Below are 65107 nucleotides of genomic sequence, written 5' to 3' on the forward strand. Positions count from 1 at the left end.
GGCTCCCTGAGGGCCAGACCCTCAGCCTCTCTGTTCACTGCTGCCCCCCCTCTGTCATACAGAACTGCAGGCTGGGTACAGATTTCCAGGAGGAGAGCCTTCCTTGGCCACCGTCATGTCCAGCTGTACCTCCGTCTCCTCCTGCGTTCTGTCCTCCTCCTCCCTGACAAGAGAAAAATTAGCGCTTCCGGTCCCTCTTGGAGCCTTTGCAGTCCAGGGGGCAAAGGCCCTGCAGGCCTGAGCATGCTATTTTGTTGCGGGGAGAGGGTGATTGTATCCACTCAGCCCTTTGCAGAGAGAGGGGATGCCAGGGCCATGGACACGGGGCCGGCCCCTCCCTGCCATCTCCTGCAGCCTGCACCACCTTCCTTTCTTCCTTGGCTACCTTGACATGTGCCTGCTCCTGGCATTTCAATAAAACCCAGTTTGGGTCTGTGTCTTGAGTGTTTTTTAAAATGCTGTGTTGGTTGTTTCCCTGCTTTGGTTGCTGGAGAGAGGCAGGCCGGGAGAGATTGCCTCCCTGCCCTAACTGGGCACCCCTAACTGCCCCCAGTGATAAGATTCACCTCACTGCCAAGGCCGGGAACCTCTCTGAGAGCCTCTGCAAAGCCAGTCCTGCTTCTCCTCCGTCCCAAGGGTCAGAATCGGTTTCTTGGTGGTTTCCCATAAAGCTAAGGGCTTGACCCAGCCAAGTCTGAGGGACTGCTACTAGCCCACAGGGTGTATTTGTGCCAGTTAGAGAAAGGTATCCTCTTGGTCCTGGCAATTGTAGGTTAGGGCATATGGTCTCGGGAGCAGACAGTGGGCTAGATTTCAGCAGCCGCGGTTGAACATCCTTGAGCAGCGAACGACCTGCACAGCTGTAAGCTGTGGAAGCTTCCCCATTTGTACTCCCTTCTCCCGCCCTGAGTGTCCTGGGCCACTGGGCAGTTTGCAGAGCACTTCCACGTGCATTGTACAATTCTCACAGCCCGTTGAGAAGGAAATGTTGGTCCCCTTGTGTGGTCAAGGAAACTGAGGCCAAGAGGGGAAAAGGGGTTTTCTCGGGGTCATGTGGTGAGTCGAGCAGAGTCGGACTTGCGCCCTGGCCTCCGCCTCCTCCTTGTCCAGGGCCTCGGCCACAGCGAGCTCTTCACAACCCACGAGGCACGTTCACTCTCATGATCTTGCCGGGCCGCCCCGCTCGGCCGAGGCTCCCGGAGCCTGGGAGCCTGGCCCCGGCCTCGGTTGGAAGCCAAGGTTTCTGGCAAGGGGCCCCTTGGGATGCTGCTCTCGTGCCGTGCCGGAGCTGACTCAGCCTTCGGCAGCCTCACCAAATTGGAATTTGGAGCAGGGGAGCGGAGATGCCACTGGGCTGACGGGGTGGAAGTGGTGAGTCATGAGATGCTGGCTCAGCCCCCTCCCCAGCTTCCTCTTCACCCCAAGTTTCCCCAGGGTTGAGTCCCCCCCCCCCCTCAGCCCCAGCCCTGGGAAGTCCCAGAGCTGGGTGGTCTCCGATTTAGAGCCCACTGCCCTGCCCCCCTCAGACAAGCGGTGCTTTGCACTTGACCAAATTGGGCCGAGGCTTGCAGGGATCCTGGCCAGGCGCTCGTGGGTCTCACAAAGATGCCCGACTGGTATCTGCAGCACCTGATTCTCTTTTCCTAACTAAGCATTTCACACGCTCCTCCTCTCTCCTCCAGCCTCCTGGCCCTGCCTTCGCCCTGTCCTCTCTCTCTCTCTCTGTCTCCCTCTCTCTCCCTCCCTCCCTCCCCCCACTCTCCCACACACCACTGCAGCTTGCCTCCTCTGTTCCACTCCCTCCCAGTGACCCCCCGCTACCCCCCTACAGAGCCCTGCAGAGCTGCCCAAGCCCCTCCCTTACTCAAAGTCCTTCCATGGTTCCCCCTGGCCTGCAATATAGAGTCCGCTCTCCTGAGGCGCCCGTGACCTAGACCCCTGCCAAGCCCCAGCTTCCCTCAGGTGCCCCTTCCTGCCTGTGCTTACCCTACTGGAGCCAACTGGCACGTCCTTCACCGCCTGGCATGCAGCCCTGGGCCTCAAGCCGTTCCTTCTGCTTGAACACCTGTCGTTCAGCAAGGGTTGAGAGGTTATTTATGTAATTGCTTGATGTCTGTCTCCCACAGGCCCAGAGTGTGGGGCTTAGCGAAAGCAGAAACAGTGTCTAAGTCTCAGCCCTGTCCCAAGAGCCTAACACTGTGCTTGGGCAGAGCAACCTCTCCGTAAATTAACTAAAATCTGAATCCAAATTTCAAAGCAAATGCGGCCCCTGTCGGTTCCTCTGGAGTCCTTTCATCCACTCTCTGCTTCACCCTTCTTGTTCCAGAAATCTGAGCTGTCTGTTGTTTTCTTGCATCCATGCTGGCCTTTCCCATTTTTGTGCCTTGCTCACGCTGTCACCTGCATTTGGTGTGCCTGAACTTCACCTGCTTTCCTGGCTGAACGCACCTCAGACCTCCCAGCTCATCCTCTTGGATTTCTTTTTCCCCATTCATCGGCACCACAGGCTCCCGTCACACCCACCCACCTCTCATCTGTATGTCTGGGGCCCCTCAAGGACAGTGGCCACACTTGATCCCGCAGGGTATCTTCAGCGTCCAGCATAGGACCTGGCCTAGCACAAGTGCCAAATAAATGTTATTGAATAAACGAGCGATTGAATGAAGTCACTCTCTGTCTCTGGGCCTGTTTCTTCATTCTGTTCATCATGAGAGCCAGGCACCATGCTGAGTGTTTCCATACGCCGTCTCATCGAAGTCTCACCTGGCTCTGTCATTATTGCCATTTTTCAGAAGAGGAAACTGAGACCCAGAGACGTTTAGTAATTGGTTCCAGGTTGCAAAGCCATAAGTGTCAGAGCCAAGATTTGAACCCAGGTCGTGCAACTCCAGAGCACCTGATGCATCGCTGAGCCCCCACGATAGAAAGTGCTGATGTGGTGGGGGGCTACAAGTCCCAGCAAGGACTTAGGTTCTGATTTGTAAAGCACACAAGTCGGGGCGTCACAACTGCTGGAGAGAGAGACTGGGCCAAGACTAAGATTCCCATTTTACTGGCAGAGAAACTGAGGCCCAGAGAGTACAGTGACTAAGCCTACTTGGGCAGGAAGGATCTCCCAGGCCTGTGGTAAGGACTGCTTCCCTACCAGGCCGGGGGCTCCCCAAGGCCCACCCCCTCAGGCTGACAGGGGATTCTGCCCTGTTTGGGGTAAGGAAGCAGCCCGGGCCCAGGGTGGGTCAGGCTGAGTAAATTTGGACAAGCCTCCGTGCTCAGCTCTCTTTTACAAAACCATGGGAAGGATGACAGAAGAGGACAAGGAGACTCCCCTTCCCCACCTCCCATTCACATGTCCCGTGAACCCCAAACCTCAGGGAGGAGGCTCGAGAGGGATTGGCCAGGGAACGGAGAGAATATCTACCGGAACCCTGATTTCAGCCGGGGCTAGGGGCTAAACCAGGGAAGACAGGAAATGGCTGAGTTGGGAGAAAGTTTCAGCCAGGGCTTTGGCGAGGTTTTGGGGATTTTCCCAGCAGGGCAACTGCACCCCTCTCCTGCCCTCTGGGAGGGGCCCTGGCAGGGACACAGCTGATTCATCCTGGGAGGGAAACTCCCCACTTCTCTGACGCGCATCCCCCAGACATTGAGGGGTAACCTGAGGGCACCCGGCCCAGAAACCCACTGAACCCATTTTCCCTTGATTATTGGCTTCCCAGCAGATCATGAAACCCCCCAGGCTGGAAAGACAGACAGAGTCAGGCAGTGGGAATGATCTCAAAGACTAGAACCAAAGCAATGGCTGGACAAGGGATGTCTCTGACCCCCTCCCCTCACCCATTTTTTAGATGAGGCCACCGAGGCTCAGATAGTAAGAGCAAAGGGGCACAAAGACCTGCTCTGTACCAGGCACTGCTCCAAGCAGTTTGCATGCATTAGCTTTTTGGTCCTCGCAGCCCCTGTTTTACTGAGGAGGAAACTGCAGCCAAAAGAGGTAAAGTCACTCGGCCACAGTCAAGGCTAGAAACGCTCTGGCAGCCTCCACAACTCCCCAAAGTGCTTGTACACACCCCTGTGGCAGAGAGCTGTGTCCCTCATCCCTGAGCAGCTCTGGCTCCCGGGACAGACATGTTACCCACTGGGCCCTAGCTCCTCCCAGGCTAAAAAGAGAAAGCTAGTCCCGCAAGAATAAAAAAAAAAAAAAAAATCAGCCAAACCCCCAGAGGCCAGAAGAGGGCAGAGAAGCATTCCCGCCAAAATTGTCCTCTCTAGGGCTTTGACTCCTTTCCAAACCCCAATCCTTTCCTCCCGAGTCACAGCCTCTGTTTCCGGTCTGCCAGCCTCACTCCCCGACGCCACACATTCAAACAGGAACACACAGGCACAGTAACACACGGGCGTGCTCACTGGGACTCCAGCCTCCAGACCCTGTCCCTCGGCGAGGCACGCTGGGGTCCTGCCGGTGTTGGAGGGACCTTGAGAGTTGTGACGTTATGAGGCATGGCCAGCGGCCCTCCGCAGGCAAGCTCTGCCCTATCTGGCTCCCACTCACAGGCTACATGAGTCACCCCCTTGCCCCCCATGACTCAGTTTACATGGGTGCCCAGAGGACCTCCCAGCGAGGGTGGGGTGGCTTACTGGCCCAGCCCAGGCCCGCCAGCCTTTTATCCCAGGATGAGCGTTTCATCCCCGTCCTGGCCCAGAGCAGGAACTGGCACCCAAGAGCCCAGGGGTGGGGGTAAGCCTCAGGTCTGGGAGGGTAAGGAGGGCTCCAGAACTGGGTGACGAGCCCTAACTGCCCTGGGCTTCGGGCTACAGAGAGCGGGAGCTGCTCCAAGAAACCTCAGGAGAGAGGCTGAGTGGGCAGAGCCATCCTGGGCACTGGCAGCACAGCCCCTGATGCCCTCCATTCAGAGGAAGTTCCACAGGGCACAAAATATCGCAGCAAGAAAATGCTCACTAACACCTACTGAGCTCTTCTTGTACCACTCCTGCTCTAAGTGTCACCCACGCCATGTCTCATTTACTCCTCCAACAACCCTGAGAAGCAGGGACAATTGTTATATCATTTTTACAAACGAGGAGACTGAGGCATAGAGGAGTTAAGAGAACGGCCCGGGTCCCACCATCAGAAAGTGGCTGAGCTGGGACTCGAACCCAAGCCATCTGACTCCAAAACTCATGTTGTTATCCCCTGCTGCTTCTCCAAGCTGTGCTGGTTGGAGCAGGGAGAGGAGCCCAGGGGTCTGCCCTGTGCCCCTCCCCCAGGTGGACCTCCACTGACATTTCTGGTTTCAGGGGTCGCAGTATGTAAATCACTCATCTGTAAGAAGAGAAAACTGAAGCTCCCAGAGGAAAAGGGACTGGCCTGAGGTTGCATCACACACAGATCAGAGATGCACTGTGGTTACGGCCATGTCTCTGAGGCTCCCCAGGATGCCCTGGGCTGGAGAGGTGGCTGGTGGGAAAGGGAACCCCAGGACAAGAGCAGGGAGATGATGGCCTTGTCCCCGACTCCCCCTTAACCCAGCCCCTTTCCCTCTCTGGGGCCCCAGGGTCCTCACCTGCCTCATGGGGACAGGATTGCCATGGCAGCAGGGTGGCATGACCCTCAAAGGACAGCAGAGAGGACAGGCACCTGTGCATGCTCAATTGGCGTCTGGGGAATGGGGAGAGAGTGATACCCAGGCCCTGGAAACAGCAGCCCAGCAACGCCCCCCCAACACACACACACACACACACACACACACACACACACACACACACCTCAACCTCTTCCTCGCCCAGGCCCCGCCATATGACTCCCCGGACCTCCAAAGCCTGAATGGCCGGGCCCAGAAGACCTTCCCACAAGGGACTCGTCTCCCTCTTCCCTAGACTCCAGCCTCAGAAAACTGAGCACAGGTTACTTCCCTGTTCAAACGCCATTCAGGGCTCCCTTGTCCCCCAGCCCAAGTCAAGCTCTTCAGCCTGACATTGCAAGACCCGGGCTGAGGCCTCACTCCGTCCACCCCCAGGCCTTTTGTACCCACCGACTTCAACCCCGGGAATGTCTCCCCCCACCTCAAATACTCCTGTGCCAGGAAGGCTGCCCTCCTCCAGTGGGAAAGAATCCTTCCTTCCTGGGGGCTCCTGTAGCGCCCCCGGTGCCGCGCCTGTCCTCAGCATCGGTGACCTACTGCTTTCTTCAGTGTCTGACGACCTCTCTGCGCTGTGAGCGCCTTGGGGCCAAGAGCAAGTCTTTGATCATCCTACCTTCTCCACAGCCGGCTGCATTCCACTTTGTGTTCCGTTAATTCAGGAGGATGGATATAGAAACCGGTCCATCGTGCAATGGGATCGGACTCAGCAATCAAAAGGAGTGAACTAGCGCTCCACACATCTGGAAGAGTCTCACAGACATAATGGTGAGAGACAGAAGGCGGACACAAAAGAACACACGCCGTGTGATTCCACTGATGCGAAGTTCCAGAAGGGGCAGAACCGATCTATGGCAATAGAACTGAGACTGAGTGACTTCCTGGGTTGACCGCAAAAGGGCAGGAGGGAACTTGCCGGGGGGAAGGAAACGTTCTGTAACTTGATTGGAACGTCGCTCACAGGTGTGCGAAATGGTCGAACACCTGGCCCATAAATCGGATTGAATGTTAAATATACCTCAACGAAGCAGGTATTTGTTTTAGGTTTATTTACTTATTTTGAGACAGAGTGCAAACAAGGGAGGCGGGGAGAGAGAGAGAATCCCAAGCAGGCTCAGTGCAGAGCCCTATGCAGGGCTCGAACTCACAAACCACTGTGAGATCATGACCTGAGCCAAAATCAAGAGCCGGACACTTAAACCGACTCAGCCACCCAGGCACCCCAGATATTTTTCTTCTTATGAAGCAGAGCCACATGTACTCAGTGGAAGGATCTCCAAGATATAAGAAAAAAAAACAAAAACAAAAAAAACAAAGAGAAAACAGGACGTAGCGCAGGCTACCTTCTAGGTAAAAAGATACGCAAGAAACTGGTCACACTATGGAGTGTAGTTTTCACTGTATACCCTTGTGCAGCTTCTGGACCTTGAAGCATGTTAATGCATTACCTGGTAGAAAAAGAAAGGCAATGAAAAATTTAAAAATAGAAGGCAAAGTAAAAAATAAAGATCATGTTTTAAATTTTTTTAACGTTTATTTATTTTTGAGAGAGAGAGAGAGGGCAAGTAGGGGAGGGGGAGAGAGAGAGAGGGAGAAAGAGAATCCCAAGCAGGCTCCGTGCTGTCAGCATGGATGGCGGAGCTCCATCTCACGGCGGTGAGATCATGACCTGAGCCAAAATCCAGGGTGGGATGTTTCACCAACTGAGCCACTCAGGTGCCCCAAAATGCTCAGAATTTAAAAGATTCCCTCAGGCTGCCAGGTGGGAAATGGACAGGAAAGAGCCAAGCCAGCGGCCGTGGACAGCGTCCAGGAGAGAGAGGATGGGACCAGGACCGAGGGAAAGAAATGTCGGTTGAAGCGAACTAAAATGTCACCTCCAGCTGTGGGGCAGCCAGAACTCTTACCCACTGCTGGTGGCATGTAAAAGGGCACAACCCCTTTGAAGGACTGTTGGAGAAAATCAGAACTTGGGCGCTTATTCAGGGGAAATGAGTGCAATTGGCCACCGAAGGGTATATCCATTTATACCAAGGTCAAGAACAGGCAAAAATCATCAGTGATGAAAGAAGTCAGGAGAATGGCACCCATGGGTGGGGAGTGGTGACTGAGAAGGACACAGGGAGCTTGTGAGCTGCTAGAAACGTCCTGGATCAGCGCAGTAGCTACATGGGTTTACATACATGTAACAAGTCATTGAGCTGAACATGTTGGATCAATGCACTTCACTAGATGTGTCTTAAACCTCAATTAAGTCAAGAAACTAAATACAAGAATGTAAATTATAAAACAGAAGAAAACATAGGGGTAAACATCCATGACCTGAAGTTTGGCGGTGGATTCTTAGATTTGACGCTGGAAGAATGGGCAACAAAAGAAAAAACCCGAGAAATTGGACTTCATAAAAATTTTAAAATCTTTTGTGCAGCAAAGGACGTTATGAAGAAGGGGTAACGACAACCTACAGAATGGGAGAAGATATCTGCAAATCCTATCTTTGATAAGGGTTTGGGAGCCAGAATATATAAAGAACTCATATAATTCAACCACACACACACACACACACACACACACACACACACACAAAACATCAACTCAATTAAAAACGGGCGAAGAATGGGGCGCCTGGGTGGCTCAGTCGGTTGAGCGTCCAACTTCAGCTCAGGTCATGGTCTCTGTGAGTTCGAGCCCTGCGTCGGGCTCTGTGCTGACAGCTCGGAGCCTGGAACCAGCTTCAGATTCTGTGTCTCCCTCTCTCTCTGCCCCTCCCCCATTCATGCTCTGTCTCTGTCTCAAAAATAAATAAACATTAAAAAAAATTAAAAAAAATTTCCTTTAAAAAAATAAATAAGAAAAATAAGGGGGCGCCTGGGTGGCGCAGTCGGTTAAGCGTCCGACTTCAGCCAGGTCACGATCTCGCGGTCCGTGAGTTCGAGCCCCGCGTCAGGCTCTGGGCTGATGGCTCGGAGCCTGGAGCCTGTTTCCGATTCTGTGTCTCCCTCTCTCTCTGCCCCTCCCCCGTTCATGCTCTGTCTCTCTCTGTCCCAAAAATAAATAAAAAACGTTGAAAAAAAAAATAAAAAAAAAAAAAAAAAAGAAAAATAAGTAAAACATTAAAAAAATTTTTTTAAAACAGGCAAAGAACTTGAATTTTGTCCCCAAAATATATACAAATAGCCAACAAGCACATGAAAAGAGTTCACTGATCATTAAGGAACATGACCAGTTATTAAGGAAGTGAAAATTAAAACACGTCACACTCTCTAGGATGTCTTTCATTTCAAAAACAGAAATAATAAGCACTGGAAAGGATGTGGAGAAATTATAACCCTTATACACTGCTAGTAGGAACGTAAAATGGCACAACCACTTTGTAAAAACAGTCTGGTAGTTTCTCACAAGGTTAAATAGAGACTTGCTATAATACCCAGAAATTCTACTCTTAGATACATACCCAAGATAAATAGAAATATATGTCCACACAAAAACTTGTACACAAATGTCTGAGAAACATTCCAATGTCCATCAACTGATGAATAAATAAATTGTGGTATATCCATACAATAGAATATTATTCAGCAGTAAAAAGGACCTGAGTATCAGTACATGCTATAACACAAATGAGCCTGGAAAACATCGTGGTAAGTGAAAAGAAACCAGACACAGAAGACCACGGACTGCAGGATTCCACATATATGAAATGTGCAAAATGGGAAAATCCATAGAGACAGAAAGAAGGTGTGGTTCCCAGGAGATGGGACTGGGAGTGATTTCTTCATGGGAATGGGGTGATTTTCTGGGATAATAAAAAAAAAAGAAAAAAAGTCTGGGAAACTAAAGGGAAGAGTGATTGCACAACATTGTGAATTCACAAAATTCTATTGAACTCTACACTTTAAAATGGTTTAACTGTGGGGCGCCTGGCTGGCTCAGTCGGTGGAGGGTGCAGCCCTGGAATCTCAGGGTTGTGCGTTAGAGACCCACGTTGGGTATAGAAATTACTTAAAAAAATTAAATTATTGGGGCGTCTAGGTGGCTCAGTTGGTTAAGTGTTGGACTTTGGCTCAGATCATGATCTCGCAGTTCCTGAGTTTGAGCCCGAGTCGGGCTCTGTGCTGGCAGATCGGTGACTGGAACATGCTTCACATTTCTGTCTCCGTCTCTCTCTGCCCCTCCCCTGCTCGCACTCTGTCTCTCTCTCTCAAAAATAAATAAACATTAAAAGAAATAATAAAATAAAATAAACCAGTGCTTTCTCAAATATATACAAAAATTAAAATATATAAAAAATTTAAAAATTAGGGGCACCTGGGTGGCTCAGTCAGTTAAGCATGTGACTTCGGCTCAGATCATGATCTCACGGCTTGTGGGTTCGAGCCCCGGGTCGGGCTCTGTGCTGACAGCTCAGAGCCTGGAGCCTGCTTCAGGTTCTTTGTCTCCCTCTCTCTCTGCCCCTCCTCCACTCTTTCTCTCTCTCTCTTTCTCTCTCTCTCTCTCAAAAATAAATAAACATTAATTTTTCTTATTTTAAAATTACAGTCTCTTAAAAAATAAAAAAGTTAAATTGGTGAACTGTATGTTATATAAATTTCAACCTCATTTTTAAAAATAAATACTTTGAGGCACCTGGGTGGCTCAGTCCATTCAGTGTCAGACTTTGGCTCAGGTCATGATGTCACAGCTTGTGGGTTCGAGCCCCGTGTCGGTCTCTGTGCTGACAGCTCAGAGCCTGGAGCCTGCTTTGGATTCTGTGTCCCCCTCTATCACTGTCCCTCCCTCGCTCACGCTCTCTCTCTGTCTCTCAAAAATAAATAATAAATCAATGAATAAATACATAAATAAAAATTAACTTTGATTTAAAAAAGCGAGTGAAAAAATGAAATGCATCAACATCACCTCCAGTGTCCTGGGGGCACTGACAGAACGTGTTGGGTGCAAAGCACACCATCGATCGCCTCTTTTTGCTTTCCTGCAGCCCCAGGAGGTGGACATTCTCCGGGGCTCAGAGAGGGAAGTGACCCAGCCAGGCTCACACAGGCTGCCAAGGGACAATGCCCTGGTTCCTCAGACCTCTGGACCCCCAGACTCTTGCAATCACAGTGGCCCTTTGGGATTCTTGCCAGGCCTCCCTGGGTGGGAGCTGGTGAGGTCAGGGGCCAGGAACGTTTCTGCAGCCACGAAGCAGGAGTTGGTGACTGAGGAGCTTGGAATGTGCCTGTCTCTGAAAGGGCCTCCTTGTGGCTCCACCAACGGTTAGAGCAGGAAGGGACTTTCAGAACCATGTAATCACACACATACGCGCACACACATGCACACATTTGAGACCTGAGCCCCTGCTCAGTCGCTGCCCCAGGATGATGGGGGAGTGGGACAGGGCCGTGTTTCTGGATCAGGAGGATGCATGGATGCAGTCAAGGCTGACCTGTGTCATCCTCGAACGTGCCACCACCTGGCCGCCTTCGGCACCTTGACCCCTCCAACTTGGGCTCAGCCCAAGAGTGCGCATGTCAGCGCGTGCGCCCTGCACGATTGCCTTAGCGTGTGATCAGAACCCCAAGGGCTCCCACCTCCGGAGCTTTTTATTAACACGTGTATTTATTTTGGCTACCGGTCAAGTTCTTACTATATGCTGTGCCACACGTGTGATATTATTTCATTTCTATTCTCTAACAACCCTGAGCTGTAATTGTCATTACGTTTCCATTTTACAGACGAGGGCACAGAGGCGCCGAGACATCGTGTGCCTCACCTAGGCTGGCGAGCCGCCTACCCAGAATTCCAGGATTCAAACTCCAGGACCCAGAGTTGTCTGATTCCAGCATGCGTGTTCTTGTCCATGGATCACACTGCCTCAAAAACCTCTCTCCCTCTCCCCTCCCCCACCCTACACATCTCTAGTTCTAATTCTGGTGAACCGATGTTGGTTTCTTTTCTTTTTAGAGAAGGACAAGCATGGAGTCGAACAAGGCAAGGGAGAGGCAGCGGGCTGAGTGCACAGCACGTTACAGCTCACAAAGCACTTTCACATTTATGATCTCATTTGATCCTGCGGGAACCCCAGGAGGTCAGCACGAGGCTCAGTTGTTCCCACTGGGCCCGGGACTCACAGGGAAGTGACCCACCCAGGGTCACAGAGACAGAAAATGGTAACTCTGGCACCGGAAGCCCAGGCCCAAGCTGGCCTTCTGTCCCTGAGTCCCGAGTGCCCCCACAGACACCTGGCCCAAGGAAGATGGCCCAGGAACCCGCTTCCCTGGAATCTTCCTTCCCTGAGAACAAAACTCGAGCGCATCAAATGGGGGTAGCAGTGGACAGCAGGAGAGCCCAGCTGTCTTTCTGTAGTTGTGTGACACTGGTAGCCCCTTACTCTCTCTAGGCCTTAGTTTTCCCATCTGCACAGTGGGAGGAAACAGAGAAGCTTTGGGGTGGTCCTCTCAGCACAGACCTTCTGCACCCGTGAAAACGCGTCCGTGAGCCTTTGGGAGAGCTCCTCTGAGCCTGGAGCTCCCACAGCCCTGGTTTGGCAACCTGCGTCAACCACTCGATCGGTGATATTAAGTGCTTCATTTCTTTTTTGTTTTAAATGTTCATTTCTTTTTGAGAGAGAGAGAGAGGTGTGCGTGAGCGAGCGGGGGAGGGGCAGAGAGAGAATTTCAAGCAGGCTCCGCACTGTTAGCGCAGAGCCCAGTGTGGGGCTTGAACTCACAAACCACGAGACCATGGCCTGAGCCGAAATGAAGAGTCGGACAAACGCTCAACGGACTGAGACACCCCGGCGCCCCTCGCCACTTCATTTCAACACCTGTTGGCCTCAGTTTCCCCACACGTGAAATGGGGATGCTGATGGTACCTACTCCCCAAGGTTGCTGGCCTTTGGTTGTTGAAATCTGGCCCTGGCCTCACGTTCACACAGACCTTGGACATAATCTCCAAACAAGGCTGGTGACCACGCAGTTCCCAAAGAGCAGTGATAGTATTTATTTTTTTTTTATTTTTATTTTTTAAATGTTTATTCATTTTTGAGACAGAGAGAGACAGAGCATGAATGGGGGAAGTTCAGAGAGAGAGGGAGACACAGAATCTGAAACAGGCTCCAGGCTCTGAGCTGTCAGCACAGAGCCCGACCCGGGGCTCGAACTCACAGACCGCGAGATCATGACCTGACTGAAGTCGGCTGCTTAAGCAACTGAGCCACCCAGGCGCCCCAAGCAGTGATAGTATTTAAACAAGATGGCACTGGGGTGCCCGGATGGCTCAGTCAGTTGGGCTTACGACTTAAGCTCGGGTCATGATCTCACGGTTCATGGGTTTGAGCTCCGCATTGGGCTCTGTGCGGACAGCTTGGAGCCAGGACCCTGCTTCCGGTTGTGTCTCCCTCTCTTCCCCTCCCCAGCGCATGCTCTGTCTCTCTCTATCTCAAAACCAAATAAACATTAAACATTTCTTAATAAAAATTTAAAAAATGAAAGAAGATGGTATTTGTCAGACCACTGGATAACCGGGGCCCCCCGCAGCCTCTCGCCGTTTAGAGAAGCTCTGAATTAAAACTTGCTCTAACTTCGGAAATTATCCTACCAGTGGCACGACTCTATGGCATTGTTTTTGTGGGCAGTTCAAACCACGAACTTGCTCGTTGTAAGCGTCTGAACTATATCGCCCTTTCGGCAACCCTGCTCTGTCGTTTATCCACTTTTTAGTGTGCCTGAACCTTAAAACAAGGCCAGCAGAAGCGCCTCGGGCCACCACCGTGAAGCCTGGGAAGGCAGTAGCAACGGTCCCTGGCATGAAATAAACACCCGGTAAGTAAACCCGTAGCAACAATCACATGAATAACCCCCTTTACTGTCTCCGGGCCCCTTTCTCATTCTTCACCCCGACCTCCCACGCGCTGCAAGGCAGCTGGGTGATGGTTTCGCCCCATCTGACGGAGGCAAAAACTGAGGCCAGCCCGGGCTTCGCGGCGCGGGCGGCGGGGAGGGCGACGGCGGGCCCGAGGCGGCGGCCCCGGGGCGGGGCGCCCAGCTGCTCGCAGGTGCGTCAATCCGCGGGGGAATCCTCGGCTCCACCTGGGCGCGGCGAGGAAACCGCACCATGTATGGGCAACTACGTCAGAGAGGGCGGGCCCGCCGCTGCCGCGGGGGACGCCAGGTCCGTCCCTTTCCCCGCACGAAAAGGCGGCCACCGGACGGTGGGAGGCGTCGAAAAGTTCGGGGCGGGCTGGCAAAAGGCGGGGCGTCTGGAGAGGTGGAGCCCCGAGGTGTCCAGCGCCGGAGAAACGCCCGCCCCCCCCTCCCAGCTGAAGTGGTTCAGCCCGAGCCCTTTTCATTCATAAAAGAAAAGACTCCGCGAGGAGCAAGTGAGTCAGAACCGAAGCCGCCGACGCGGACCCCACAGAGCAGCCAGCCAGGGCATGTTCCGAGACTTCGGGGAACCCGGACCGAGCTCCGGGGCCGGCGGTGCGTACGGCGGCCCGGCGCAGCCCCCCACTTCAGGCCAGCAGGTGAGAGGGACCCGACGCTGGGGGATCCCGGGTGGACAGCGCCTGGGACGCTGCGGTCGGCTCCTGCACACTCTGGGATTGGGACCGGGAACGGGAGTAGGGACTGGATCTGGGGCCGTGGCTGTGGCTGTGGCTGTGGCCGTGGCCGTGGCCGCGGATGCTGCCCGTTCTCCGCGGTCTAGAGGCACATTTCCCCCCGCAAGCCCAGGGGAACGCGCGCGGTGGGCGCAACAAAGATCTACGGACGTCCCCTCTGTCGCTCACCCCTTTTCCTCCGCTGTCTGCTATCTGTCCCTCCGTCTCTGTTACCTTCCAACTTTTCTCCCGTCCACGCTTACTTTTGTCCTGTCTGCGCCAGAAGGGCGCCCCTTAGTCCGGGATTGGTCCCACCTCGGACTGGATCAGAGGGTCTGATCCATCTCGGACTAAATTCCTGGGAGGCCGAGATGTTCCCACACAGGAGGGAGGCGGGATCCACCGGCAGGCTAACTCCGACAGACTGGGAATCCTCAGCACTGTCCGTGACCGTCTGTGTGTCTGTCCGTTTGTCTGTCCCTCTCTCCCCCGTCGCCAAGTCCCTATCCCCTTCTTGACGCAGTGGAATCCGTCGGGCTCCGGGAGACTGGTTTTTGACCCCTTTACAAGCTGGGGCCCCATGGAGACTGCGGGATGCCGGGACGTGCGCGGGGTCATGCAGCGGACAACTCCCGCGCCCCTCGACTCCCGGCACCAAACGGCGCCCGCTGCAGGCTGGGGGGACATGGGTGGCCGCAGGTGCCCATTTCCTGTCGGCGGGCAGCGCGCACGTGTCGCTCGGCGTCCGTTCCGCCGAGTCACAGCGGCCGAGTCACGGTGGCTGACTCACCCGGGGCGCCCCTCCCTTCCTGGCCCGGAGCGGCCCCGGCCCGGACAACCTCGGGAGAGAGAGATGCCGCCGGCGGTACCTCGGTCCCGGAACTGGGGTCCCTGGGCCACTGGGCCCGCAGAGCTGGGCCGGGGACATCGCTGTCTGGACTTGCCCGGGCTTGTGGCGCGCTTCCCGGAGGACCGGGCACCCACACCCAGAGCCCAGCCCCAGGGCTTGAACCCAGTTCTCCTCCCCAAACACTGAGCCCCCATCTCAACCCCTTCCTCAGATTTCTGGCGGAAAGAAAATCTTGGCAGGTAATACAGGCAGAGCAAACAGTGCAGCCAGAACAGCGGTTTCTACCTCATTTACCGTATTTCACAGAATCTAAGATTTCATTGGTTTAAAAACCCATTATTTTGTGCCACTAAATTTTTCTAAAGTTGCCATTGAACTATGATTTCAGAGCTACTAAAGGGCATTTCTTAGCATCAATGAGATGTCATAATCCTCACCTAGGACAATATTAAAAGACAAGGAGGGGCACCTAGGTGGCTCAGTCGGTTAGGCGGCTGACTTCAGTTCAGGTCATGATCTCACAGTTCATGAGTTCGAGCCCCGCGTCGGGCTCTGTGCTGACAGCTCAGAGCCTGGAACCTGCTTTGCATTCTGTGTCTCCCTCTTTCTCTGCCCCTCCCCCGCTCACACTCTGTCTCTCTCACTCTTAAAAAAATGAATGTTTTTTTTTTTGTTTAATTAAAAAAAACAAAACAAGGAAACTAATGTACATTGAAGTTCCATGACTTGCCCAGAGTCTTGGCCAGTAAGTGGCTGAGCTAAGGGAGCTAGCTGGGTCAGCCCAAACCCAGGGTAGTGGTTCTTGCCCACCACAGCCCCTGTTCATTGGGCACCTACCTGCCACTTACCAGGCTCTGTCACACACATTCTTTCATCTGACTCTCACAGCCACCCTTGGAGATAGGAGCTGGAATAATCCCCTTTGTGCAGATGAGACTCAGGCAGGGTACAGGAGCAGTTAAGAGCCTGACTGCCTGGGTCCAAACTCCACTTCCCACTTGCCGGCTGTGTGTCTGTGGACAACTGTTTTCCTGTCTGAAAATGAAGACGCTGTTGTGCAAATTATGACTCAGTATTTGTAAAGTGGTTGGGACTGTGCCTAGAATTCATACTTTATTATAAGTATTAGTTCTGATGGGGAAATGAAGGCACAGCAAGGTTACGAGACCTGCCCCAAGTCACACAGCTCGTGAGCAGGGATTTATCGCCAAGTTAGTCTCTCTGGCTGCCCAGTTGTGCTCTTTCTGGGCTCCCAGAACCGGCAGCTGCATCGAGGGTAGATGGCGGTGTGGTTTCCGTCCAGCGGAAGCCCCTCAATCCACAGAGACCTCATCCTTGGCCCCTCCGTTTCTCGCCCCTCAGAAGTTTCACCTCGTGCCAAGCATCAATGCCGTGAGTGGCAGCCAGGAACTGCAGTGGATGGTACAGCCTCACTTCCTGGGACCCAGCAGCAGCTATCCCAGGCCCCTGGCCTACCCCCAGTACAGCCCCCCCCAGCCCCGGCCAGGAGTCATCAGGGCCCTAGGGCCACCTCCAGGGGTCCGTCGCAGGCCCTGTGAGCAGGTAAGTAGCAGAGGCATTGTGGTGCTGGCTCTGATGCCTACCGGGCTGCTGAGGTGCAGAGGACAAGTTCTTCCTTAAAAGAACACAGGCTGAGGCAGGTGGGTAGGGCCGCTGGTGACTATTGGCCAAGGCAGAAAGTGATAGGAGGCCCTGGGGTGATCCAGCAGAGGGCAGGGGTCACCCCTAGATCAGGGAAAGCTTTCTGGAAGTGGAGGTACAGTAGTGTAGAAGGATGGGTAGAATTTGCATGGGTCGAGATGAAGAAAAAGACATTCCCGGTGGAGAAGAAGGGAGGAGCAAGAATGGAGATAGAGGTGAGAATGTGTAAGGGGTACGTGTGGAAAGGTGTGTGGACAGTAGAGGGGCTCCACCTGCTGACGTATATGGAGAGGCTGAGCTAATGAGTCAGTGTAGCTGGGGAGAGAATGGAAAGAGAGGGTTCTCTACAGCTACTCTCTGGGTTTCAGGTTCCCCATCCTACTTAATCCTTACAAAAAGCCTCTGGGGAATGCACTCCGGTTTTCTCCAATTTATCACTAGGGAAATGAAGGCACGACAGAGGTAGTCACTTGCCCCAAATCCCGCAAGTAGTGAGTAATGAGACAGGTCTTTTCAATTCTAAAGTCAGATCCTAACCATCAAGCCACACTGTCTCATCCAGAGCTAACAGAGGCTTGAAGCAGAGTGAGCTGGGAACTCTCGGCTCCCCAACCAGGGTTCCTGCCTTTACACTGCTAGGAAAGTCTTTACCAAAATAAATGAGAGGGTTATCTATTTGTTTGTTTGTTTGTTTATTATTTGTGAGAGAATGAGTGGGTAAGGAGCAGAGAGAGGGGTGGGGAAAGAGAGGATCCCAAGCAGGCTCTGTGCTGACAGCAGAGATCCGGATGGAGGGCTCGAACTCACGAACTGTGAGATCCTGACCTGGGCCAAAGCTGGACGCCTTAACCGAATGAGTCACCCAGGCGCCCCAGAGACAGAGGGTCTTTGAAGGGAGTGGCCCATTAAGGAGCTTGCCCTGACAGCAAGGTAGAAGATGAGGAGAGAGGTCAGGATCTTGGGAAAGATGTGCAATTAGACAGGGTGGTTTTCCCAGAAACAGCATGGTTGCCCTTTGTGACCAACTGGAGAAGAAGACCGTGCTGGGCCCCAGAGGCAGGCTGCTGGACTTCCCTCCTTCAGTCCGGTCCTGAGGGTGGCTCCTTGTTCCTGAGTCCTCCTAGACTGGGGCTGTAAGCTCCCCTTTTGGGGGAGGTGGTCTTCATCTGTGGGCCTCTCAACTTTATGTTGAATAAAGTGAGTGGATTTTCATTTCAGCTCTGGGACCATAAACAAGTTATTCATCGTCTCCGGGCTTTAGTTCCTTACATGGGAAGTTGGGTTCAGAATCTGTGTGAAGCTCTTAGCTTGTATGTAATAAGCTCCCAATAAATAATTTACTCAGCGGCAACACTCATTAACCCCTCCTAGTGCTTACAGCCCCTGGGGAAGAGCACGCTTGGTTATCAAGAGACTGAAAAGGATGAGGGTCTTTCGAAAAAGAGAGGCTGGGTCCCAGGGGCTCAGAGGAAGAAAGGCCACTTCTGGCCAGGGAATGAGAGAAGGCTTCCTGGAGGCGGGGGTATCTCAGTGGAGTCCTGAGAGATGGGGGAGGAGATGAAGGTTTGTGGCGTGTGTGCGTGTGTGGGGGGAGCATTCTGAGAGGGTAATCAGAGGAGGCAAAAGCTGGGTGCGAGGAGGAAGTGTGATTAATTCAAAGTTACTAAAGCGTGAATGCGGGGAACGGGTCGCCGTGCAGTGGTCCCTGAAGCGCAGCCTGGGGGCGCCCCACGCTGCTATGTCCTCCGCTAGGGTCCCAGCACTGGGCCACCTCAAGAGGCGAGTGCCGGGCAAGCCAGTGGCCCAGGGTCTACCTCACTGATCCTTTTACCCCATCCCCGACCCCACCCCCCACCCCAGATCAGCCCGGAGGAGGAGGAGCGCCGTCGAGTGAGGCGCGAGAGGAATAAGCTGGCCGCGGCCAAGTGCAGGAACCGGAGGAAGGAACTGACCGACTTCCTGCAGGCGGTGAGCACTGGCTGGTGCGGAGGGAGTCGAGGCCCGGGCCCACCGAACCTCAGAGGGGCGCGGCTCCCCCGAGCCTGCCCGGCCCCAGGGGGCGCCGGTGTATGAAGTTCCCCCCCCCCCCCCAGCACCCCGTCGGAGGTGCAGCCCTTCGGAAACAACGACGAAAAAGCGATTAAAAATTAGTTACAGCGCGTCTCACTCCAGCAGAGCAGAAGAGTTAAAGCTTCGGCCAAGGATCTCCTAAAAAAAAAATGCTCCCGGGCCTGATGGGAGTCGTGCCGGATTTCTCCCAAGGCCTCATGGGAGTTGTAGTCCAGACTCGCTGGAGACCCAGCCCCGTAACCAACCCCCCCCCACCCCCCCCCCCCCCCGTTACCACCACCTCCCCGAGGCTACGCGGTATTCCGCCCTCCTCTTCTAACTCCTCTTCCAACCCTCTACAGGAGACTGACAAACTGGAGGACGAGAAATCTGGTCTGCAGCGAGAGATTGAGGAGCTGCAGAAGCAGAAGGAGCGTCTGGAGCTGGTGCTCGAAGCCCACCGTCCCATCTGCAAAATCCCGGAGGGGGCCACGGAGAGGGACACTGGCGACACAGGCGGTACCAGCGGCACCAGCAGCCCACCACCAGCCCCCTCCCGCCCTGTACCATGTATCTCTCTTTCCTCGGGGCCTGTGCTTGAACCTGAAGCATTGCACACCCCCACGCTCATGACCACACCCTCCCTGACTCCTTTCACCCCTAGCCCTGTCTTCACCTACCCCAGCACCCCTGAGCCCTGTGCCTCAGCCCATCGCAGGAGTAGCAGCAGCAGCGGGGACCCATCCTCCGACCCTCTGGGCTCTCCCACCCTCCTTGCCTTATGAGGCAAACTAGCATCCCTACCCACGGGTGCCACCCTAGCCAATGCCTTCCCACCCACTGGTCCAGCTGGTCTGGACCGTATCCCATGCCCAAGCCCAGCAGGTTCTTCTCCATGCCTCCAGATGAGACTGAGCATATTTTGCTTCCTAGTAGAGCCAGCTTGGGGCCACCAACGCTGCCCACGGTTTTTCTAGAGCTGGCTTCTCTAGCAATTTGCACTAAATCAGAGACAAAAGATTTCCTATTTGTTCGCGAGAACTCCTGGCAGCCCAAAAGGACTTTGTGACTCCCTAGAGGTCCTCTAGAGCCCTAACTCCCTCCAGACCACACCTACAGTCTTCATCACCCTCTTCCTGTGATCCACCCAATCCTACTCTGACAGGTGATACTCTACCAGCCTAGAACACTAACTCACCTAGCCCCACACTGCCAGCAGCACCAAGTGATTGAACCAGGGCATTCTGCTGGCCCTTCCTGAATGGCAGGAGGGTGTCAGAGGCTTCTGTGATGAGCTGACCTGCAGCCCCCAGCTCTGAGAAGACTTTAGCTCCAGGGAATCCAAGCCTCCACAACGAAGGCAGCTGCTATTTATTTTCCTACAGAGAGTATTTTTATACAAACCTGCCAAAATGGAATAAAAGGCTTGAAGCTCTGGCCTGGTCTCATTGAACCCAGAGGCTAAAGGGAGAATATTTGAAATCAGAAGCCCTAGGCTCCAGTCTCAGCTCCACGGACTTACTGCATGACTTTGGACAAACTATTTGATATTTCTAGACCTCAATTGTCTTACCTGACAAAAGAGGTTACATCTGCTCTGCCTCATCTCCAGCATTGAGAGGAGGAACAGAGTGCTGCTGTTGGGTGCAAGCCAAAGGATTATCATCTTCCTCCGGATGCGGGCCCACAGCGCTCCTGCGTGTGCCACAGGAGGGCGCTCTTATGCCCCTTCCAGCCTCAGGGGAGGTCGCTGAGTGGGTTCTAGGCCCCCAACACCTGCTTCCTGCCCCATTGTCTTGGACAGGAAGGAGCCGGGAAGGGAGCTGGAGCCACTTCAGGGGCCAGAATACGGCCTGTTCCGAGGCCTGATGGGGGGAGCCAGTGGTTTACCACGGTCCCACATCCCGTCCCAGGCTTGAGGTAGCGAGGGTCGGCCACGTTAGTTCTGCAGCCCCTCCGGATGGGAATGGTACCCCGTCTCAACGTCCCCGCCCGCGTCCCCACCACGGCGAGTCCCAAAGAGACGCTGCCCAGGCCAAGGGCTCTGCTTCCGTTCCAGTTTATTAGCCCCCACCCCGTCCCCGGCAAGTCCCTTCTCTCCAGCATCCAGTTCCCCTGCCGCCACACCAGCGAGAGCAAGGGGCCCTCCTCAGTGCCAGAGTTTCCAAATCCATGCCAGCGGCCCGTCGTGCGAGGGGGGACGGCGTCTAGGTCCCGAGGTCCACCGCAGTCCCTGCGCTTTGGGAAGCAATCTGGTCGGGCGTCGACAAGAAGGAAGCTGAGCCCTCAGTCATCTGGGGAGCAGGCCAGGGGCAATTGGTCGGGACTACCCACGCTGCCCGTGCTGGAGCTTCCATCGCCCAGGTCGCGGGGCCCGCAGGGGGGCAAAGCGAGCTCGGGTGTCGGCCCGGCGCTTGAGCCCCCCGCGCCGCCGGGGCCGCTCCGGGGGCCCCACTCCTCGCCCAGAGCCAGGCAGAGCTCCTTAAGCGCCAGGTTCTCCCGCAGCAGCTCCTCCTGGCGGCCCTCCAGCTCGGCCAGCTTCTGCCAACAACCGCCCAAGTCCTCGCGCACCGCTCGGGATGCTTGGGTCCCGAAGAGCTGCCACTGGCGCGCGGCACGCCGCCCGCGCTGGCGCTCCGAGTCCAGGAAGCAGCAGAGGTCGCGCAGCTCGCGGTTTTCGGCCTGTAAGCGCCGGTTAAGCTGCTTGAGCTCGCGGATCTCGCCCAGGTGACCCTGCAACTGCCGATTCACCTCCTGCATGAGGCGGCCGCGCTGCACCAGAGCCGCCAGGCGCGCCGCCTCCTCCCGTCGCAGGCGCCGCACCAGCTCCTCTTTGCCCAGCGCCGCCATCTCCTCGTCCGTCAGCTCCTCCAGGCCGCCCGCCTCGGCCTCCATGGCTGCTCAGGCCTCTGGAGCATCGCCTGCCCGCCGCCGCGGCCCAGGAGCCCCACGTCCAGCCCGGCGCGCTGGGGCTTGGGCTCCGGCTCCGCGGGCGGCAGGCTGTGGTCGGGCAAGCGTAGGCTGCACCAGCCGCCCAGGGGTGGGCACGCGGCGGGGCGCGCGCCGGGGCGGGGTCGTGTGACGTAAAGGAAGGACAGCCAATCCAGGAAGCCTCCCCGGAAAGGGGCGGGACTTGACCGCAGAATAGACAGAAAGAGAGAGGGAGACCCTTCTCTGCCCCTTCCGGACCGCGGAACGACTGACCCTCGTGGACACTGGGTCCCAGCGCCACCACCTTCCCCGACAGTCACCCCCAAACTAGGCGCTTTGTACCTCCCACTTCCAAACCTCCTCAAGCCCTAGCCTAGGCCTCGCGGCTCCTTCTCAGGAACCAAGACTCCGGCATGGGCCGTCGACTCTCGTGTCCACCTCCCGACGGAACCCAGAAGGATCTCGTTTCCATCTTTCCTGGCTTAGTTCATACTCGAGAGTCTTGGCTCCCTGAACATCGCTCCCAGCTCTTGGGAACCCTGAGTCCAAATGTGCCTGCCTCACGGATCAGCCTACCCTCTCATGGACCGGTTTCCTGCCTCGGGGGAAGGCACACACAAGGATTCATTTGTTCAATAAACTTTTATTGTGTGCAAAAACGGTGCAGAAATAAACTTGACTAGGAGTCTGATCCTGTCCTCAAACAGGTTGTAATCTAGCAGGGGAGACAGGCTGTGTTAAACAGGAAGCAAACGGGGGAGGAGCATGGTCTGAGGGACCTCCACCCCCCCCCAAAAAAGTTTTCTCAAAGAGGTGATAATCTGTGGGGCCTTGAAAGGTGTATAGGCCTTTGCCAAATAGAGCTACTTCAGGGAGTGGGAAGAGCATGGTGAAAGACATTGGGGGCCAGCTGCTTCAGGAACAGTGACAGTAGCTCGATGTTTTCGAAAGGTACGTGTGTGGAGAAAGTGATAAAGTGAGGGAGAGAAGCAACAAAGGTAGTTGGCTGGAGTGTTTCCACAGGCCAGTAAAGATTTTAGGTGGGGGGATTAACATTTTAAATATGTATGCATTGGGGTACCTGGGTGGCTCAGTCTGTTAAGCATCTAACTCTTGATTTTGGCTCAGGTCACGATCTGGGGGTCATGAGACTGACCCTTGCCTCAGGCTACAAGCTGAGCATGAGACCTGCTTCAGATTCTCTCTCTCTCTCTCTCTCTCTCTCTCTCTCTGCCCCTCCCCTGCACACGCATGCACTCCCTCCTTCTCAAAAAAAGTAATTAAACTATAATACGCACTAAAAAAATTATTCAGGCTGCTCTGTGTGGGATGGACCCTGGGGAAAGAATGTATGTAGGCAGGGAGATTAGTAAGAACACTGTATCAATGGGAGAGACAGAGCTACGCAGGACTGGACTGGGACAGTGCCGGTGGGGATGGAGAGGACAAAGCATCCTAGAAATATTCAGGAGGCAAATCAGCAGAACTAAATGTGAGGAGAGATGAGTCTGGGAGAAAGCTCAGGTTTTGTGGCATGAGAACTGGGTGAATGTTGGGACTTCACTGTGATAGGAACGCAGGACAGAAACAGATTGGAAAAAGGTCGGTCTGGCTTTTGAGGGGCCTGTAGGGGGCAGACAGCCTGAAAAGACCTGCGGATGGACGGCCCTCCTGATGTGGACTTCCAGGCAGAGCTCTGAGCTGCAGAGTAAGAGAGGTCATCAGTGGTGGGGAGGGCGGGGGGCGGGGGGGGCGGGGTTTAAAGCCATAGGAAGAAATGGCCCATGCCCGGAAGAGGTGCTCATCGGCAGGTTGGCCTGAGGGACTCCCAGTAAGGGCCCTTGGAAGTCAGGTCAGACCTATTTTTTGCCCAGAAAAGATTTAGGAGAGAGACCTGTGAAACCACCACATTTAGGATACGGGTCAAAATAGGGAGGCCCGGAAAAGGGCAGAGAAAGTGGGAGAAAAGCCTGGAGGAAGTGAGAGGGAAGGTTACAGGGGCAAGGGAGACTGGCCGCTGGCTTCGACTCCCAACGTCTTCCTGCAAACTGGGCCAGGATAGGATGGGGGGGTTTAGGACAGGGGGCGGGGACAAGGGACCTGAGATTGCCCCTCCCGCCGCGGGGAGGAGCCATTCCTCTTCCTTCGCCGCTTCTGCCCCCACCCCCTCTGTCCCGGAAGTGGTCCTTCTCTGGCTCCGGGTGCCGGGAGACGAAGCTCCGCGTTCCCGGAAGTAACCCGCCGGCGGCGCGCCCGGCCCGGGGCAGTGCTCGCTCCAGCCGGGGCGCTGCAGCCGCGCCCGGGTCCGGGCGTCGCCATGACCAGCGAACTGGATATCTTCGTGGGGAACACGACGCTCATCGACGAGGACGTGTATCGCCTCTGGCTGGACGGTTACTCGGGTGTGTGGGGGGCCGTCTACGGAGCGGCCCAGAAGGGGCGGTTGTTTGGGCTGGGAGAGGGGGCGGAGCCAGGACTCGGGCGTCCTATGGGGAGGTGGGCGGAGAGAGTAAGGGATGTGTAGGAGTTGGAGCTGGGATCCCCGGAGGGTCTGTGGGTTCGGCCGAGCCGGTCCTAATGCTAGCTCCGACTCCCTAGTGAGCGACGCGGTGTCCCTGAGGGTGCGCTCGGGAATCTTGGAGCAGACGGGCGCGACGGCAGCGGTGCTCCAGAGTGACACCATGGACCACTACCGTACTTTCCACATGCTCGAGCGCCTGCTGCACGCGCCGCCCAAGCTGTTGCACCAGCTCATCTTCCAGATCCCGCCGTCCCGACAGGCGTTGCTCATCGAGAGGTGGGGACGCCCACCAGTCTGACCCATTTTGCAGGCCGCACCTGAGGCCCGGGCCGGGATGGAAAGTTGCGAGCAGGAGGGGCCACACCTAGGCGCTGCCAGACCCCCTTTCCCCTCCTATATGGAAAGTCAGTGGTGTCCTCTGCCTCCACGCAGGTACTATGCCTTTGACGAGGCCTTTGTGCGGGAGGTCCTGGGCAAGAAGCTGTCCAAAGGCACCAAGAAAGACCTGGATGACATCAGCACCAAAACAGGCATCACCCTCAAGAGCTGCCGGAGACAAGTGGGCACTGCACCCCCCCCCCCCCCCCCCGCTCCCTAACACAACATCCCATGTCCAGTCTGCCCCTTCACTCCGTCTGTTTGGTCACTGCCCCAGCGCCTTTCTCCTTCCCCACCTCTGGTTGTGGCAAGGGCTTCCTACCCAGTCTCCTCTCGTATCTTTTTGCAACTTCCAAACCATCTCCTACACTCTGCGGGAGCTATTCTTTCAGAAGCTCAGATCTGAGCGTAGCTTTCCCCTCCTCATAAACTTTAATTGGCTCCCACTCCATCCTGGATAGTGGCCATACTCTTCGGCCTTGACCTTCTTACTCTCGTGTGATCTGGTCCCTGCCAACCCTTCTTGGCTTACATTTTTCCAGCCGGTGGCTTTCTTGCTCATGCTCCTCCTACTTCCAGGGTACTATTCTTGGCCTTGTCTCCCCCTTGAAGTACAAAGCAGGGGGATTAGATGCCGCCTCCTCCACAAGCCTTTCTGGCGGTACAGGGAGAAGTAACCCTTCTTCTGGCCTTTAGTATCTTTTCTCTGTGTCTCTTGTTCGCTCCCTCTGTGCAGTTTAGCATTTGTTCATTTTTTTTACTTCCTGGACCTTAGCCAAGAGGGTCAGTTTCAGCACAACTCCTGGAGAACTGGAGAGCATGATGCTAAAATAGGGGGAATTCAGAGGTAGGAGTGAGGAAACATTTATCCAAGGCAACGTGGTTGAATGGACAACAGGTATTAACAATTAATAGTTTACTGAAGAATACCACAGGCTGTGTCGGCCTCTGCTGACTGGATAGATGGACAGATGAGGGAGGGATGTTCAATCGGTTTATTGGGTGACCAGCCTCTGACCAGTCCTCCCTCCTCCCCTAACTGCCCGACAGTTTGACAACTTTAAGCGAGTCTTCAAGGTGGTGGAGGAAATGCGGGGCTCCCTGGTGGACAACATTCAGCAACACTTTCTCCTTTCTGACCGGTTGGCCAGGTGAGGGGCTGGGCAAGGAGCCAGCCGTCTCCCCTTCCTGCACACTCTCCTTGGGCCATGAGGCGGCTCTACCTTCCCCACCCCAACCCACTTGATCTTCTGGCTGTATTGGGGATGGTTATCCTACTTTTAGTCTGTGCTTTGGATCAGATTGGCCTGGTTTCGAATCCCAGCCTGGCCACTTACCAGTGGGGTTGTTGTGAGCTATGCTACATATGAAGTCCATGGTGCCACCCCTGGGGCTTAGGGAGTACCCAGTAAATCGCAATTCACCCTCGTGGTCTCCCTCTGTATCCCTTAGCAGACCTGGGCTGAAACTTTCTCTTTAGGCAGGTGAGGAAGCCCAGGGAGAAGGGACTTGAAACTTGTCACATAGTGAGTTGGGGCAGAGATAGGCCAGAACTCCAATGCCCAGCCAGTGCTGCAGGTGGGAGCTGCTTGCTAAAAAGGAATCTCAAACCCTGACAGGCCCCCTCTCCCCTCCCTCCAGGGACTATGCGGCCATTGTCTTCTTTGCCAACAACCGCTTTGAGACGGGGAAGAAAAAACTGCAGTATCTGAGCTTTGGTGACTTTGCTTTCTGTGCTGAGCTCATGATCCAGAACTGGACCCTCGGAGCCGTCGGTGAGGCCCCCGCTGACCTTGGTGCCCAGATACCTCCCCACCTTCTCAGGGCCTGGCTCGCCACCCGCAGTTTCTCCTGCGGGCCCCAGTCTCCAGCATCCTTTCTCTTCAGTGCCCCCACCGCAGCCACCTCTGGACACAGTCCAGTGTCCCCATGCACACCTTGTCTGCAGACAAAGGGCCTGCTGCTTCTCTGCGGCCTGGGACAAATCACTCCACCTTTCTGACACTTCCTCTTCGTGGGGTTCACTGAGGTGGTGGGTGTGGAAGGCTCAGGAGGTCCCTGGAGGGGTTTTTACCCCCTGCCCCAACTCCCTTGCTGGGCCTCCTCCAGACTCCCAGGTGGCTGACATGGATGTGGATTTAGACAAGGAGTTTCTCCAAGACTTGAAGGAGCTCAAGATGCTTGTGGCTGACAAAGACCTCCTGGACCTGCATAAGAGGTGACCCTGGGGAGTCCACAGGGTGGGGCCCGAGTGGGGGCCCAGGCGGCTCTGGGCTTACCCTATCTCCCTACAGCCTGGTGTGCACTGCCCTCCGGGGGAAGCTTGGTGTCTTCTCTGAGATGGAAGCCAACTTCAAGGTCTGTGGCCCAATCCAGCCTCTGTCCTTTGGGCATCGTCGGCCTCAGTGCACTGTCCCCATTGGGCAACTCTGCTCATGCCGGACATTGACCGGCAGGTAGTCGGCCGCCCCTTCCACCCACCTGGGAGGGGAAAGTCAGCTCCTAGACATTGGGGAGTTATTTGATTGAGGGAGGTGGATAGATTTGGGAAGGGCCCTACCCCTCCTCCAGCCTCTGGGCTCAGCCTCCAGGCTCTGGGACAGAGGGCAGAACTCCCAGGCTCCTTGCCCCACAGAACCTGTCCCGGGGGCTGGTGAACGTGGCCGCCAAGCTGACCCACAATAAGGATGTCAGAGACCTGTTTGTGGACCTCGTGGAGAAGGTGAGCTGTCCTGCTTGCCGTCCTCTGATTCCCTAACCTGGCCTGTCCCTGGGCTGTACCAATCCTAGATGTTTCCTTGGGCCCACAGTTCGTGGAACCCTGCCGTTCTGACCACTGGCCACTGAATGATGTGCGGCTCTTCCTGAATCAGTATTCGGCATCCGTCCACTCCCTGGATGGTTTCCGGTGAGAGACCCCAGGCCTCCTTTCCAGCTTGTCCTTGCCGTAGCCAGCCTTCTGCCAGGGCCTAGCCCTCCTGCATACTCAGGGTTCTCTGTTCTGTCCTAGGGGTGGAAGTCTCTCTGTGGGCTCCACCTCTTAGAAGCTGTGACCTGACCTTGGGTAGGTTCCTTAAGCTCTCCATGTCTCCGTTTCCCCCATAGAACCTGGAGATGGTGATGATAACGATCATAAGAATATTATGAGGCGTGAAGGGGCACTTAGGCACAGGAAGCTCTCAGAGCAGTGCTCAGAAGCAGTAGGGATTCAGTAGAAGGCAGCCGTCACTGTTACTGTTATCATTACAGGCACCAGGCCCTCTGGGACCGCTACATGGGCACCCTCCGTGGCTGCCTCCTGCGCCTCTATCATGACTGAGGTCCCCTCCCGCCACCCTGCCCCCACTGACAATAAAGTTGCCATGACTTCGGAAGAGCCTGTGCATGGGAGTGTGCGTAGGTGTGCACGCATCTGTCTCTAAGGGTCAGGTGAACGTGTACACGGCTGTACGTGTCCGCGGGCCCCACAGAGACCAGGATGGGTCAGCGCACGGTGTCGGTGCCCTCCCCACCCATTTCCGCACCCCAGCTGAGTACGCTTGGAAGCCAGGGAGCTTATCTTGGTTTATTCAAGCTGTAGCAAGATGAAGAGGACGGGCAAAAGCCTTGGGTAGGGCTGGTGAGGAGACAGCTGGCATAGCAGGACAGAGCTGAGGGTCAGTCGCGCAGGCTCAGGGAGGGCAGGACACTGGGCGCTTCTTCGCTTGTTGGTCCACACGGGCAGTGAGCGGGTACTTGGTGATGCCACAGGTGTTATTCCCTCGGTACAGCCGGAAATAGCCCTGGGAAGTTAAGGGGACCTCAGGGCCAGAAGGTAGGGGGAGGCCTACCCTGCCTCGTCCCCTGAGTAGGTCTCCTTCTCACCTTCTCACCCCATTTGGTGCCCCAGGAGTTCTTCAGGATCCAGAACGGGATTGAGCGGCGAGATTGAGGCTGGGCTCCGGCTGCCCCTGCCCGCCTGTCCGCCACTGACTCGCTCTTCCCAAAGCCCACAAGCAGGACAGAGTGGTCCACGAGGAAAGGGTCACAGGAGGTGGGCGTGGCCTCGATCACACCCTTCTTGTATAGCTGCAGCGGCAGAGGGGCTGAGTCTGAGGCCACCTCCCCTAGATGCCTCTCCCCACCCCCACCCCCATTCTAGATCCTGTCCCACCTTCAGGAGCTTCATATTGATGGTCACGGTGATGGGGCCTTGGGTGGCCAGGTACCAGGCGATTTCTGGGGGTGGAAGGTGCCATTAGGCCTTGCTTGCTCTGTGCCCTTTGTTCTTGGCTCGTGGTTCTACCTCCCGTCCCCACCCTCCACCTCTCTGTCCCTCCATCTCTGTCTGTAGCCCAGTCTGTTTGTCTCTATCCTGGTCTGTCTATCCCTGTCCTTCTCCCCCCATGCCTGCCCTTGTCTCCCCTCTGCCCGCACTCTGCTCGTTGTCCGGCAGCATGATGAAATCCTGGATCCAGGCCACCTTCTTATGCTTCTTGGCCAGGCACCGGTGGGGTTTGACCTGCCCTTGGAATGGGTAGTCCTTTTCGCTGGCCAGCCCACCTGGAGATAAGCAAGGCCAGGGAGGAGGCTCAGCTCCTGAATGTTGCTCCCCCCTCCCCCCTCCCCCCACCTCCACCACAGCTGCCCGGAGAGGCAGGGCACTCACTGTTGTTGAGGACGGTTATGAACGCATCCCAGACGAAGCCACCCCTGCAGCCATCCCCACAGCGGCCACAGTCGAGCAGCTCTGGTGCAAGAAGGGACGATGGGGGTTGACTATGCCCTGGTCCCCCGCACCTCCCTCTCCCCCGTCACTTGCCCCACTCTGTCAGCCATACCCTGCACGGAGAGTTCTACGGACTGGCGGTATTTGATGCCCCACAGGGCCTCGATGTTGCCTGCCGCTGCCATGGCCCAGCAACAGCTGCAGCTTTCCTGCACGAGGGGGGCAGGAGAAGAGATTTCTGGGCCTTGCCCCGCCGTCCCTCCACCCCCAGGGCTGGACTAGGCCGGACTGGGGCAGGTACCTGCTTCTTGACGGATGAGATGACTCCATCCAACTTCCGCCAGTCACAGGTTGGGGGCACTGACTCCCCCCACTCTTCAGACCCTACCTCTCTGCCCACTTTGGGAACCTCTCCATCCATCCTCCGATGCCCGTAGAGCCGGCCAAACTCCTCCTCTGGGGGTATAGACAGGACCACCAGGGTCACAACTTAGACCCCTTCTCCCCCACATCCTGCCTCGCATACTCCCAACCATCCACATCCTCGGTTATTTGAGTCCCCATAATACCCTGGGAGACCGGCGTGGATGTCGAGGCCCGGAGAGCAGCCAGATTTCTTCCTAGGATGCATCCCCGTGCACTTGCTGCCTTGCCCCTGAACTGGGCTGGGGCCCAGACCTGACCCTGCTCTCTGTGACTTGGGGCAAGCAACCAGGCCTCTGGCCCTCAGGGTTCCTCTCTGGGAAATGAAAGCTGAACGTCTGCCCTGTCCATCTGCCAGTATCCCTGGAGAAGTCACTGCTTCCCCACCTACCACCTAGGGTCCAGGAAGTGTCCATTACCTGTGAGGTCACTGAATGGAGTCACCCCAAACTCGGCTGTGCCTAAGTCTTCCTCCTCCAGCTGCTGAGCCTGGGCCAGGTTGTGTGCAAAGATGTCCAGGCGGCGAGCATACTCTGGACCAAAAGAGGGTTGTCTTAAGCTGCCTCCTAAGCCCCCGTGGGCAGGAAGTGGCCGCTGGCTGGGCATCCTACCACCCACACTCACCCAGGTGAGCGTTCACTCTTCTCTTGTGGCCGCTGCAGGCCAAGGAAGTGGCTCTCCAGCCTGTCTAGGGTTGGGTTTTCCCCAGAGGCAGCAAGGGGGACATCTCTGCCCACCCACGGAGAAGATAAGTGAAGGGTCTGAAGAAAGGCAGAGTGACTCAGAAAGGAAAGGTGGGTGATCAGAGACTGGCTTCCTGCCAGGTTACATTCTCCACCTTCAATTCACACCTCTGATTGTAGGTTCGGAGCTGAAATGTGATGAAGGTGGGGAAGGAGTGGGGGTTCAGGCCCGTGGCATGGGCAGCTTGGCCTGAGAGGTGTCCACAGGCCACTCCCCTGTGGAAGATGAGACCCAGAGAGGGCAGGGGCAGGGCTGCGACCTCACGTGCATGGAGAGTGAGTTCCCAGCTTGGTGTTTCTGAGTGAACTCACGGCAGCAGTCAGCCCGCTGCCTGGAGGCAGAGGAAAAGTGGCTGTGGAGGCGAGGGATCCTCTCCGTCCAGGGCAGACCCCCGACAGCTGCTGCCTGCCCTCCGAGTTCATAGCAAAGAATGATTAGGAATGATTGTACGTTTAGGAAACCGGGGAGTGCACCCCCAGCCATGCCACTGTCCTGCTGAGTGCCTTTGGCCAAGCCGATTCCCCACCCTGAATCTTGATTTCCTCATCTATTAAATGGGAGAAGGGGGTTGGGCCAGAGATGTACATGCCCCGTGATACCTTCTGGGTTTGAGTAACTCCGGTTGTACTGGATCTGGAACAATGTGAAGGCCTGTTTCAGCTCCAGTGGCTGGGGTCCTGGGTCCTAGCAGGGAACCAAGGGGGTGGGGAGTGGGAGGGGAGAGCGGGTGAGGAGTCATTGCTGGGACCCCACCTCACCCCGGCCTTGCAGGGATTGGGCTGGGGATCAGCAGCTTAGCCTGCTCTGTCTCCCTGAGCATGTCAATCACTTTTCCAGCCTTAGTTGCTCCCCCCTGAGAAATGGGAATAAGGCTGTTGTTTCTGAAAGGGTGAGACCCAGGCATGGGATTTGCGGGAGGAAGGGTATGGGAAGCAGGTGGGGGGCACTTACCTGGCTCCTAAGGGAGCTCTTGATGCCTTGAGCCAGGCCGGCCATAGACAGGACCAGGAAGCAGGGAAGGTAGACAGTAATTGCCATGATGCTGCAGACAAGAGTACCGGGAGCAGGAAGCTGTGCAAACCAGGCTGGAGGGGCCGAGGGGGCGGAGCTGGAGAAACCACGAAGGGGAAACCAGGTTGGGAGGGGTGGACCCCTCCACACAGGAGCTACCTCAGACCTTCAGGCTTTTGTCCTATGCAGCCCTCTGCCTGCCTGTTGCCCACTCCACCCTTCTTCTTTATTCAGCAGAGGCCCTCTGTCCACCCTGTTCTGGGCAATTCTAGGGATACAGAGGTGGATCTGTCCTTAAGGAAACAGGAATAGACAGATCCTAAGTGAGGAGTGACCGTGTACGGCCATCAGTGTCATGACGGGAAAATCCAGGGGGCTGTGGGTGTCACAGGCTCCTGACACCTGGGTCGGGGTGGAGGGCGGTCGGTGCCCCCTGGAGAAGTACTCTTGCTCATCCTGGGAAGCTCAGTCAGCTCAAGGGTCACCCTCCAAAAAGCCTTCCCTGTTGCCCTTCCTCTGATGTAACCAGCAGCCCCTTGAGCCCCTGCTGTGCCTGTGCCCGCTCGGCATCTGCCTCCCAGCCACACAAGAAGCGTCTGATACACCTGTGTCCTCAGCACCCAGCACAGGGCTGGGCACAGAGCAATCTTTATGGATGTTCGTAGACCGAACAATTGGTTGTTGGCGGGTTTTGAACAGGAAAGTTCAGGCTCTAGGGTACAGTAAGCGGCAGCTACTGCCTTCTGGTCCTCATTCTTCTCACAGTCTGGGGGTGGAGATGAGGGGTCTGGGTGGGCCTGAGGGGCCAGATGGGGTGCAGAAGGGGTGAGGGCAGGGGAAGTCTGTGTCCTGGAGGTCAGGAGAAGCGTTGCAGGGAGGCAACTCCGAGTGGCAGGTGCACTGAGGTCTAAGCACAAAGATGGAGGCTCAAGTCTGGCCAACTGCGCACCCAGCCATTCCCCTCCCAGCCTCGGATCCTCATCTCGCAGTGGCAGCAACAATTCCTTTGGGTGGGATGACCGTGGGGCACCTATGACCCCGGCTGGCACAGAAGAGGTGTTCAAAATGGTGGGCTCTTAATACTCTACTCTGGGGCAAAGAACCCAGAGAGTCTTGGAATCAGAGTGCCTGAGTTCAAATCCTGTCCTTCCCACTCTGGCTGTGCCTCGGCAAATTTCAGCCTCTCTCATCTGTGAAATAGGGTGATGATACCGGTACCCCTTCCCTGGCTGGGCAGGAGGGTTGCATGAAATGCACGCTGGTGCCCAGAAAGGTTATATATCTTAGTAATAACTATTATTTTTATTTTTTAATGTTTATTTTTGAGAGAGAGCACAGAGGAGGGGCAGAGAGAGAGAGGGGGACAGAGGATCTGAAGCGGGCTTGGTCCTGACAGCAGCGAGCCCTATGCGGGGCTTGAACTCATGAACCGTGAGATCGTGACCTGAGCTGAAGTTGGACACGCAACTGAAAGCCACCCAGGCACCCCATTTTTTTAAGTTTATTTATTTTTTAGATAGAGTCGGGAGGGGCAGAGAGGGAGGGAGAGAGAGAGAGAATTCCAAGCAGGATCCGCACGGAGCCCAATGCGGGAACTCACAAACTAAGAGATCGTGACCTGAGCCGAAGTCGGCCACTTAACCGAGCCACCCAGGTGCCCTAAGAACTATTACTTTGGTTATTTTTTAACTACCGCTTTATTGAGACATAATTCAGATGCCATAAAATTCACCCTTTTAAAGCGTACAATTCAGTGGTTTTAGTGTATTTGCATAATTGTGCAACCATCACCACCATCTGGTTTCAGAGTATTTTCATCACCCCAAAAGAAACCCATGTCCATTAGCCCTCCCTTCCCCTGGCAAACCCTAATTTGTCACCCAGATTTGTCCATTCTGGATGTCATATATATGGGACATGAGGACCGTTGTGTCTGGCTTCTTTCACCTTGTGTAGTATTTTTTCAAGATTTATCCTCGGAGCACATATCAGTACTTCATTCTTTTTTGTGGCTGAATAACATTCCATCATATTACCACATTTTGTTTATCCATTCATCAATTAATGGGCGTTAGGTTGTTTCTACATTTTGGTTTTATGAATGGCGTTGCTCTGAGTGTTGTGTATAGATCTTTTCCTATGGACACAGGTTTCCAATTCCCTTGGGTATGTATATACATGGGCGTGAAAGTTCCGGGTCATGTGGTAACACTCTGAGGTCCTTCCAAACTTTTTCAAAGAGGACCACAGTGTATGAGGGTTCCAATTCCTTCGTATCCTCGCCAACACTTGTTATTGTCTGTCTTTTTGGTTTCAAAGAGCTATTGTTGTTAGCGTCCTCGCCCCTGTGGCTGGGAAGGGTCTGGGGGGTGGAGGGTACACTCTTCAATGAACCCCAAGGGCTGATATCGGTACCCACGTGCCCCCGTCGGCACACCCTCTTCCTGGGCGGGGCCGCACTGGGGGCGATCGTGAGGATAAACAAGGGTGGGAAAGGGAAGGGAGGGCTCAACAGTTCCCGCACGTCTTCGGCCCCACGCGGGAGATCCCTGCACTCGCTGCCCTTTCCCGTCTGGCCCCGCCCTGAGACGTGGGCAGGACGAGGCCCCGCCCCTTCCTGGGAGCCGACTCCGCCTAAACTCCTCCCCGAAAGGCGCGCCCTGCTCGGGAGAGAAGGCCGAACCCCGAGGTGGCGGGGGAGGGCGGGGGACGCGTTTGGGTGGGAGGAGGGCCGGTAAGGCACTGGCCCCGGACCCTGGCGTCCTGTGCGCCCAAGTTCAGCCCTGCCCGCCTTCTCAGGGGCTTCCATTCATTCTGGGCCAAAAGGGAACTGCCGCCCCCGCTTCCAAACTGCTGTAGTTTCCCAGATGGGTTGTTCGGAGGAGGCGGTCCTGGAGTGAAGGGACCACCTGGCTGACAGCCCTAGAGATGGAGGCGAGAAGGGACAGACATGAACAGTTCTGGGCCTGGGAACGTCCTCAGGCGAGGGTCTGGGGACCCTGAATGAAATTTTGGTGTTTACAGAGTGACTGTCCGGGTACACGGAATAAAATTCTGGAGGGCGTAGAGTGAGGGTCCGGAAGCCCCGGGATTCGGTGGGGTCCAGGTGCCCAGGATGACTTTCTGGGAGGCGCAGAGTGTGGAGGCCCCGGCGTTTAGATGTGGGTGCACAGGATGGAATTCTAGGAGCCCAGATTAGGATCCAGGTGCACAGGATGACATTCTGGGGTGCGCAAAGTGAGGGCCTGGGGGTTCCCCTGGTTGGGTCTGGGGGCCTGGCATCAAGGCCATGCCCCCAGGATCGGGCGCTAGGGGGACCCTGGCCCTGTGCCGGGAGGCGGCTCCGGGCAGCGCCGCGGGGGACCGGGTGGGGGCCTGCGGCTGGCCGGGGGCGGAGAAGCGGGGGGTCGGGGTCCCTCCCCCTGGCGCGGGCTCAGGAATCCGCCGAGGGGCGGGCGGAGGCGCCGGGGTGGGCCGCGCCGCGGCGGGCGGGCGGGCGGGGGGCGCTTCCTGGGGCCGCGCGTCCAGGGAGCTGCGGCGTCCGCCCGTCCGTCTGCCCTCAGGCACTGCCCGAACCAGCCGAGCCTCCGGAGACCCGGGCCGCGGGGGCGTCGCGGGCTCAAGTGAGTGGCCGTCCGTGGGGGGAGGGCGCGAGCCGGAGTCTCGGCCGAGTCGGCGTCAGCGCAGAGCCGAGAGGCCCGCGCTCCTCGGCCCGCGCCACAGGGGGACCGGGCGGGGGCGGGGTGGCCCCGGGGCGGGTGGGCCCCGAACCCCGGCCTGCGGGAGGAGTGGGCCCGCGGCCCTGGGAAGCTCCGGGGCCCCAAGCACAGTTCCGAGCGGGAGGCGGCTCGGGCCAGGGCTCGGAGTCCCGGTACAGGGAATGGGGGGTGCGTGGCAGAAGTTCCCTAATCACCTCCCACCCCACCCCCTCGCCCACCACCTCCCAGCCCCAGGATGCTCCCCTTCGCCTCCTGCCTCCCCGGCTCTCTACTGCTCTGGGCGCTGCTGCTGTTGCTTTTGGGGGCAGCATCTCCCCAGGATTCGGAGGAGCCGGACAGCTACACGGTGGGGACCGTGGGGCCACTGGCCTGGGATGGGCTGGGTAGGGACACAGAGACCAGGATCCTGGGGTGGCTGCTGCTGGGGACGATTCTCCCCTCCCCTGGTTGGTGAAGCGGCTGGGGGGCCATTGTTTGGAGCAGGCTGGGAGGGTGGCCAGGCTCAGGCCCTGATCTTGGCCTGGTCGTTTGAAGGGGACTGGGAAGGACTATTGGCCATCTCTGGTCCCTTTATAGGAATGCACAGATGGCTATGAGTGGGACCCCGACAGCCAGCACTGCCGGGGTGAGTGCGCCTGGGGGACGGACCCATCCCCAGGAACTGGGAAGGGGATTGCGGCCTCAGCTCCGAGAGCAGCACTGGGAGCCCGATGACCTGTCCTCTGCCCAGCTTGGCTTGGCGGAAGCCAGCTCTGATTCCCTGGGGGCCAGCTCAGTTAGGGGTGGAGAAGCCATGCAGGCCCCTCCCTCTCAGAGAAACTCAGGACACCCTGCCCCCACCCCTCAGTAGGCAGGAGAACAAACAGGGCACTGCCCAGAGGAGTTGGGTCCTGGCACCTCTAATCACGCTTCTATGTAGCTTTGTCCCATCATGTCCTGGGAGGGCAGTGTCTGTGGGGTGGGTGAGGAGGCCTGCACATCACTCTTGGGCTGAGCCAGGGCCAGGGCTTTGGGGAGGGATAGAGACCCTCTTGGGGGAAGAGAATGGGGGGGGGGGGGACTATGGGAACGGCCACCCCGCCCCACCATCAGCCCCGGCAGGCTTGGGGAAGGGTCCTGGGCAAGCACCTTTAGCTTGTTGAATAGAGAGGGAAGGCCTTGCCTGGGTCACACAGCTTATAGAAGGCCAAGCTGGGCTCCTGCCTGCCACCCACCCCACGGCCAGCCCAGGAGACTGGCTGTGCCCAGCAGGCCCCTCTCTACAGATGTCAACGAGTGCCTGACCATCCCCGAGGCCTGCAAGGGGGAGATGAAATGCATCAACCACTATGGGGGCTACCTGTGCCTGCCCCGCTCAGCCGCTGTCATCAATGACCTTCACGGCGAGGGACCACCACCACCAGTGCCCCCTGCTGAACATCCCAACCCCTGCCTACCAGGCTATGAACCTGATGAGCAAGAGCGCTGTGTGGGTGAGTGAGGGTCACCCTGACTCGGGGACTTCCAGTCCTCCTACCAAGCATCTGTCACTGCATCTTAAAAACTCAGACCTCAGTTCCTCCCTTGCTCGAAAGCCTCTTCAGGGCTACTGGGATGCCATCCAGATCCTCGCTTTGTGTGGGGCCTGCCACACGTGGCCCCTGCTCCTGTCCCACTGCTCCAGCCAGCATCTGGAGCCCCCTCCCCGATTGCTGGACACACACTGCAAGAGCTCTGCTTCTCAGCTTCTGTCTTCTACCCTCTTCCTGATCTGGACCCCGCTTCTGGGTGCCACGGGCTTTGGAGGAAGGCCCTGGAATCAGTGTTCCTGGGAGTACGGGCAGGGCCTTACCTCCTAATGCCCCTCTGGCATGGGAATGTCACAGGTGAGGGGTGCCCTTCCTGTTGGCTCCCAGGCTGACGGACTGTTGAGTCGAATCCGTGAGCTCCTTTTTTGAGAGTTCTGGTTTAACTCACACACCCCGTGAGTGGTACCTGACCCGTGTCTTCCCGTGTTGAGGTATCTGTCATGTTGGGTGGTGCATGGGCTCCCAAGTGGGGGCTGAATGGTGTCTCCTGCAGACGTGGACGAGTGTGCCCAGGCCCTGCATGACTGCCGCCCCAGCCAGGAGTGCCATAACCTACCTGGCTCCTACCAGTGTACCTGCCCCGATGGCTATCGAAAGATCGGGCCCGAATGTGTAGGTGAGTCCGGGGAATAGACCCTCTAGTCTCTGCCTTGTGCCCTTGGCCTGGCTCTCACCTTGCACCTGTTCTGGCCCACCGTCAGGCTTTGCCCCAGTCCCCCGCCACCTCTGCCTTCCTGTCGCCAGTCACAGGACCGTGAGGGTATATGTCTGAGTCCTGGCTGACCTGGCCCAACCCAGCCCCCGCCCCCGGCCCCAGGCAAGACTGTGGGCGGTGAGGGGGTGCCTCGGTGGCTCAGTCGGTTAAGCATCCAACTCTGGCTCAGGTCACGGTCTCACGGTTTGTGAGATCGAGCCTCGCGTCAGGCTGTCAGCACGGAGCCCACTTGGGTTCATCTGCCCCCCTCTCTCTGTCCTTCCCCAACTTGCGCACTCTCTCTCTCAAAAAAAAAAAAAAAAAGACTATCAGCGGTGAGGCCTCGAGGCCCGCGTGACTTGTGCCCTCTGCGCTCTTTCCTCTTCCTCCACCGCAGATATCGACGAGTGCCGTTACCGCTACTGCCAGCACCGCTGTGTCAACCTGCCCGGCTCGTTTCGCTGCCAGTGCGAGCCGGGATTCCAGCTGGGGCCCAACAACCGCTCCTGTGTAGGTGAGGCTGGGCCGGGCCGAGCCAGCTCCTGGATCCTGGGCAGGGTGGTACGGGGCAGAGGAGCTCTCTTTCTGAGCGGCCTAGGTAAAGCGGGCTGCTTCCTGGCTTTCACCCCTCCCATTTTGCCCCTGCACTTGCAGATGTGAACGAATGCGACATGGGGGCTCCGTGTGAGCAGCGCTGCTTCAATTCCTATGGGACCTTCCTGTGTCGCTGCCACCAGGGCTACGAGCTGCATCGGGATGGCTTTTCCTGCAATGGTGAGAGCTCCGCATCGACCACCTGTGCCTCTGTTGCTGTCCCGGGTCCCGCGCCATGCCGTGTTTTCTGCCACACGGTCGGTGGTCCTTTGGACGCCTCCGGGTCACATCCGTTCTGCCCTCGTGTACCTCCTGTGTATTCCACCCTGGGGCTGATCGTAGGGCACCTGCAGACCCGCCCACCAGGACTCCCAGCTGGGGCGGGAAGGCCCAGAGGGGAGCAGCAGGAAGCACGGAAGCTCAAGCTCGGCGGGGAGACCCACAAAGGACGTGGGTCCTCCCCTCTTTGCGGGTCAGGTTGCCCTGCATTCGAATCCTGGACTAGGGCAAGCCACTCTTTTGAGCCCATTACTTCTGTAAAATGGGGTTGTCTCGAGGATTATGTGGGGAGTGACAAGACAGGCTTCATCAAGTTCCAAGCCACAACGTGGTTTTGTTGTTTTTTTTTTTAAGTGTATTTATTCATTTTGAGAGAGACAGAGACAGAGCGAGTTGGGGGAGGGGCGGAGAGAGAGAGAGAGAGACAGAGAGTCCCAAGCAGGCTCTGAACTGGCAGTCCAGAGTCCGACACGGGGCTCGATCCCACGAACCGTGAGATCATGACCTGAGCCGAAACCAAGAGTCAGATGCTTAACTGACTGAGCCCCCCAGGCGCCCCCCAGGCCACGACGTTTTAAGGCGAACTACCATTTATTGAGAACCTTGCCTGTGCAGTGCATTTCCTGTACATACTTGGCCACATTTAATCCTGCCAACAACCCTTTGATGTAAGTATGAATGTTTCCTTCCTCTGCAAAACGAGCATGGGAATATCTCCCCTGAGCTTTAGTGGGAGGATTGTTAAAAAAAAAAAAAAAGTAAGCATAACATCCTTCAAACAAAGAGAGGTTACGTGACTTGCCCAGGGTCATACAGCTAGGGTAAGATGGCACCAGGGTTCCGCTCCGGACTTCTCACTCCCTGTCAGCTGGCCGTGTACCCTGTTTATGTTCTGCTTTGCCGCTGTGTAAGGCCCCACTGATACCTGGCTCGGTGCTGGGCATCATGAGGAGAGCCAGAGCAGAAAACCTGGCTCCTGCCTGTGCAGCTCGCAGTTGGCGGGACGGGACTGACTGTATGCTTAGGCTGACTGTGGGTTGCAGGAATTGGGCGAGTTGCCAAACCTATAGATTCCCAGTGCTCTCGTTTAGCATCGCCTTGCGGTGCTGGGGCAGAGAGGCCTGTGGGCTGGGCGGTCTGGGCAGATGTTTCTTTGAATCCTCTGTCCCCTTACTGAGCTTTGCTAGGCTGGTCTCACCCCCCTCTGTCTTTCCACACTGAGCCTGACATCGGGCCGGGGCTCTCTCCGTAACCGGTTGTCCGTGGGACCGGACCGAGAGGCTTGCCCTTGGCCCAGAGCCCTCCTCCCCACTCCCCCTCAGATATCGATGAGTGCGGCTACTCCAGTTACCTCTGCCAGTACCGCTGTGTCAACGAACCCGGCCGCTTCTCCTGTCATTGCCCGCAGGGCTACCAGCTTCTGGCCACGCGTCTCTGCCAGGGTACGGGCTGCCCCGGTGGGGCGGGCAGGGTGGTATCGGGGGCTGGTGGCCTGACGTCTGGGTTCCAGCCCCTTTCCCCTGACACAGACATCGATGAGTGCGAGTCGGGCACACACCAGTGCTCTGAGGCCCAAACCTGTGTCAACTTCCACGGGGGCTACCGCTGCGTGGACGCCAACCGCTGCGTGGAGCCCTACGTCCAGGTGTCGGACAAGTGAGTCCACTCGCACAGCTCCCCCCTGCCCCAGAAACTGCAACGCTCAGAGGCCTCTGCTATTCTGCCTGGCTAGTGCCTCGAGGGCCGATGGGAGTTGTAGTCCGTCATGGCTAAACCATGCATACTGTTCTAGCAGGAGCGGGAGGATCCTTTGGGGATCCCCATTTATTATTATTTTTTTAATATTTACTTTTGAGACAGAGCGTGCGAGAGCACGAGCGGGGAGGGGCAGAGAGAGAGGGAGACACAGAATCGGAAGCAGGCTCCAGGCTCCGAGCTGTCGGCACAGAGCCCGATGCGGGGCTCGAACTCACAAACCGTGAGATCGTGACCTGAGCTGAAGTCGGACACTTAACCGGCTGAGCCACCCAGGCGCCCCTGGGGATCCCTGTTTCTAGGGGTGGGGCCAAACCTGGGGTATGGGCTAGGACCTCATTCATGTCCTCGTCTCCGGGCCTCTAGTCGCTGCCTCTGTCCGGCCTCCAACCCCCTGTGCCGGGAGCAGCCCTCGTCCATCGTACACCGCTACATGAGCATCACCTCGGAGCGGAGCGTGCCCGCCGATGTGTTCCAGATCCAAGCGACCTCTGTCTACCCTGGCGCCTACAATGCCTTTCAGATCCGTGCGGGAAACTCGCAGGGGGACTTCTACATTAGGGTAAGGCTTTCCCCTAACTCCACCCTTCAACTGATATGCATAATCCAAAATTGAATTCCAGGAAACCCTAAGTGGGAGACTCGGCTTTATCACCATGTCCCGCCTCTTCTTTCAAAGCCCCGCCCCCTGGGAGGTGCAATTTCTGTAGAAAGGTAGGGGTATTCTAAATTCCCTTGGCACAAACTGCAGGTTGTTAAATACAGTTCTAACGGGGCCTTCGGACGCTGGGGTTTGAGTCCCTGCACCGGCTTCCATATCTGGCCTCAAATTTCTTCACCTTTAGAACAAGGCACTGGCATGAGAGGCCAGCCCAGGTGACAGATGCAGCGGAGTCTGAGGAAGGCAAACCGATGAAGCTGGGCCTTGGAGAGAGAGGCAGTGGGGGTTGGTGCGGGGGCCTGCGGTACAAGAGTCCAGCTCTCTGCCTGTGGAACCATAGGAGGGAGGGGTCCTGGTGTGACTGACAACAAGAGGGGTCCAAGGGTTTGTCGGATATCAGTTGTTTTCTCTTTCCCAAACTGAATGCTCTGAAGGGAAGTCGGCCTCCTCCAGGTCACCAAAGGCCCCACCACTCCCAAGAGTCTCCCACCCTCACCTTGAATCATCAGTTGACCCCGGTTAGACAAAAGAACTAGATGGGAAAGGTGGGAAGAATACCAGTGGTGGATCGCTCTCTCTCTCTTTTTTAAGTTTATTTATTTTGAGGGAGATGGCATGAGCAGGGGAAAGGCAGAGAGAGAGAGGGAAAGAGAGAGAATCCCAAGCAGGCCCCGCGCTGTCTTCGTGAAGCCCAATGCAGGGCTCGAACCCACGAACCGTGAGTTCACAACTTGAGCCAAAACCAAGAGTCAGACGCTTAAACCACCGAGCCACCCAGGCGCCCCACCAGTGGGAGATCTCTGAGGGCAGGAGCCTGGGGGCACGAGAGAGGAGATGTCAAGGGTGTCACAGAGCCAGATGAGGGCCTGGAGTCCCAGCCTGGCTAGGGCTTTCTACTTCAAAGCAAACTGGTTGTGGGTGCAGGAAAAGGGACAGGGAGGGGATGCCAGGGCAGGGTCTTGGCACGTAGGTTGACACAATCTGCATGTCCCCCCACCCACTGTGCCCTGCAGCAAATCAACAATGTCAGCGCCATGCTGGTCCTCGCCCGGCCTGTGACAGGCCCCCGGGAGTACGTGCTGGACCTCGAGATGGTCACCATGAACTCCCTCATGAGCTACCGGGCCAGCTCTGTACTGAGACTCACCGTCTTCGTGGGGGCCTACACTTTCTGAGGTGTGGGTGGGGAGCCCTCAGGGAGGGAGAGGTTTCCTGTAGCCGAAGAGCCGGGGGCTCAGGGATGACTGTGTTCGGCTAAAAGGGAAGATGCTGTTGTGAAGAGTAGAAAGAGAAAGGCAATAAAGGGAGAAAGAAGGAGTCCTGGTGGCTGAGGGGGGTGGGTCACATTGTAGTGAACCCCAGACCGGGGAAGGGACCAGGCTGTGGGAGGAGGGTCCACCACCCACAGGGGGGGTGTCTCTGTTCAGGCTGAGAGGGCCCCATGGATAAGAACCGGGAACTGCAGCCCCAAGCCAGGATTGGTCTAGGTACCACGCACATTAGAATCGCTCTGAGAAGGTAGGAGGTAATGAGGCTGCAGACTCCAGGACCCAGCCCAGAAATTGGGGTTTGACTGGTCTGCAGGGGGCCTGGGAAACCCCACTGTAGACGATGGAAGCCTTGGGTTTCAATCCCAGCTTGGCCTCAAACTGTCAACTTGGCTCGACCCTCGTGGCTTCCCGGGCCTCTGTCTTCCAATCCATAAAATGAGGCAATCAGACTATGAGTGCTTTTCAAACTTTTCTTTTCCAAACTCCAGAACCTCTCATCGAAGGAAATTTTATTTGATCAGGGAAGCCTGATGACCTAGGACTAGATTCCAAGCTGCAGTGCCTTGCTTACTCCATCTCCCGGGTGGTCTCAGTGCTCCACCAGGGAGCCCTAGGGTCCTAAGGAGCTCAGTTTAAAAATCACCGGACCTGCTGGTCTCCCCAGTTCCTGCCTGGATATTTCACAAGGCCCCTGGGGCCTGGCACCACCTTCCTAATACATGAGGCTGCAAATAGTTACACTTTTATCGTAGCCCAAAAGATTCCGATTAAAAGGCTGGCTAGCCTGTGAAGGTGGGGGCTGGAGTCGGCCTCGTGGCATGGCTCAGGTCAGGGGGCCGTGGCTGCAGTAGAGCTGGGACAAGGTCCTGCTCAGAGCGGGTCCCAGATTCCTGCACAAAGAGAGAGAGGCAGGTGAGGCTCAGGCCCCGGGCCGGAGCAACCCAGCCCCAGCCACTCCCTCTGGGTCCTTTTCCTTGCCGTCACCTCTGCAGTTGGCCGCACTTGATGGTGCTCAGCAGCAACTCCTGTTCCTTGGGGGTGGCACAGGCATCATAGGCGGCCAGTAGGCTGGGGGGGGGGGGGGGAGGGCACGGGCGGCAAGGGGGGCCGGTGGGCTGGGGGGGTGGTGGTGTTTGAGTTTCTAAAGCTTGACAACAGCGGACAGCTGGCCCACTTTGAGTGGTGAGGTCAGCATCACGGGGGACAGGCAGAAGAGGTCAGCATGGGGTAGAGGGGTCAGGACCACTGCTACACTTCCTGAGCCTGGCATTCAAGGCCCTGTTCTATCCAGCTCACACTCCCTTCGTGCTGCTGCAAATGTTCTCCAAGTATGGCCATTCTTGGCCCAGTCTTCATGGCCCAACCCCTCCTCCAGAAGCCTTCTCTGCTGCACCAGGCAGAATGTCTCCCTCCCTTCCCTCCCTCCCTCCTCCCTCCCTCTTAGTGGCTGAGATACTGTCTGGTCCTAGCTGGCTCTGTTTTCCTTACCATCTGACGTCCACTAACTCCTCTCCGTGAACTCAGTCGGGTCTGTCCAGCCCTCGAAGAGCCAGACCCCCCTGCAAAGCACTGGTTGAGCTGGATTCCACGCAGGTAGGGCAGAGGCAGAGGACCCCTAAGAGGCTCTGTTGCAGGCCTACCTGGCAGGGGTGCTGTACCGGTCCACTATGGCCGCTGCCTTCTCCCCACTCACACCGCGCACCTGCATCAGCTGTCGGGCGAACACCTCGCGCACTGACTGGGCCTGGGACGGGGGAGGACTGTATCAGGAGTGGTCCGGGGCCGGGCCACCTAAGGCGGCGCTGGGTAGAGGCAGTACCTTGTTCTTGATGGCTCCCGCATTGAAGTCACTGAAGGTGAGGAGTGAGCAGAGAGGATCTGGAGAGGGCCCAGGCCTTGATTCAGGGTCCCCGGAGGTTCCCCAGGGGCGACTGCGTAGGGTATGGCCCTGAGGGAAGAGGGAACTGAGGCCAGGACAGAGCTCTAGGGGACAGCCCCCAGCCAGTCCTTGCCCGATCCTAGGCCTCTGTGAGCCGGCCTGAGAAACAGAGGTTTTGCTCCCTCACCTTCCTTGGGGGAAGCCCAGGGCTCGAGGACAAATACACCCGCTCACCTGGTAGAGTCTCTGCAAGCCCCGCGTCATGAGGGCCAGGTAGGCAGCCGACTCCTTAACGTCCGCCGTCCGCTTCACAAAGAAGCCGTCGATGACCTGGGGAAGAGGAGGAGCCCACCCAAGAGAAGGAGGGGATCCTGGCGGGAGCCGTGGACCACGGGGTCCCTGCCAGCCTGGCCCTGCCCCCTCGGCTCACCTGAGTGTTGGTGACAGCCTGCAGCAGCGTGCTCTCCGGAAGGCTGAGGTTTTTCGCCGAGCAGTGCTCCTCCACCAGGTATATCCGGTGCCCCAGGCCACAGCGCTTCAGCCGGAACTGAGGAGGCAGACAGACGGGCAGGGTCAGGCCCGGATGCCCACCTGCCAGCTGTCTATCTGTCACGCTCAAAATCGTCACGGGTCCCTGGGCCCACCAACCCACCTCCTCATCCTCCCTAGCGTCTCTGCCTGTCTTAGAGCGGCCTCCACCTTTGCTCGCACCGTTCTCGTTGCACGGACACCCCTTCCACCGTCTCTGAATGGTGCCCGTTCTTCAAACCTCTGTTGGCCTACACGTGGCCTGACTACGCAGTTAGCCCAGCAGCCGGCACCGAGACTGAGCTGCTTCCGTCCCGCTCCTGGAGCTTTGGGTCCTATTTATCCCGGACTGCAGGGGCCGGCCACCCGAGGGTACTCGAATACGCTCCTCAGTCTGGTCCAGTCACCCTGAGCCCCTCCCGCGTGCCTGCAGGGGCTCCACGGGTCGGATCTTGGGGCTGCTTGGGTGCACCTCTAACGGGAACTCTGCTTTGAGGCCACCCGGAAGTGCCCCGGGCTCCTCTGGGCTGAGGAGGAGCCCTAGAGCAGACAGGGAACTGGGAGCACAGTGAGGCCAGTACGGGAACCTTCTGCTCGTGGAAGCGGCCATCCATGATGCTGCTGTTCAGGTCGTCCAGCCGCTTGCGCTCCACGATGTGGTCCAGGACGAGCTCCCCAGGTCTCGCTGCCAGGAAGCCAAGAAGGGTTCTATTGGTTTGCGTGTCCCACCCCCCAACCGGGCCCGGCCTCTGCTACCTGCCCTTCCGTCCATGCCCCTTACCTGGGTCTCCGGGCTCGGTCTCCTGCGCCACCCACACGAAGTCCCCAACGTGCAGCTTGCGCACCGTGTGGGTGACACGCAGCCGCTGTAGCTCGAGGAGCAGCTCTTGCCTGTGCCCGGCCCTGGGGTTGCGAGACCAGAGGCCTAGATCAGGACGCCTGATCGTGCCGCCTCCCAGCATCCTCCCCCTCGCTTCCCCCACCCCACTCACCCCTTGGCTTCACCGATGTCCACACACAACAGCACCCTGTACTCTCCAGGCCTGAGCTCCAGTGACAGCTGCTGGGCACTCCCTTCGCTGGCGCCACTACAAGGCGGGGAGGGGGCGTTGGTGTGTCTGAGGCCAGAACACCAGTGCCAGGCAGGTTCCCCCCGACAACCCACAGTGGGTGGGGAGCTCAGCTATAGCTGACGGAGACAGGGTTGGCCTCATTTCTGGGACCCCTTTTTCTCCCCTGTCGTCCCCCTCCCCGCTCCTCCTCACAGCTCAGCGGAGGCTGCTCCTGGCTCTTCTGGCTCCACCCCAGGGGGCTCCTCTGGTCCGAGGCCCACATTCAGTGAGCTCAGGCCCTCTGACTCAGCCAGCTTCTGGGCCAGCTCCAGACCCTCAGGGGTCAACGAGTACCTGGGAGATGGAGGAGAGGAACACAGACCTCCCTTTTTCACTCACACCTGGCAGGCTCTCCCGCCGGCCCCCAGCGAGGCTGGCCTCGCCAGCCTCGGTGACCCTGCACAAACAAGTCCAGTGGCTTCCACGCCCCCATGCTGTGTTCTTGCTCCCCGGATCAGCATCCTGTGGACCTGCCCAGGGATATTTCTCAGTCTGCAACAAGCACATCTCAGACAGACTTTCCCTCTCTCCGGAGCGCCTTTTCTGCGTCTCTCCCCACTACGTTCTGAGACGCGACAAATGCCGTGTCCTCCAGCAAAGCCTGTCTGCTCTTACAGTAACCTGTGGCACCCTCTCCTCTCGGATCCTGCTGGGACTCCAACAGTGGGGGCTCCTGGGAGCACAGTCCTCCCTCCCCCACCTATCTCAACAGCACGAGGCCTGAGATTAGCTGGGTGACTGTAGGGCCCCACTTGGAACATCATACCACATCTCCCCCCCTGCACCTCCTGTAGTTGACCCTACCTGGCTGGCTGGTGTGTCCTGAGAACCAGGTTCCTGTGGAGGAGGGAGCGAAGGGCTGGCCAGGGTCGAGCACTCCCAGGGGCCGCCTGTCCACAGGGGAGGAGACCCTTAGAAAGCTCCTGGTACTACCACACGTCCAGCTCCCTGGGCCCCAAACCACTGCTTGCTCCCAAGAAGAGAAGTCTCTGGTGGACTCGGGGTCTCATCAAGAGCCACTCGGCTCCACCCTTTCCCATCTCAGTGCTCACCCTGGGAGTTTTCTGGGCACACCTCCGCAGAAGCTCCTCCTTGGTCAGGAAGCCATGACCACTAGGATTCTGGAACCAAGGCAGAAATGTAACCGAGGCGGGTTCAGCACTGGGGCCAGTCCAGTCGCTTCCAGGAGCCTCACGCCCCACTGCCTGACTTCCCCTGACTCCTGGGACTACCAAGCGCTCACCAGGTGTTCCCTGTAGAGCAGAAGCAGGACTGCCCGTGCTCCCGAGTGCCGAGTGGGCCGGTAGCTGCCATGGCCTCCTGCTTTGGGCTGGGCTGAAACCTGAAAGATACACAGCGGCTTTGAAGAGGAAAACCAGTCAGCCATCAGAGACTGAATCCCTGGCAGGGCTGGGGTTCAGGTTCTATCTCAGCGCCTGGCTCCAGACAAGTCACGCAAGCTGCCTCTGTTTCCCTATCTGTAAAATGGCTCAGATGATGGGCCGGCCTGTAAAAGCTGCAGCGAAACGGTGGATGGGTGGGGTGGGGGATGGGGGCAGGGGGGGGGGGGGGGGGTCAGGGGTGTAACTGGCCTGACCCAGCCTCAGTTGTACCATCCACTGCACAACAGAAGTAGTAAGGAAAAGCCAACAATAGCAATGCCCACGACTTACTGGGCTTGGCCCCCTGAATAGCCTGATCGTGGAACTCCTCAACTGACTCTGTTTTCATTCGGTATCTCCATCCACAGAGGAGAAAACGAAGTACGAGGATAAATCATTTGCCCAAGGCCAGGCATCACTGGTGGGAGATCTGTACCCAGGCCTGATAAGTCCCCCAAGCCACAAAATCTTACTCCTGCTGTTCCCATTTTCCTTTTCACTACCCTTGCCCACTCCTCACTGGCACGGAAGAGTCCTGGGCTGTGGCAAGTGGCCCTTCTGGAGCTGGACTCTTCTCTCCAGATGGTGAACTTGGAGCCTGGTCACCTGCGGGAGCAGAAGACAGTCAACCCCACGGAATCCAACAGGTGGGAAGGTCTGAGACGCTGCCAGCTCACGTGGTAGGTGAGACAGGTGAGGCTCCGTGTGTAAGCCAGCCACTAGCCTGAGCTTAAACAGCAACTTGGACATGAGTGAGGTGCCTGAAGCTAAGGCATACCGGATGATTATGGAGACTGCTCCCGGGGGGAGACTCGGGGACCACCGACTCCTGACCCCAGCGCTCACCGCCTGATGCTCTATGCTGCTGCAGCCGCTGATCCAGCATACGGCAGAGCCTGTCTCCGAAGTGTTGTAAGATTTTTGCTTCCTTGCCGCTGCGCAGAGGCAGTGGGTACCGCCGGAGAGAGCGCAGCGCCTGGCGGCGGTGGGGGTACGGTACTAGGTCAGGGCGGGCCTGGTTGTCTGGTTCCGCCCGCACCTGTCCCCATTAAGCCGGGACCCACCTTCTGAAACACGAATTGCGTTCGGCGCCCCCTACTGGCTGCCTCGTCCCGCCATTCGGTTAGCCAGCGTATGAAGAGCGGGTTGGGGCAAACCGGCAGCGGGCGTTTCCGGCCCATGCGGACCGGCGCTGCCATGAGCCCCAGGGCGGGTCCTCTGGCGCCTCGCGCCGACGGGAATGGGACGCCGCCAGTTCTGGAGACGGGATTCGAACACCTGACTCGAAAGGGTTAGGGCCGAACCTCTCCAATCACGTGGTCCCACGCGGGGTACTAACTAGACGAGCCTTCCGCTGCCCTCCCCGCCCCTGCAGTACTCCAAGTGGTTGGTGCTGAGAGCTTTCTCTATACCCTTTCACCCCCTCGCCCCTCCCGGCCCAAACCAGCCTTCGGGGCGGGCCCCACCCAGACCCTCGGAGCCTTGACCCGCCCTTTCCTCCATCCCAGATTCAAGAGTGGGGTCCTCTTTGTGCGAGACAGGAAGGCGGACAGCGCCCCCGTGTGGCTGGGAGGGCTGGCTGGGGTGGTGCTTAACACCGAGTAACCTGAGGCTGTCAGTTTCAGTCTCACCTTTGCTGAGGAGGCTGGAGACGGGGTTTTCAGAAACGGAGAGGTGGGGGGGGGGAGGGACAAATGAATACAGCTATATTTGCAGTAGGGACATCTAGAAAGGGCTCCAGGGATGGAGATACAAAGGTAATGTAGGAGATGCTGAAGGACCTCCGAAGAAACGGAGGTCCTGAACTGGGAGGGAGCGGAGCGTGGATGCCCAGCAGTGGGGGAGGGGCGCAAAATAGGGGACGTATTAGGAAGGCCAAAGCTAGGAGGACGGAAGGGAACAGAGAACAAGTTGAAAAGGGACAAATAGGAAATGCTAGAACTCAGGGCAGGTGTGTGGAGGGAGTCTGAGATGGGCATGTGGTTGGATTCAGGGGAACCGACTGGAGGTAAGAGCCCGGACAAGGGTGGAAGGGGAGAACATGTCGATTTCGTGACTCATTGGAGATGAGAGACCCTCAAGGAGGTTTAGGTTTAGGCTTATGCAAAAGGAACCCAGGTTGAGAGACGAGTACAGCCGAATTCGGCTCGAGGATCTCGCCGGGAAGTTACAGCCTTCCCCAGCTGTTTTACGGAAGTATCGAGGCGCAGGTCTGGGGCCTTCGAGGAGCGGAGAGGAGGGCGCCGGAGCTCCAGGCCCGCCCCTTCAGACTCCGCCCAGCCGGGATTCTGCACGCCCTCCTCCCCCCCTTCCCCCCCGCAGCTAGCTCCGAACTCCCGCCTCCCTCCCGAGGCTGCCTTATAAGGAGCCTCCATCGGGCTTTCGGTTTGGCACCACCCCCTCTAGTCTCTTGTCCTAATAAGGACATCTAGGGCATCCCGTGGCTAGGGGCGGGCGGGAGCGCGTCTCCAGGGTAACTTCGAAGTCTCTCTCCCCCTCCTTGTTGCTCTTGGAAACTCCCCGAGGCTTGAGAAAAGTGGAGCCAGCCTCCTTTTCTGGCAGGGTCGTTTACGGGGCTGGGGGTCGAGCGGCGGCCTCCACCTGGGGCTCCAGGCAACTCGGCTGGTGGGCGGTGCAGCAGGATGTCTCTGACTACAATCCCCGGCATGCCCTGCGAGGGGCCCCCACTCCCGGTCGGGAAGACCGGACTTGCAACCCTTCATTTACATCCTTTATTCCAGTGATGGGATCCATGTCCCCAGTTCCCTTGTTTGCGACTCTTTATGTGTTTCTGTAGAGCTTATGGCCATTGTCATTGTTCGAGGCCAACGAAAACTCCCGTACCCTCATCCGTTTTGTTTGAAACATAGGCCCACACAAAGCTGTGTCTTAATTCTCCCGGGTATTAAGTTAGACGTAAGCCTGGCTGTCAACTCGAGAACGAGAGTCAAGTCTGGTTTAATATCTATTTCCCCTTTTCACTGTGTCTAGCACAAAATCTTTGAACTGAATTGATCGCACAAAACCGTGCCCTTCTCCCTTTATTGTTCCGTGAATTTGTCAGACATCTTTAAAAAAAAAAGGACAAAGCTCTATTTTCAAAGACTTCCTTGTAGCCTTTCCCTGGTGGTTTTTTTTTTTCTTGTTCTAATTTAATCGAAGTTGCAGATAGCCTTTTCTCAGTATGCAAGTGGCTTTGCACATGAAGGGTGCTCAAGAAATTTTTTATTGAAGACGCCTTACACTTTCTATTCTCCTTGCTCTAGGACTGGATTCCAGGTCAATGAATAAGTTGCTTCAATTCAGAAAAGCAAAATTTTCAGACCAGAAAGTGCCAAGATGGATCTTAGGAAACAGTTTCGCTGCGGATAAAGAGCGGCGAGGTCGACGACTCATTTTCGGGTCCCATTACCTAGAGCCGGGGCCCTTTGCTCAGCTGAGCGTTTCCTGGAAAATTGGGCCAATGGGCGCGCTCTCCGTGCCATGGCCCCGCCCCTCGTGGCTGCTTCGGACTACGTTTCCCAGCATGCAATGTGGCGCTGGGAGGCCTGCTGGCGAAAAAGACTCCGTTACCCAGCGAGCCCGAGAACGGCGCAGGACCCTTGGACTTCACTTCCCGTCGGCCCGTGGGGAGGGCGCCGGAAGCCCGCCCCGCCCCTCATTGTGCGGCTCATACTAAACGGAAGGGGCCGGGAGAGGCCGCGTTCAGTCGGATCCCGGCAGCAGCTGCAGCGGCTCTCGTCTTTTCTGACTCTCCTTGCTATCTCCCTTTCGCTTCCGGAAACATGGTGAGCAGCAGGCCATGGCGACTGAGGGGTGGTGGCTGCGAGTCGGTCTGCGCGCGGGGGAGGGAAAGGGGGAGCGACGTCGGCACCCCCTCCCCCAGCGCCCCGGGCGGGATGAGGGTCTCGGACCGAGGGGCGGGCGGCGTTGGGACGCGCGTGCGCGCCCGCGGGCGCTGGGGAGGGCTGCCTCGGACGACGCTCGCGCGCCCCCTGGACTCCCTTCCCCTCCCCCACCGCGCTGGTGCGCTCGCGCGGACACCGACTGTGGGGGAGGGGTCCGTGGCGCGCGCGCGCCCGCCCCTCGCGGAGCAGCCGGGGACGCGCGCCGAGGCAAGTCGGTTCACGGGGGCGCGCGTTCGATAGGAGCATGCGGCATCGGAACTCGGCCCGGGGGGCGGCGAAGGAAAAGCGCGCGAGCGGTCTTGGCGCGCGCACCCCACCCAAGGGCTGTTCCTGTCTCCGCGTCACCCTCCCTCGACTGGCGGGTCTGTCTCGAGAGCAGGTGGCAAGGATGTCTGCATCCAGGAGGGGCGGGGGCGTTGGGCCAATGGAGATGCGAGGGCGTCGGGGTCCAGGCACTGGCGATTGGAATTAGGGGCTTGCACCGCGCGACACGGAGCCGCGGGTTTGCACCGCGGAGATCACCGTTCTGATCCGTAGCGAGGGAGCCCACAAAGCGATCAGGGTTGTGTGCTCCGTACATCCGGCAGAGGCTGGAACGGCGCAGTCGGCCGGCGCGTGCGCATACGCTCAGGCCCCTCCGCTGGGCCCGAAGCCCTGGACCAGCGGGGCCTTCGGCTCTCCCGGATGGGGCCTGAGGGTGGAGCCGAGTTTGGGGAAGTGACCCAGGCGGGCACCGCCCGGAAACCACCCCGCCCGCCCCATGTTCGGCCCCAGGGCTACGAGAACTGAAGGTTGTGTAACTTGCCCAAGGCTCCAGCCGGCTGCGGACGGGGCTGATACGCCGGTCGGTAAAAGCGATTCCTTGGGGTTGAGGCCCTGGGGGTGCTACTGCCTCCGGGCACAGCTTTCTCGCCCGGACGGGCCGGGCCCTGGCGAGCACTTTTCTCCGCCTACTCCGGAAGCGGCGGAGTCACGTGGCCGGCTTCTGCAGTTCCGGGAGTGGGGGGGCACAGCTGATTTCACTGTGGGCGGTAGACCCTCTCTTGTTGAGGGTGTCCCCCAGGATGGCCCAAAATAGACGTTTAAGAAGCTTTCGGGGTCCGTGGGCACTTGGGTTTAGCTTGCTAACTTCTATCAGCGATCTTGGGGTCCTGCATTTTTCCGGGAGGACAGGGAGGTTATGGGGCAGGGCCTTAATTAGGGATTGTGATTTCTGCTTTGGTTGAAGAAGACCTCGGCAAGAAAGAGGATGGTTTGTGTAACAACTGCATTGAGTAGTTCTGAAAGACTTAGCGAGGGTTGTTGAACTCATTGGTGTCTCACCTACCATTGTGGTTCTGTTTGCAGAAGAGATGGCTATCTACGACTTGAGTACCTGGGTCCCCTTTCCCTATGTGTGAAGTTTTGAGTCAGCACTTTTATCCAGGAACTGAAATTGAGTACTTTAAGAAACGAGTCAGTAGCTTGTGGGTTCTTTTAATTCTGGGCTCACATCAAAGCCAAGGTTCTGGTCTTCACACGTCTGCAGTTTCTAGGCTGTAAGATGTTCGGTGGGGGAGGATGATGTTGAATTCGATGATTAGAGGTCTCTCCTGTGATTGCCATTCTGGGGTTGTGTCCTGTCTAGTTCTTGGACAGTGGCTTGGGTGGGAAAATGGTGACATTTATCTTGGGAAGGGGATTGATGAGCTCTTGGGGTTGAGGACCGTATTTGTTGGCATCTATGCAGATCTCCTAAGATTGCGAAGAAGGGACTTTACAGGGAGTCCCAGAAATCTTTCATTTGTAAAGTATATGTGGCTCATTCTCCAGGCCTCTGGTGTGGCAGTCTCCGATGGTGTCATCAAAGTGTTCAATGACATGAAGGTTCGTAAGTCCTCAACACCAGAGGAGGTGAAGAAGCGCAAGAAGGCGGTACTCTTCTGCCTGAGTGAGGACAAGAAGAACATCATCCTGGAGGAGGGCAAGGAGATCCTGGTGGGTGATGTGGGCCAGACTGTAGACGACCCCTACGCCACCTTTGTCAAGATGCTGCCAGACAAGGACTGCCGCTATGCCCTCTATGATGCCACCTACGAGACCAAGGAGAGCAAGAAGGAGGACCTGGTGTTTATCTTCTGGTGAGACCCTCATGCAGGCACTCCCTCCTGTCACCTGCCCCGGCCCTGCCCCACTCTTCCTTTCAGTATTGAACCTCTGTGGCTCCTGGTTAACCCAGAGGTGTGTGTTTGGGGGGAGGGTGTTGGAACGAAACACTGGTCAGAGAGGAACTTGATAAAAGCTTGAAAGCTGAGGACCAGTTCAGGGGGTTCTTGAGGTCCTCTCCCACTTGAGGGCACTTGCTAGACTCCAAGAGGGAATTTTGTCGCATGTTCTCTGACTCTCTTTCCCTCCAGGGCACCTGAATGTGCACCCCTTAAGAGCAAAATGATTTATGCCAGCTCCAAGGACGCCATCAAGAAGAAGCTGACGGGTAAGGGCCGGCATTGGTGCCATGTGCCTCTTCGCTCAGGCTTTGGCTGCAGGTGGGGGGTGGATGGCATGGTACACAAGATACCTCCCCCCCTCTCCCCTGCCTGCTGGAACGTAACCTTGTCCCTACCATCTGTTCTGATTGGCTCCTTCCCAGCCCCGACTTCCCCTCCCCCAGTGCATCCTGCTCACAGATGCTCTCATTCTTCCTCACAGGGATCAAGCATGAATTACAAGCAAACTGCTACGAGGAGGTCAAGGACCGCTGCACCCTGGCCGAGAAACTGGGGGGCAGCGCCGTCATCTCCCTGGAGGGCAAGCCTTTGTGAGCCCCCTCCAGCCCCCTGCCTGGAGCATCTGGCAGCCCCAGACCTGCCCGTGGGGGTTGCAGGCTGCCCCCTTCCTGCCAGACCGGAGGGGCTGGGGGGATCCCAGCAGGGGGAGGGCCATCCCTTCGCCCCAGTTGCCAAACAGCCCCCTCACCCCCTGGACCTTCCTCCTCCCTCCATCCCTGACGGTTCTGGCGTTCCCAAACTGCTTTTGATCTTCTGATTCCTCTTGGGTTGAAGCAGACCAAGTTCCCCCCAGGCACCCCAGTTTGGGGGGGGCCTGTATTTTTTTTAACGATGCCCCAATTCCCCACCTGTTCCTCCCTTTTCCCATGCTGCCAACTTCTAACCGCAATAGTGACTCTGTGCTTGTCTGTTTAGTTCTGTGTATAAATGGAATGTTGTGGAGATGACCCCTCCTCGCGCCGCTGGTTCCCCTCCCTTTTGCCCCTGGTCTTCGCCACTCATGGAGGCGGGACCAGTAAGGGACCTTCAATTAAAAAAAAAACAAACACACACACGACAATAAAAAGGCTCACTAACGGGATGTTTGTTTCAGGGTTGGGGCCCCAGGGACCTTGGGGCTGGGGGGAGGTGTGCTGAGATAATGAGCAGCATCTCTTTTCTATACCAGAGCTCCACCCACCCCCTCCTCACTTGGCCCCAGCAACTGGCAGAGCCCCCCTCTGACGCTCCTAGGTGGTGCCGCAGCTGGTGCCAAACTGGCTGTTGAGGTGGCTGAGCCAGGGTGCACCCGCTGCCAGTCACAGGAGTCCCTTGAGCAGAAGGGGCTTCGCGCCTGAGCTCTTAAGCCCATAGCATTTCCACGGGTGGGTCCCTGGTCGCTGAGACCCGTTCCCTGACTCCCCGCTCAGTCCTGCCTAATGGAGGCTCTGAGCTTGCAAGTTACAAATTGCCTCTTGAGCTGTTGAGTCTGTCTGTGAGGTTTTCTTTGGTTTTTCTCTACCTTCTTTCATGGATGGCTGATTCATCTGTGAGGGCTGGGTGCAGTGGCTGCTGTGAGTCAGAAGCCAAGTTAGGCCTTTGGCCTCCTGCAGATGTGACTGAAGTCCAGGGTGGGGCCAAGCCAGGTAGAGCCCAGGACTTCAGACCCAAGTGTCTTGGGTCCCACCTCCCTGTGTTTAATCAAGAGGGTGTTGGCTGTGGCCCTGAGCCTTCTGCCAATATTGCTGCTGGCTCTCCAACCTGTACTTTGGGTTTTCACCTGCCTAGGAGGTAAAAGTATCCTAGAAGTTGTACCCTAAGGGTGTGGATGCAGGATTATAGTTCCTCACTCCCAGTCACCTGAACTGGAGGGAAAAAAGCCTCTTGGTGTTAAAGCTGGTCCCTTAGTTCCTTGGAGCTTGCCAGTATCCAAGAGGGAAGCAGGAAGGAGTAGTTACCTTTGAGGACACTGGGGGGGTTACCCAGGGTCTGGTCTCCATGGTACCCTGGTGAATCTGGGCCCTGGAGCTGTGGGAAGTGAGGACAAACAGGCCTCCTTGTAGCAAGAACCAAGTTCTTTATTTGTGAACAGGATGGGGACAAATGAACTCTGGGGGTGGGGTGGGGGACAAGGTGTGGGGGCTGCCCCTTGGTCCCCAGGAGAGGAGGGAGGTCCAGGTCCCAGGCCTCCCCAAAGTTGGGGTTCTGCTTACCTGTGACCAAGGATGGTACTCATGCTGCCCTATCTTCCTTTCGTAGGACCTGACACCTTTGGGTGGGAGTAGGGCTTGGGCTTGCCCTTGCCCTGGGAGGTCATGGGGCCTGGCTAGTGGCTGCTGTGGGGGTGACATCTTGTCGGGGTGAGAAGGGGGGGGCTCTTGCCACTAAAAGTCCCCAGAGCAGGCTCTGGCTGCTCTAAGGCTCCCCCTTGAGCGCGACAAGGGTGTTCCGGAGAAGGAGGGTGCTGGCCTGCATAGGAAAGAGGTCCTTGATGCCCCCCCCCCACCCCCTGCCACCCTGCTCCCTGCTTCAGGGTGCTCCTCTTCCCACACCTCCTGTCCCTTCCGTCCTTGCATTCTTATTCTCAGCAATAACGGCCACCATTTGTTGAGGGCTTACTGCTGATGGTGGTAAGGGAAGGGGTCCTGGTGCAAGAGGAAACCTGGCCCTGAACCTCAACTGGGGCTGCTCAAGGTCCACCTCCCCCTTGACACATACTTGCAAGCATTTGGTAAGAATCTAGAGGTCTGGGAGTGGATGGCAGAGGGACAGCAAGACGGCACGGAGGCTGGAGGGCTCACCTTGGCGTGTTTGAGCTCCAGCTCTGCCAACTCAATGAGGTTCTTGCGGAAGGAGGACACACGGCGGGACTTGAAATCCATGAGCTCTGGGGAGGAGGGGGGAGAAGTGGGGACCCTGGCAGGGAAGGCTGCCCAGCGGCAGGGGTTGCGGAGCCACGGGGTTTACCCTGCCTGGCCGAGTCAGAGAGGCGTTCGAAGCGTCGGCAGCACAGTTGCTGGTTGCTCTCCGCGGTCCGCACCTCCCGGTTCCTAGTACGTGCCTTGTCCAGTGCCTTGTTGGCGTTCTCGTAGTCGGCCAGCGCCCGCAGCCGCCGGTACAGCAGGTCCTGGGGTCAGCAGGGGCACAGGGTCACTGGTGCCCACGGCCTCGCCTGCTTGCCCTCCCCTGTTGCTCCTGCTGTTCTCCAGCCCCGAGGTTTGCTCCGGGGCCGCGTCTCACCTTGGCCGCCTGTGAGTCTCGCATGTAGTATCTCAGCATGTCTGACAGCTTGAGGTCCTCGTCAGAGGCCACTCGGCCTTCCAGCTTCTGAATCAGGAAGTTTGGAGGCTGGGGAGGGAGCTTACAGAGGGGCAGCTAAGGGCTGGGGTACTGCTGCTCATCTTAGTATCAGAGAGTCCCTGGATAACCGCTCTAGGTCAAACCCTGATATTCGGGGGAGCAGGCCAAGGGAAACCACCAGAGAGTGGCATCTCATCTGGATCTTGGGAAGGAATTAGACAACAGCCAAAGGCGCTGCAGGTGTGCGAGCCTAGTATGTGTTCATGAGTTTAGTGGGGGCACTTGGACGGTGGTGGTTGGATCCTGAAAGGCCTAAAATGCAAGCTAAGAACTTCGGGCTTTGTATTTGGGGCAGTTTCTGGAAGCGGCGTGGTCACTGAAGGGCCTTGAGCAGGGAAGAGATGTGATCCAACACATTTTACAAAGACTGGCACGCTGCGGTGACTCTTGGAGAAGGGGAAGTGTGTGTCTGGGGCAGGATGTTGGCGATGCAGTGCAGCCTGCTAGAGGCACGTGGCGCATCCTTGTAAATGCCTTGGCAACCCTGGTGCCCACCCCCTCCCCTAACACCACACACACGCACTTGAGGCTGGATCCCTGTCCCCACTCCCCCTCAATAGGGTTTAACTAACGGTGAGTCCAGGGTACCGCTGGGTCCAAGTCATCACTGAACATTCCAAAATGACCCTGGAGCTTTCTCCATTTTCAGGACTCTTTTGTCCCCTGCAAAGGATCGTTGGGTGCCCTTCCAATACAGGAAGCAGTACTCACCCTTAGTCGTTCAAAGAGTTCTGCCAATTTGAGGAAGCTCCTAGGAGGCAGTGGGGAAGAGTTAGGGCAGAGATCTTGAGGGGGTGTTGCTTAAAGCCTCCCACCTTAAAGCCTCCCTTAGCACTCGCACCCCCCACCCCGCCCTTGGGGAAATCTCCCTCACTTCTCCCAAATCCCAGCAGGAAGGAACTTGTACACCTCCCACCTACAGCCCATAGTAGGTTTCCACAGTGACCCCTAGTGGGTAGACACAGTATTACAGGCATAGAGAGGGGGCAGGAGGGGTGAGAGGGAGTCCTCACGTCTTTAGCTGGTTGACCTCCTGTGTTCCCAGACTGCTCAGTGCAGCAGAGATAGGGATATAATCATCTGCCAGGCCTGTTGGGGAACAACCCTCCATCAGAGTCCCTCGGTCTGCACATCAAGCCCCACCCCTGGTGTTTGTGGTCATAGTGAGACCCGGGGCATTTCCTGCTCTCTTCTCTCCCTGCAGGGAGTAGGAATGCCGGGGAGAGGGGGCGGAGAACCCAGAATCCCTTGGGCCCTGCATACACTTGTGGGACTGCATGACACGGTCTGCCCGCAGGCAGGCATCCCGGATCCGGGTGTGGTACTCCAGCAGGAAGGTCCTCTCATGCTCAAAGAAGTCATCCACCTCCTAAGGGAGCCAGACAGGAGCCACTTATACTGAGTCAGCAGGAGCACGGCACCCATGGACATGCAAGGGTAGCACAATCTCCTTCTAGGCCATGCCCCCACCGGTGGTTTCCCTCCCACAGCCACCCTAGGCCTCAATCTTTGCTGTGGACTTGAGGCCCTGGGTGGAATCTGCAGAGGGCCCCCACGGGTCACCTTGAGCCCTGACATGCTGGTGATGAGGGCTTCATCTGCAGACTTCACAATATTCCTCAGAAATCCCCCAAGGAGCTCCTTCCTGTTCTTTCCTCGGACACTGAGCTGAAGCACACATGGGGAGAGTGTGATGTTGGGGAGGGCATTTGCACTTCCCACCCCAGGCACATGCCACTTGTGGAGCTGATGAGACAGAGGCTTGAGCCCACCTAGCATCGTGCCCCCTGCCCCCGAGGGTGACCCCAGTGCTCTGGCCCAGCTCACATCCTGGCCATATTCCAAAAAGACAAAGAAGTTGTGGTCTCGACGCAGGGTGGGGTGGGCCGCCAGGCGTTGCAGAAAGACCTCATGCATTGCAACTGTCTTCTTGAAGATTGCCAGGTACTCCCTGCAGAAAATGGCAGGAAGCTCAAGGCCCTGCGAGGCTCTGCTAGGTCTCCTGCCCCTCAGAAGCCCTGGGGTCAGAGGTCAGGGCCTCCATCCACAGGTGATGAAATCCTAGGACTCTCAGGAAGGGGGTGGGCCTGGGGCTCCATCATAGACAAGGAAAGGCCGTAACACTCACGCTTCCAGCTCCTGCTTCATTTTGGCAAACTCTTCCCGCGTGATGGAGCTATCCCCCTCACCCAACTTCTGCAGCTTTTCCCTCGAAGCCTCAAAGTCTGGCCTTGGAGGGGCTGGGGGGATCTGCTCAAAGGAGGGACAGAGCTGGGAGGTTCTCTCATTGCTGAGAAGGCCATCCCCAGCACGGGGAAGTGTGGCCCGGTCTTCTATCCCCATCCAAGCACCCAGGCCTGCCCCTCACAACCCCAGCCCGCCCTGCCCCTCCTCACAATGAGGCCGGCGTACTCCTCATTTTCCACGTAGGCATCATGGAGCCAGATGAACTCCTCGTGCTGCCGCACAACTGAGAATTCCGTTCGGGCGAAGTGAGGGAGGCAGCTCTGGAAGCCGAGAAGCCTGTCTGAGGTGTCTCTCCTCCCCTCCCAAACCCTGCACCCATCAAGCATCCTGGGCACCCACCTTTGGGCTTCCCCAATCCCACATCCCAGGTGAGGCCCAAGGTGGGCCTTGGTGGCTTAGCCGTCCATGATTTCACTCAGGATGATGGACGGGGGAGGGTTAGGACTTGGGGCCAGAGGCAAACGGCCAGCTGGAGACTAGGCGAGATGCTTGCTTTCTCAGAGGGGCAGGGGGCAGGGGCCAGGTTGAGGAACAGGGCCCGGAGTCTCTCTTGGCATCTGCCCCCCACCCCCTGGGGCAAGCAAAGGCTGGGGGCAGCAGGCTCCTCAGGCAGGCATCCGAACTGCCCTCTTGCTCCCCTGGCAGCCTCACCTTGGTTTGAACAGTGAATTTCACCTTGTCCCGCTCACTCACTGCATCAGAGATCTCCACCTGTAAGGAGCTGTCTCCCTGCGGGTCCACTGATATGGAGGAGGGCTGCCGGGGAGGGGAGGTTTCGGACATGACTGACCACGGCCCCTTACCCGCGTCCTCACCTCTGACTTCAGGTCCTCCTGCAAAGCCCACCTCAGCAGCACTGCTTCTCCAATGCCCTGGGGTCACCAGCTACCCCTAGAGGGATCCTGATAAGTCACTGCTCGGGGCTTTACAATTACTACAGCGCTTTCCCACACTTCCAACCTCAGAAGCAGCCAGAATGCTCCCCATTTCATAGATACGGAAGCAGACCACCAGAGAGGTGAAATAACTTTTCTGAAATCACACAGCCGCAAAGTGGCAGGACCGGATGTGAACCCAGTTTCTCAATTCCAGACCCCCAAATCCTTTCTTAGCTACCAGCTTACCTCTTCCCCAGCTGGTTACTTCAGGTACCCTTTGATCAGGGCCTAAAGAGAGTTAGATAAGATGTTCTCGCCCCCTTTTGAGGGGTTCCTGAGACCATTCACCACTTTTAGTCCCAAGAGGCATTGGCTTGTGGGCAAAGCGGGTGCATTTCTCTAAGGGAAAAGATCTGCGAGGCATGAAACTACGAGTTCATTCTTGCACTGAGCTTTTCAACACACATTTATTGAACACCTACTATGTCTACACCACTGTGCCAAGTGAAGGGGAAGAGGCCATTCTATCTTCAAGAATTGCTCGCCAGTATATATACATATATGTATGTGTGTGTGTGTGTGTGTATATATATATATATATATATACACACACACATATATATACATGTGTGTATATATACATATACACATACATATATGTATATATATACACTGGCAAGCAATTCTTGTATGCTCACATATACACATATGTGTATATATATGTGTATATATATATACACATACATATATGTATATATATACACATATGTATATATATATATACACACACATACATATATATATATATGTATATATGTGTGTGTGTGTGTGTGTGTGTATATGTATATATATAGACTGGCACCTTCCCACCTCTCGCATCCAGGGGTCTCACTCTCTCCTCTCACAGGCTTGGGCACATATTTGGCACATACTATGGACGACTGACTTTTACCACCCTACATTATTTTGCCCTGGCCTTAAACTTCACATAAATGAAGTAGACACCATTGTTTCCACGTTCCTTCATGAGATCCATCTATGTTGTTGAGTGCAGTAGTAACTCTTTCACTGCTGTGTAGTATTCCATATGAAAATATCAGAGTTTACGTATCTATTCTCCTGTGAGTAAGGCTTCCATGAACAGTCTCGCGTATGTCTTTTGAGGAACCTAAGTACTCATTTCTGCTGGGTATGAGAATTGTTTGGTCACAGGGTAGGCGTGTGTTTATTAAATGCTCTCACAGATACTGCCAGTTTTTCAAGGTGATCGTGCAAATTTATACTCCTGCCAGCACTGTTTGGAAGTTCCAGTCGCACAACACCCCTGCCAATACTTAGAGCTGTTAGTCCTTTTTATATTAGCTATACTAGTGGAGGTATGATAATCATGCATTGTGGTTTTAACCTGTATTTCCTGATGAGGAATGATGATGAACATCATTTTATGTACCTATTGGCCATTTGGACATCTTTTGTCAAGTGCCTATTCAAGTCTTTTGCTTCGTCCCTACCCTCTTCTTTTAAAAATCAGATTGTCTTTTTTTAATTATTAATTTCTAGGAACTCTTTATATACTCTGGAGACAAGCCCTTTGTCAGTTATATGTGTTGTCAATATCTCCTATTCTTTGGTTTCCTTTTTACTCTCCTAATGGCTTATAATTCTACGAGCTCCAATATGTCAGTCTTTTCTTTTATGATTAAGGGTTTCTGTGTACCCTTGAAGAGACTTTTGCCTACCCCCAGGTCATAAAGATAAAGATATTCTCCTATTTTTTCTTCTTCTAGAAATTAATAGTTTTAGCTTTTAAATTTATGTCTATGATCCACTTTCAATTCATTTTGTATACAGTGTAAGGTATGGGTTGTGACTCATTTTTGCCATATAAATAGCCAGCCATTTTAGCACTATTTGTTTAAAAAAAGACTATTTTGGGGCGCCTGCGTGGCTCAGTCGGTTAAGCGTCCGACTTCGGCTCAGGTCATGATCTCACGGTCTGTGAGTTCGAGCCCCGCGTCGGGCTCTGTGCTGACAGCTCAGAGCCTGGAGCCCATTTCAGATTCTGTGTCTCCCTCTCTCTCTGCCCCTCCCCTGTTCATGCTCTGTCTCTCTCTGTCTCAAAAATAAATAAACGTCAAAAAAATTTAAAAAAAATAAAAAAAGACTATTTTTTTAAGTTTATTTAAGTAATCTCTACACCCAACATGGGGCTTGGACTCATGACCTTGAGATCAAGAGCTGCATGCTCTTCTGATTGTGCCAGTCAGGCAGCCTAAAAAGACTATCTTTTGATTGATTTGCTTTGGTGCACATCTTGGTAGAAAATAAATGGACTTCATAAATGTTATCAGTTCTGTACTCTACATGTCTGTACTTCTGATATCATACTGTCTTGATGATTGTAATTGACAGACAAATTTGAAATCAAACAGAATTTACTTTGTTCATTTTCTAAATCATTTTGGCTATTATAGGTCTTTGCATTTATGTATAAATTGTAGAACCAGCTTTGTTAATTTCCACCCCAAAAACCTGCTGGGATTTTGATCGAGATTAAATTGAATCTATAGATCAATTTGGGAAGGATATACATTTTTGCAATGTTGATTCTTCCAATCCATCAACGTGAAATAGCCTTCCAATTATTTAGGTCTTCTTTAATTTTTCTCAGTAATGTTTTGGAGTGTTCTCTGTAAAGGTTTTGCACATCTTTGGTTAGATTCATTCCTAGGTATTTTATGATTTATTATTTTTTTACATTTTAAAATAGTTATTTGTTTTTGAGAGACAGTAACACAGAGCATGAGCAGGGGAGGGGCAGAGAGAAGGAGACACAGGATCTGAGGCAGGTTCCAGGCTCTGAGCTGTCAGCACAGAGCCCAACGCGGGACTTGAACTCACGAACCGTGAGATCATGACCTGAGCCAAAGTTGGAGGCTTAACTGACTGATCCACCCAGGTGCCCCATGATTTTTTATTATTGTTGCTATTTTAAATGCGATTTTTAAAAATTTCATTTCCTAATTATTTGTTGCTAGTATGTAGAAAGACACAATTGATTTTTATATACTTTGTGTCCAAAAACCTTGCTAAATTTACATACTACTTTTAATAGCTTGTAGATTATTTTGGATTTCGTCCCTATACAAGCCTACGATATAAAATAATGATAGTTTTAGTTTTTCCTTTCCAACCTTTATACCTTTTCTTTCTTTTTCTTGCCTTATTGCACTTGCTAGAACCTCTAGTACAACGCAGAAGTGGTGACATGGTGAAAAAGGAAATCCTTGACTTGTTTCTGATCTCAGAGGGAATGCATTCAAAATGTAAGCCTGAAGACGTTTTCAGATACCCTATCAGATCAGTGAGACTCCCTTCTATGCCTAGTTTGGTAAGAGTGTTGATTTTTATCAATGTTTCCTCCCTTTATTGAGATATCATATGGGTTCTCCTGTTATTCTGTGTATGTGCTTAATTTCACTGATTAATTTTCAATTATTAAGCCACCCTGCATTCCTGGAATAAAGCCTTCATCATGAAGTATTATGTTTTTATATATTGCTTATTCAACTTGATAATATTTTGTGATTTTTCCATTTATGTTCACAAGAGATGTTAACCTATATTTTTCCTTTCTTTTAATGATTTCAACAGGTATTTTTGTGTGTGCGTGGTAAAATACACATAACACAAAAGATTCATTTTGACCATTTTTAAGCAGTTTATTGGTATTAAGTATATTCACAGTGTTGTGCAACCATCACTACCACCCGCCTCCTCTTGACAGGTTTTTGTATCAAGGTTATGTTATTCTTCTAAAATAAGTTGGAATTGTGCCTTCTATTTCTGCTTTTGGAATAATTTATATATAAGAATGGTATTAGTTTTTCTTTAATGTTTCAAAAGAATTCACATGTGAAATGATATGAGCTTAGAGAGGTATTTTTGAACACTTTTAAATGATAGATTTACTTCCTATAATAGACATAGGACTATTCACATTTTAATGTTTATTATTTTTGAAGGAGAGAGAGAGAGAGAGAGAGAGAGAGAGAGAGAGAGAGAATGCAAGTGGAGGAGGGGCAGAGAGCAAGAAGGGACACAGAATCTGAAACAGGCTCCAGGCTCTGAGCTGTCAGCACAGAGCCCGACACAGGGCTCAAACTCAGGAATGAGTGAGATCATGACCTGAGCCAAAATCAGATGCTTAACTGACTAAGCCACCCAGGTACCCCAGGGACTATTCAGACTTTCTAATTTTGGTTTCAGGTTTGGTAAGTTGCACTTTTCAAGTAGTTTGTCCATTTTATTTAAATTCTCTCATTTGTTGGCATAAACTTGTTCTTAAAAACTCTTACTATCATTTAATGTTTGAAACATCTCTATCAAGGTGCACTTTATCACTCCCGGTTTTGGTAATTAATATTTTCTCTGTTCCTTCCTCTCAGTCTCCCTCTTGCTCTGTCTCTATTAGTCTTGCTACAAGTTTATCAATTTTTTTAGTTTATTTATTTATTTATTTTGAGAGAGAGAGATGGGGGAGAGAGAGATTGTGGGATTCTATCTCACGTTTGAATCTCATGAACCATTAGATCATGACCTGAACCAAAATCAAGAGTCAAACGCTTAACCGACTGAGCCACCCAGGCACCCCAGAAGTTTATCATTAAAAAAAAAAAAAAAAAAAAAAGTTTAGGGGCGCGTGGGTGGCTCGGTTGGTTAAGCGTCCGACTTCGGCTCAGGTCATGATCTCAGGGTCCGTGAGTTCGAGCCCCGCATCCGGCTCTGTGCTGACAGCTCAGAGCCTGGAGCCTGTTTCAGATTCTGTGTCTCTCTCTCTCTCTCTGACCCTCCCCCGTTCATGCTCTGTCTCTCTCTGTCTCAAAAATAAATAAACGTTAAAAAAATTTTAAAAAAGTTTATTTATTTATTGTGTGTGTGAGAGAGAGAGCATGAGGAGGGAAGGGGCAGAGAGAGAGAGGGAAAGAGAGAGAATCCCAAGTAGGCTCTGCACTGTCAGTGTGGAGCCTGAGGTGGGGTTTGAACTCACAATCTATGAGATTGTGACTTGAGCCGTAACCAAGAATTGGACACTTAACCGACTGACCCACCCAGGCGCTCCTGGAAGTGTATCAATTTATATTAGTATTTTCAAAAAACTATTTTTGGCATTATTGAGTTTCTATATTTGTATATTTATCATCTGTTAGTTGATTTCTGCTCTTTATTATTTCCTTCCTTTTTCTTTCTTGGGGTTTCAATTGCCCTTCTCTCTCTAGTTTCTTGAGATTGAAATTTAGGTCATTGACTTTTCAACCTTTATTCTTTTCTAAAATATGCATTTGGCGGTATAAATTTCCCTCTGGATACTGCTTTAGCTATATCTCATGAGTTTTGATATATCATATTTTCAAGACAATTTCTTTAAAGAACTAATGTTAATTATAATTTCTTCTTTGACCTGTGAATTATTTAGAAGCATGATGCTTACTTTCCAAATATTTTGGAATCTTTTTGATTCTTTAATCCTACTGGGACAGA

The 65107-nt window shown here is 55.5% G+C and overlaps 9 protein-coding genes and 1 long non-coding RNA gene across 15 annotated transcripts in view; 5 read left to right on the plus strand and 5 right to left on the minus strand.

The window, feature by feature from the left end:
* Positions 1–452, plus strand: part of CD1H11orf68 (chromosome D1 C11orf68 homolog) — a 2369-nt gene extending 1917 nt beyond the window's left edge. For all 4 annotated transcript variants that reach the window (XM_049642872.1, XM_049642896.1, XM_049642877.1 and 1 more), the window contains exon 2: positions 1–452. This exon is cut by the window's left edge. The gene's annotated coding sequence lies outside the window, so the exon portion shown is untranslated.
* Positions 453–13926: 13474 nt separating this feature from the next.
* FOSL1 (FOS like 1, AP-1 transcription factor subunit) lies at positions 13927–19554 on the plus strand. Its single transcript, XM_049616788.1, has 4 exons — positions 13927–14133; positions 16421–16621; positions 18581–18688; positions 19132–19554. The coding sequence occupies exons 1-4, from the start codon at positions 14044–14046 to the stop codon at positions 19552–19554; spliced, it is 822 nt and encodes a 273-aa protein (XP_049472745.1). The 5' UTR covers positions 13927–14043.
* A 1258-nt stretch (positions 19555–20812) lies between these two features.
* On the minus strand, positions 20813–21888 carry CCDC85B (coiled-coil domain containing 85B). The gene has a single exon (XM_049616677.1). The coding sequence runs from the start codon at positions 21662–21664 to the stop codon at positions 21056–21058; it is 609 nt and encodes a 202-aa protein (XP_049472634.1). The 5' UTR covers positions 21665–21888; the 3' UTR covers positions 20813–21055.
* Positions 21889–23810: 1922 nt separating this feature from the next.
* FIBP (FGF1 intracellular binding protein) lies at positions 23811–27973 on the plus strand. 2 transcript variants are annotated; one of them, XM_049616557.1, is made up of 10 exons: positions 23811–24102; positions 24299–24497; positions 24654–24780; positions 25650–25750; positions 26241–26374; positions 26709–26817; positions 26894–26957; positions 27235–27321; positions 27410–27507; positions 27705–27842. In XM_049616557.1, exons 1-10 carry the CDS (start codon positions 24018–24020, stop codon positions 27718–27720), a joined length of 1020 nt encoding a protein of 339 aa, XP_049472514.1. In that variant the 5' UTR covers positions 23811–24017; the 3' UTR covers positions 27721–27842. The 2 variants fall into 2 exon arrangements, with proteins under 2 accessions (XP_049472514.1, XP_049472508.1); XM_049616551.1 differs by lacking the exon at positions 27705–27842 and adding an exon at positions 27849–27973 and having other exon boundaries at positions 23812–24102.
* Positions 27974–28151: 178 nt separating this feature from the next.
* CTSW (cathepsin W) lies at positions 28152–31544 on the minus strand. The gene is made up of 10 exons (XM_049616537.1): positions 31426–31544; positions 31074–31158; positions 30150–30263; positions 29609–29763; positions 29420–29516; positions 29248–29328; positions 29016–29141; positions 28753–28817; positions 28464–28667; positions 28152–28381 (listed from the first exon to the last, which is right to left on the minus strand). Exons 1-10 carry the CDS (start codon positions 31510–31512, stop codon positions 28271–28273), a joined length of 1125 nt encoding a protein of 374 aa, XP_049472494.1. The 5' UTR covers positions 31513–31544; the 3' UTR covers positions 28152–28270.
* A 3429-nt stretch (positions 31545–34973) lies between these two features.
* EFEMP2 (EGF containing fibulin extracellular matrix protein 2) lies at positions 34974–42482 on the plus strand. Its single transcript, XM_049616567.1, has 11 exons — positions 34974–35108; positions 35433–35550; positions 35781–35829; positions 36470–36676; positions 37266–37388; positions 37864–37980; positions 38121–38240; positions 39662–39781; positions 39869–39995; positions 40461–40656; positions 41769–42482. The coding sequence occupies exons 2-11, from the start codon at positions 35440–35442 to the stop codon at positions 41928–41930; spliced, it is 1332 nt and encodes a 443-aa protein (XP_049472524.1). The 5' UTR covers positions 34974–35108; positions 35433–35439; the 3' UTR covers positions 41931–42482.
* Positions 42483–42520: 38 nt separating this feature from the next.
* Positions 42521–49353, minus strand: MUS81 (MUS81 structure-specific endonuclease subunit). The gene is made up of 16 exons (XM_049616441.1): positions 47992–49353; positions 47774–47903; positions 47448–47533; positions 46789–46887; positions 46598–46666; positions 46350–46435; positions 45699–45839; positions 45426–45521; positions 45215–45336; positions 45021–45118; positions 44336–44452; positions 44140–44235; positions 43846–43974; positions 43667–43770; positions 43011–43094; positions 42521–42916 (listed from the first exon to the last, which is right to left on the minus strand). The coding sequence occupies exons 1-16, from the start codon at positions 48124–48126 to the stop codon at positions 42850–42852; spliced, it is 1659 nt and encodes a 552-aa protein (XP_049472398.1). The 5' UTR covers positions 48127–49353; the 3' UTR covers positions 42521–42849.
* Positions 49354–50033: 680 nt separating this feature from the next.
* On the minus strand, positions 50034–50689 carry LOC125912401 (uncharacterized). The gene is made up of 2 exons (XR_007454707.1): positions 50604–50689; positions 50034–50475 (listed from the first exon to the last, which is right to left on the minus strand). It is a non-coding gene; the product is annotated as an uncharacterized LOC125912401 (long non-coding RNA).
* CFL1 (cofilin 1) lies at positions 50620–54183 on the plus strand. 2 transcript variants are annotated; one of them, XM_049616715.1, is made up of 4 exons: positions 50620–50715; positions 52648–52955; positions 53232–53308; positions 53524–54183. In XM_049616715.1, the coding sequence occupies exons 1-4, from the start codon at positions 50713–50715 to the stop codon at positions 53634–53636; spliced, it is 501 nt and encodes a 166-aa protein (XP_049472672.1). In that variant the 5' UTR covers positions 50620–50712; the 3' UTR covers positions 53637–54183. The 2 variants fall into 2 exon arrangements, with proteins under 2 accessions (XP_049472672.1, XP_049472664.1); XM_049616707.1 differs by lacking the exon at positions 50620–50715 and adding an exon at positions 51578–51679.
* Positions 54184–55144: 961 nt separating this feature from the next.
* On the minus strand, positions 55145–59487 carry SNX32 (sorting nexin 32). Its single transcript, XM_049616766.1, has 11 exons — positions 59340–59487; positions 58838–58948; positions 58570–58691; positions 58005–58392; positions 57705–57810; positions 57455–57530; positions 57153–57192; positions 56322–56408; positions 56049–56208; positions 55883–55968; positions 55145–55550 (listed from the first exon to the last, which is right to left on the minus strand). The coding sequence occupies exons 1-11, from the start codon at positions 59469–59471 to the stop codon at positions 55497–55499; spliced, it is 1362 nt and encodes a 453-aa protein (XP_049472723.1). The 5' UTR covers positions 59472–59487; the 3' UTR covers positions 55145–55496.
* Positions 59488–65107: the final 5620 nt, after the last annotated feature.

The sequence above is a fragment of the Panthera uncia genome, chromosome D1, assembly GCF_023721935.1.
Source record: "Panthera uncia isolate 11264 chromosome D1, Puncia_PCG_1.0, whole genome shotgun sequence".
NCBI lineage: Eukaryota > Metazoa > Chordata > Mammalia > Carnivora > Felidae > Panthera > Panthera uncia.

Coding starts and splice junctions, on each gene's coding strand:
- FOSL1 (XM_049616788.1), top strand. CDS start 14,044: ATGTTCCGAGACTTCGGGGAACCCGGACCGAGCTCCGGGGCCGGCGGT. Junction 14,134..16,420: donor CCCCCACTTCAGGCCAGCAG/GTGAGAGGGACC, acceptor CTCGCCCCTCAG/AAGTTTCACCTCGTGCCAAG. Junction 18,689..19,131: donor TGACCGACTTCCTGCAGGCG/GTGAGCACTGGC, acceptor AACCCTCTACAG/GAGACTGACAAACTGGAGGA.
- CCDC85B (XM_049616677.1), bottom strand. CDS start 21,664: ATGGAGGCCGAGGCGGGCGGCCTGGAGGAGCTGACGGACGAGGAGATG.
- FIBP (XM_049616551.1), top strand. CDS start 24,018: ATGACCAGCGAACTGGATATCTTCGTGGGGAACACGACGCTCATCGAC. Junction 24,498..24,653: donor CAGGCGTTGCTCATCGAGAG/GTGGGGACGCCC, acceptor GCCTCCACGCAG/GTACTATGCCTTTGACGAGG. Junction 24,781..25,649: donor TCAAGAGCTGCCGGAGACAA/GTGGGCACTGCA, acceptor ACTGCCCGACAG/TTTGACAACTTTAAGCGAGT.
- CTSW (XM_049616537.1), bottom strand. CDS start 31,512: ATGGCAATTACTGTCTACCTTCCCTGCTTCCTGGTCCTGTCTATGGCC. Junction 29,764..30,149: donor TCCATTCAGTGACCTCACAG/GTAATGGACACT, acceptor CTATACCCCCAG/AGGAGGAGTTTGGCCGGCTC. Junction 29,142..29,247: donor CATAACCGTCCTCAACAACA/GTGAGTGCCCTG, acceptor GCTTATCTCCAG/GTGGGCTGGCCAGCGAAAAG.
- EFEMP2 (XM_049616567.1), top strand. CDS start 35,440: ATGCTCCCCTTCGCCTCCTGCCTCCCCGGCTCTCTACTGCTCTGGGCG. Junction 37,389..37,863: donor GATCGGGCCCGAATGTGTAG/GTGAGTCCGGGG, acceptor CCTCCACCGCAG/ATATCGACGAGTGCCGTTAC. Junction 39,782..39,868: donor GGCCACGCGTCTCTGCCAGG/GTACGGGCTGCC, acceptor CCCCTGACACAG/ACATCGATGAGTGCGAGTCG.
- MUS81 (XM_049616441.1), bottom strand. CDS start 48,126: ATGGCAGCGCCGGTCCGCATGGGCCGGAAACGCCCGCTGCCGGTTTGC. Junction 46,888..47,447: donor CCCAGGACTCTTCCGTGCCA/GTGAGGAGTGGG, acceptor TGTATCTTTCAG/GTTTCAGCCCAGCCCAAAGC. Junction 45,522..45,698: donor GGAGCAGCCTCCGCTGAGCT/GTGAGGAGGAGC, acceptor CCCGCCTTGTAG/TGGCGCCAGCGAAGGGAGTG.
- CFL1 (XM_049616707.1), top strand. CDS start 51,596: ATGTTCGGCCCCAGGGCTACGAGAACTGAAGGTTGTGTAACTTGCCCA. Junction 52,956..53,231: donor GACCTGGTGTTTATCTTCTG/GTGAGACCCTCA, acceptor CTTTCCCTCCAG/GGCACCTGAATGTGCACCCC. Junction 53,309..53,523: donor CATCAAGAAGAAGCTGACGG/GTAAGGGCCGGC, acceptor TCTTCCTCACAG/GGATCAAGCATGAATTACAA.
- SNX32 (XM_049616766.1), bottom strand. CDS start 59,471: ATGTCCGAAACCTCCCCTCCCCGGCAGCCCTCCTCCATATCAGTGGAC. Junction 58,692..58,837: donor AGGAGTACGCCGGCCTCATT/GTGAGGAGGGGC, acceptor TCCTTTGAGCAG/ATCCCCCCAGCCCCTCCAAG. Junction 55,969..56,048: donor CTCTGACTCGGCCAGGCAGG/GTAAACCCCGTG, acceptor CCTCCTCCCCAG/AGCTCATGGATTTCAAGTCC.